The sequence below is a fragment of the Phoca vitulina genome, unplaced genomic scaffold (assembly GCF_004348235.1).
Source record: "Phoca vitulina isolate PV1807 unplaced genomic scaffold, GSC_HSeal_1.0 scaffold46, whole genome shotgun sequence".
Taxonomy (NCBI): domain Eukaryota; kingdom Metazoa; phylum Chordata; class Mammalia; order Carnivora; family Phocidae; genus Phoca; species Phoca vitulina.
The window spans coordinates 7,190,779-7,262,867 of NW_022589749.1; the positions used below are offsets into that span (position 1 = coordinate 7,190,779).

Genomic DNA, 72,089 nt, shown 5'->3' on the forward strand with positions numbered 1-72,089 from the left:
AAATGAAAAGGGAGCAGAAGTGAGAATAAGCATGATGGTTTGGCGAGACTGACTTGGCTGGAGAGAGTTCTCAAAACACTAGTTAGTAAGACAGTTTTAAGCCCAGGTAGGGGAAAGTCTTGAAAATCAAACTAAGAATTTTCTGTTTTGTCCTGTACTCAATAAGGAGCTATTAAGAGTTTTTAGAACCCTTTATAAGATGTTTAGACTTTTTAAATTATTCACTTCTGAGCATGTAAGTGCTTTGGGTACACCTAGTTAACATGATCAATCAGGAATGACTTTCTAGTCATAGTTTTGAAGTAGGTTTTGAAAAAAAGTGAAGGAAGAGGATTGGTGGGAGAGGGAAGGGAAATATCGGTACTTTTGCTATGAATTGCAACAATTCAATGCAGTACAATAATTGTCTCAGTGCTTCCTTTTAGTAGTGCCCTGGTCCCAGTCAATTGCTTTATAATATGATTAGATTCTTAGCTTCAGGACCCTGACAACAATCTACACAAATAAGCCAGGTATAATTCTCCATATTTAGGAAGTTATGCAATCCCATAGTTGACACTCATGTGGAAAATCAAAAAAGACTGGGAATTGTAGAGAGGTAGGAAGGAAGAGGCAGGGCATGTTAAGTTGATGCGAGATCGTTGAGCCTTATGGTCAATAAAGAATTGAGACATTTTATGGTGCAAAAAGGTGTTTTTATTATACTGCAGGGAAAGGACCTGTGAGCAGAAAGAGCTGCACTGGAGTTGTGAGGAGTGACTGATTATATACTTCCAAGTTGGGAGGGGTTAGGGATAGTGTAAGTCTCTAAGGAATTTGGAAGCAAGGTTCCAGGACCTTGAGGGGTCATTTATTACTGTCCAGTAAAACCTTAATCATAAGACCCTTCAGATGTATATCAGTGGGCCGTATGTTTGGAGGAGGATTGCTAACATATATCTTAGGGCGGTAGAGATAAAGGAAGTTTCCAAAGGGATTTTCATCTGTTAAAGTGGACTTACAGGATCCTGGAAGTTAGGATAATGTCAAGCTAAGGTTGCCTTTGGCCCCTAATAAAGCACTATCATTGAGGCAGTTGAGTTTCTGGAGGAGGGTCACCCTGCCAGTCCCAAGTACTTGTCAATGAGCTGAAAGTCATAAGGAAGTTTAATTGTTTCTGTATTTCTTTTGCCTTTGTTCTCCACATCAAAATGAGTGTGCACATGACCTAATGTAGGAGCTGGAGTGAGGAGGAAAAAAGTGGCATGGTTCTGCTAAAGCAACTAATAAATTTCAGTCTTTTTCTTCTAACATCATCAAGCCAGTGTGTCCGCAGTCTCGTTGACTTCTTTGCTATCCCTTGTGCATACAAGGCATGTTCTTGCCTCAGGGCCTTTGTACTGGCTTTCTCCCTCTAAAACTTTTCTTTAAGATATTCATATGGCTGGCTCCTTCACTACCCTTAAGTCTTTGCTCATATGTCAACTTCCTAAGATCTACCCTGACCATCCTTTGAAAAATTGCTCCTTCTGGTAGGGACTACTTTAGTTCCAGGCCTTGCATATTTGATTTTTACTTCTGCTCTGCTGGAGGGCTCTGCTACAGCCAAGTTAGGCCAGATGCTCAGTCCAAGAAGCATCCAAGCTTAATCCCCCTTTTCATATTTATTGGGGCAGCAGGTACTGGAACAGCGCTGTATGTCTTGCCCTTGGCATTGTGCAATCCAGATGTCAGTTGGGATAGGAAGAATAACCCAGAATCCTGGAACAGACTCGGTCCCAATGATCAATACAAGTTCTACTCAGTGAATGTAGATTACAGCAAACTGAAGAAAGAAGGTCTAGACTTCTAAATGAAATGTTTCACTAGGGGCACCTGGGTGGCTCAGTTGTTAAGCGTCTGCCTTCAGCTCAGGTCATGATCCGGGAGTCCTGGGATCAAGCCCCGCGTCAGACTCCTTGCTCAGCAGGGAGTCTGCTTCTCCCTCTCCCTCTGCCCCTCCTCCCTGCTCCTGCTGCATACACACACACTCTCTCTCTCTTTCTCTCTCTCTCAAACAAATCTAGAAAAAAGAATGCCTTCTACATTAAAAAAATTCTTTCAATGTTTCAATATTTAACAACTACATTTTTCAGGCACCCTGCACTCTTCTGAGGGTAAGGGTTACACTGGTGAACAAAATAGATGTGCTCCCTGCAGACCTAGTTGAGGAAACCAGCATTAAATTATCACACAAATAAATATATAATTACAAATTGTGATAATTTCTAGAAAGAAAAGTTGAAGACCTATGAAAAAATATGATGGAGGGATCAATTGGGATTGGAGTTCATGGGAAACTTCTACAAACAAGTATGTGTAAGCTGAGGTAAGACCTAAAGGATGGATAGGATTGAGCTCTCAAGGAACTTAGACTCGTGATGAGAAAGACATTAAATAATTATAAATAAATATGAAATTGCAGGTTGGTGTGTGTTAAGGAAACACTTTAGGAAAAGAAAAGAGCAAGTGCAAAGGTTCTAGGGTGAGAAAGAACTTGAAATATTTGAGACTGGAATTTATTCTTTAGTAGCAAGGTCATCAGCACTGAAGGAGGTTATAAGTGCAGAGATTAGGGATATTTATTGCAGCATTGTTTGCTGAAGAAAAAAAAAAAGAAAAAAGAAAAGGAAGAAAAACAAAACTGGAGGAGAACTCCCATGTCTCTGAGAGTAAGTGTTGGATAAATGATCTTTTTTTTTTTTTAAGTAGGCTCAACACCCAATGTGGAGCCTGAACTCAAGACGCCAAGACCAAGAGTTATATGCTCTACTGACTGAGCCAGCCAGGTGCCCCTAGAGAAATGATCTTATGTAGAATGTTATACAGCTATCAGAATGGGTTAGAGCTATTTCCGTGAAATACTAGATGAGAAAAGAAATGTGTACAGAAATATGTGATCCCATTTTTAAAACCCTACAACTATAACGTAACATAAACATAACAACCCCTATTACGTATGTATGCACTTGGGTATGGTTTTGTTTCTGTTGCACAAAGAACTTTATTTGCACCAAATAAGGAGATCATGGGAAATAGCTTCTAAAGCTGTGAATTCACTCCAAGAGAGGGCGAACGGGTGCTTTTTGTTTACAGATAGGATGAATAGTTAGTTAGTTTTTATTTACTTACTTATTTTTTAGTAATCTTTATAGCCAACACAGGGCTCAAACTCATGAGTTGTATGCTCTTCCGTGCTCTTCCGACTGAGCCAACCAGGCGCCCCAGGATGAATATTTAGATAGGGAAGCCTTGTCATTGTATGTAGAGGGGGGCATAAAATCCTGTGTGCATCTTAAGAAAACCTGCCTATACATACTTTGTATGTTATGTAAATGAGGTGGAGGCTCCTCCTTGGGCAGAGATTTTAGTATTATAATAAGGTAAAGGTAATTGCAGGTTATTCCAGGGGTCATTCCAAGGTCCTTCAGGGGTTTAGCTCAAATTATCTGGGTGGTCTGGGCTGGTGGGAAGTCTTGTCAGGGAAGTTGCTGTCACCTGAGGGGTGGTTTCAGTTTTCATTTGCCTGTTCTTTGGTGCATGCTTCCAGCGACCCAAAGAGCTGCTGTGTCCTTTGTCCCTATTTGGATATATTTTAACAAGCATAGAGAAAGATGTAGAGAAATACATTAGGCTTTTAGCATTGGTTACAGTCCAGAGGAATGGAGAGAAAGAAAATAAGACTAACAAAAGAGAATAAAATTATTATGGAATAATGTTGAGAAAAATGTAGAATATAAAATACTAGCCATAAAATTACTACAAACAGGTAGAAATTGGATATGTATGGGGACAAGGACTTAAAGTAACATCAATAAAAAGAATGTTCTGACTAGCTGATGAGATTGTAGGAAACTTTATTTTGGATTTCTGTTATTTTAATATCTTTTTTTCAATGAAGTAGCATTAAAAAAATCAGATTTTAACATCCATGGATCAAATCATTTCAACAGAGATGTTTTTCTTCTTTTTGTCCCACTTTTAATTCATGTTATTTTGTCTTATTTTAGTACTCTTATAAGCCACCTGAAATACTATCTAGGTCAAAGTGGGATATAAGTAAGTAAATAAAAGTAACTTAGCCCTTGCCAATCTCTTCCCCCTTTAATCTTTCCTGCACACTGCCAACGTGTTATTGCAATGTTATCATGTAAAATGGGGATAATAATAATACTTGTCTCATAGGATTGTGAGTGGATTAAATTAGTTAACACTAGTTATAAAGCATTTATAACAGTATCTGCCATATAGTACATATTCACTTAAAGACTAGCTATTATGGTTATTATGTCATACCATTTATTTTCTTGGAAATTTCCTTGATTATAGAAATTTATTGCATTTTTGCAGGATAAAATCCAAATGCAAGAGCCTCCAAAATCTAGTTATATCTAAATTATATCTAAATAAAAATGACATTTATAATATCACACGTAGCTACTGAGCTCTTGAAATGTGGCTACTCTGAATTGAGATGTTGTTATAAGAGTAAAATGCACACTGAATTTCAAAGTACAAAATTACAAATGTAAAATATATCAGTGATTTTTTTATATTGATTGCATGTTGAAAGGACAAAATTTGGATATTTAGGTTAAGTAAAATTTATTAAAATTTCATCTGTTTTTGCTTTTTTAATGTGGTCACTAGTAACATTTATTTGGTTTTTTTTAAAGATTTTATTTATTTGAGAGAAAAAGAGAGAGAGAGAGAGAGCATGGGCAGGGTGAAGGGCAGAGGGAGAAGCAGACTCCCCGCTGAGCAGGGAGCCCGATGTGGGACTCGATCCCAGGACTCCGGGATCATGACCTGAGCCCAAGGCAGACACTTAACTGACTGAGCCACACAGCCACCCCCACTGGAAGCTTTTTAATTTTAAATTACATCTATGACTTATATTTTTATTGGATAGCACTGCTCTAGATTTTTTTTAAAGATTTTATTTATTTGTTAGAGAGTGAGAGAGGGAGCACAAGCAGGGGAGTGGGAGAGGGAGAAGCAGGCTCCCCACCGAGCAGGGAGCCCCATGCAGGGCTGGATCCCAGGACACTGGGATCATGACCTGAGCCGAAGGCAGACGCTCAACGGACTGAGCCACCCAGGGGCCCCTGCTCTAGATTTCTAAAGTAAAATGTTGCTACTTTTTCATCCTAATCTTTGTCCAGTTGGTATTTTAGATGCAAGGACAGTATACTTATATTTACTTCTATTAACTTTTATCTTATTAAATAAAACTCATTATTCTAAAGTATTTAGGTCTTATTAGATCTTAAGTCTGTCATCTATTTGAGTACATTTATTCAGTAAATACTGAGTACCTATTCTAGGCACTGTTTTAGGTACTGAAGATATTGGGGTGAGTTAGACAGATAGGTTGCCTGTCCTCAAGGATGTTACAGTATACTAGGGGAAAGCAGACAGCACAAACAAACATGGTATTTTGGAATTTGATAAATGTTACATCTCTGAGGTAATGACGTTTAAGCTGATACTTGAAGGATGAGAAGGAGCCAGTCATACGATTATCTGATGGAAGAACATTCCAGAGAGAGGGAAGCTATTATAAATGATCTGAATTGGAAAAGTACTTGATACATTGGGTGAAAACACAGTGGCAGACCCTAAGATAGTCTCCAATAATCCCTGCCTTTTGGTATTTACCCTCTCATGTGATCCTTTCTCCTTGGCTATTGGCAAGATCTGTGGTCAATAGAATATAGGAGAGGTGATGAAATATCACTTCAGTGATTTTGTTACATAAGGTTCTGACTTCCATTTTGATAGGAAGACATCTTGCAGAAATCCATGTGGCAAAGGACTGAGTGAAGTGTTTGGCCAACAATTAGTTTGGAACTTAGGCCCTTAGATCAACAACCCTCAAAGAACTGAATTAGACCAACAACTTTGTGAACTTGAAAGCAGAACCCTTCCCCATTTGAGCCTTCAGATGAGACTCAGTCCTGGTTGATATCTTGATTATAGCCTTGTGAGAGGCCCTGAAGCAGAGGATCCAACTAAGCTAAGCTATTGTACTCGTGACCCACAGAAGCTGTGAGATGATAAATGTGTGTTTTAAGCCACTAAATTTGTGGAAAGTTGTTATGCAACAGTAATAGCACACACACACATTTGATAAATGTGCCCACTGTATTTTCTCTCAAGTAATGAAAGTGTTTTACAGAACTGTGCCAAGTCAGAATGCTGATTCACTCCACTAGAAGTCATTTCTAAGTTGATATTTATCAATTAGTTAGCACTCCCTTAGGCTTATTTGTGCAAGAAATGCCCTTAATTGTACTTCCCCTTGGTCTATAGTTCCTTTTTTTTTTTTTTAAGATTTTATTTATTTATTTGAGAGAGAGAGCACGAGTGGGGCAGAGGGAGGGGGAGAGGGAGAAGCAGACTTCCCGCTGAGCAGGAAGCCTAATGCGGGACTAGATCCCAGGACCCTAAGATCATGACCTGAGCTGAAGGCAGATGCTTAACCAGCTGAGCCACCCAGGCACCCCTCATTATTTTTTTTAAAGATTTTATTTATTTATTCGAGAGAGAGGGAGAGGGAGAGAGAGAATCCCAAGCAGACCTGCTGAACGTGGAGCCTGACGTGGGGCTTGATCTTATGAGCCTGAGATCACAACCTAAGCCGAAACCAAGAGTTGGACACTCACCCAGCTGAGCCACTCAGGTGTCTCTCCTTACTTTTATATCATGAAATTTCTCACCAAATGCTTTGTCAAAATACCATATATACTGGGTCTGGTAATTCTATCCAAAGAGAGAGTGGGGTAGTCTGACATGATTTTTTTATAAATCCATTTTTAGAGATTACTTTTTTTTTAATTGTTTAAAAGCACACCTTTTAGATAGTTCATTTTAGAATCTTATTTGGGATCAGTACTGAGATCTTTGACCTACGGTTTTCAGATTCCACCATCCTTTCTCCTTATAAAAATTAAAAATTTAGTTATCACCAATTTTCTATAATTTCTAGAAATTTCTACAATTTTCTACAATTCCTAACAATTTTCCCATTTTTACACAAACTCTCGGATTTCATTCAGTGGTTTATTGGGTTAACCTGCAAGTTTTATCAAAGTCCTAAAGTGTAATTTGTTCAGACCAGGAGTGGTGGATTCATTTAGAGCAGTCAGGTGCTCTCTTACAATCTTTATCTTCAGTTCCCTCTTACAATGTTTGTTTTACACTTTTTATTCTAAATATTATTCTTTTCAGTAGGAAAGACAGAAACATGTTATCCATTAATCATTACACCATGAATTTCAGCAAGGGACAATTACTGTATCCCTATAAAATTTTCCTATTTACAGTTTATCCTTTTAAAGTATACAATTCAGTGAGTTTTAGTATATTCATAAAGTGTGCAACCATCACCACTGCCTAATTTTAGAATATTTTTGTCACCCTAAAAAGAAATCTTGTGCCCATCAGTAGTCACTCCCCATTCTCTCCCAAATTAACCTTCCTAGTGCTAGGCAACTACTAATTTACTTTATGTGTCTATAAATTTGCTTGTTTTGGACATTTATACAAATGGAATCATACAATATGTGGTCTTTTGTGATTGGCTTCTTTCATTTAGCATAATGTTTTCAAGGTTCTTCATGTTGTAGAATGCATCAGTACTTCTTTGCTTTTAATTGTTGAATAATATTTCATTATGTGGGTATACTACGTTTTATTTATCCATTCACCAGTTGATGGACACTTGTGTTTCTACCTTTTGTCTTTTATGAATAACAACATTATAAACATTTGTGTTCAAGTTTTTGTGTGGACATATGTTTAATTTCTCATGGGTATATACCTAGAAGTAGAACTGAGTTTATACCTAGCAGCTGAGTCATATATGTTTAACCTTTTTAGGAACTGCCAAAGTGGTTGCAGCATTTTACATTCTCACCAGCAGTGTATAAGAGTTTCTATTCCTCCACATTTTCAGCAACACTTGCTATTATCTATCTTTTTTTTTAAAGATTTTATTTATTTATTTGACAGAGAGAGATAGCAAGAGCATATTATATATAATAAAATGAGATAGCTATAATAAAATGAGATATTATTATAAAGCTATAATAAAATGAGATAGCTATAATAAAATGAGAAATGTTATCTCATTGTGATTTTAATCTATTTCCCTGCTGGCTTATGATGTTAATCATCTTTTCCTATGGTGACTAGTCATTTGTTTATTTGGGGGGAGAAATTTCTATTTAAAACCTTTGCCCGTTTTTTTTTTTTTAAGATTTTATTTATTTATCTGACAGAGAGAGCTAGCAAGAGCAGGAACACAAGCAGGGGGAGTGGGAGAGGGAGAAGCAGGCTTCCTGCGGAGCAGGGAGCCTGATTCGGGGCTCGATCCCAGGACCCTGGGATCATGACCTGAGCTGAAGGCAGACACTTAACGACTGAGCCACCCAGGTGCCCTTTGCTCATTTTTAAATTGGGTTGTATTTTTATTATTGAATTGTAGGAGTTTTTTTTTTTAAAGATTTTATTTATTTATTTATTTACTTATTTATTTAGAGAGTGTGCACGTGAGTGGGGGGAGAGGGAGAGAGAATCTCAAGCAGACTCCCTGCTGAGCATGGAGCCTGTCGTGGGGTTTGATCCCATCATCTTGAGATCATGACCTGAGCCAAAATCAAGAGTCAGAGGCTTAACTGACTGACCCACCCAGGTGCCCCTGTAGGAGTTCTTTATATATTCTCTATATAAGTCCATTATTAGGTGTATGGTTTATAAATATTTTTTTCCATTCTGTGGCTTGTCTTCACTTTCTTGATGGTATCCTTTGAAGCAGAAAATTTTTTAAGTTTGAAGAAGACCAATTTATCTGTTTTTTCTTTTGTTGCTTATGCATTTGTTATATCTAAGAAGCAATTGCCTAGTAGAAGAGCTACCTTGATGTTACATTTGTTTTTTTTTTTTTTAAGATTTTATTTATCAATTTGAGAGAGCTAGAGAGAGCACGGGGTGGGGGTAGGGGCAGAAGGAGAGAGAAGCAGGCTCCCCACCGAGCAGGGAGCCCGACATGGGGCTGGATCCCAGGATCCTGAGATCATGACCTGAGCCGAAGGCAGATGCTCAACCCACTGAGCCACCCAGGCACCCCACATTACTTGTTTTTTTTTTAAGGCTTTATTTATTTATTCGTCAGAGAGCACAAGTAGCAGGCCGGGGGAGCTGCAGGCAGAGGGAGAAGCAAGCTCCCCACTGAGCAAGGAACCTGATGTGGGACTCCATCCCAGGACCCTAGGAGCATGACCTGATCTGAAGGCAGACGCTTAAATGACTGAGCTCCCTCGGCGTCCCAGATGTTACATTAATTTTTTAAAAAAGATTTTATTTATTTATTTGACAGAGAGAGAGAGAGCACAGATAGTCAGAGTGGCAGGCAGAGGGAGAAGCAGGCTCTCCACTGAGCAGGGAGCCCGATGTGGGGCTCAATCCCAGGGCTCTGGGATCATGACCTGAGCTGAAGGCAGATGCCCAACTGACTGAGCCACTCAGGCGCCCTGATGTTCCATTAATTTTTAACATTATCTTTCCCTGTGTTCCTATTAACTAGTTCTCCATTAGGATATTGTGTGTGTTAAGAGTGCAAACTATTGAAGTCAGAATGACTGGATTTGAATTGATTTGAGTACCACTTGGTAACTCTGTAACCACTAGAAGTGACTTCTTTAAGCCTCAGTTTCTTCGTCTGAAAAATGGGAACATTACTGGGGTGCCTGGTTAGCTCAGTTGGTAGAACATGGGACTCTTGACCTTAGGGTCGTGAGTTCAAGCCTCACATTGGGTGTAGAGTCTACTAAAATTTTTTTTAAAAAATGGGAATATTACTTCTTACCTCAAAGGTTGTGTTGACAATTAAAATGCTTAGCATAGAGCCTTACGCATAGATAGCACTTGATAATTGGTAGATGTTATTACTAGAAATCGTATTTAAGTTTTGCTTAAATAAAAAATATTTTACTAGGAAGGTGTCTTTCTTGACTTCTTGCTCATGGTAGAAGTTTAATGAATATCTGTTAATTTAATTGATACATGAAATGTAGTAACCCATTACATTAAGTGAGCTGTGATGTTTCTGAGCTTACTAAGGAGCTAAGTGAAAGAAGAGAAAACTAAAAATAAGTATCACTCACTTCATTTGGGCTTGGGTTAGCCCTTGCAGAAAAGGAAGATGGGAAGATTATGTTTCAAAAGATATTTCAAGGGGGAATGATGATAAATATACAAAAAATAGGGTACTAATCTAGAGAGAAAAATGGAAAGGTAAATCCCCACATGGGAATTTGGTCAGTGGCATAAGACATTTTAGAAGAGGTGGCAAGAGAGAAAAGTTCTTAATGTCAAGAGCAGCAGACTGATTTGGCATGGTTGTTCCTTGAACAATCTGAGATTGTTCTTGATTGAACAAGAGTCCTTTGTCCAAAAACATTCTCTTATCACTTGGTGAGACTGTCATTAGTCCTCTCACCCTTATTAGATAGATATATGATTAGAGGCCTCAGAACACTCCCTGAGACCTTATGGTAGGGATTTCTGAACCAGAAATCTACTTGTGTTTTTTGTTTATCTAATGATTTTTTAATAAAGATTTTATTTATTTATTTGACAGAGAGAGACACAGCAGGAGAGGGAACACAAGCAGGGGGAATGGGAGAGGGAGAAGCAGGCTTTCCCGCTGAGCTGGGAGCCCGATGTGGGGCTCGATCCCAGGACCCTGGGATCATGTCCTGAGCTGAAGGCAGATGCTTAACGACTGAGCCACTCAGGTGCCCCTGTTTATCTAATGATCTAAGCAAAGTGGTTAGAGCCTGCCTCCAATTTAAGAGTTTCCCACCAGAACCTACCTCTATTTAACGATGTCCCTTCTTCTACTCCACACTATGGTGAATAAATGAATCGTATATTAACCTCATATGAATAAATGAATCACATATTTAAATCACTAAATCACTGAACCTATGCAAATGATCCAATTTATGTTATCAATAAATATTTGTAGAGTGTATGAAAGTATAGTTAGATGAAAGATAAATGGTTATATAAATGAAATGTTCTTCCTTCTGCTTTCTCCTTACCATAGTCTTTGTCCAAATTTCACCAGTTCTTCCGAATATTGTTCAAATGATAGGCAGTGTGTATTTTTTTGTATGCAAATAATTTGAGATTCTGGTATTCAGGCCATTTTTCCTACTATGTTATAAGCTCCTGGAAGTCTGGGTCTGTCTCTTATTTGTATCTTCTGTGGCACAATGCTTTATACAGAGTGGTTATATAAACATAAGTATATTAAATGAATCGTGTAATTTAATATATTTCTGGTGGGAATTTTTGGTACAGAATATTTCACATGTTACTATTAAATATGAGATATTAACACCTTCTCTTCACAGCTTTTCTTGGTATTATTAAAAATTTATTGATTGCTTTAATATGCAGTCTCTCTTTTCCATCACAGGCTTTTGTCCCTAAATGGGGCAAGTTTTAAGCAGACCTCCTTTCTTACTTATTTTTCTCTCCCTTTTTTCTGTTCCACTTCTCTCTTGCAGCTCTATTTATCTTTTCACCATTCTCTCTATTTTTTATTATTCCTGTCTCTTCCTCTTCTTACAATTCTTAATGCTTTTCAGAACTTTGTTTCCTTGTCACCTGCTCTTTCTATTTTTGTTCTTTCTGCTTGGCTTTCTCCTCCACTTGTCCCCACCTTCTTTCCTTGTCCTCAAGATACAGGGCAGTATTGGTAGGGAGGGGCCCAGCTGGGCTAGGGGTGGAGCCACTTGTTCAGTGCTTCAAGATTCAGAACCTGAGAAGGATTGGGCTGTTTAAGCATAGCTGGGGCTGAAGACCCTATGGCCTTCCTGCTGGAGGCTAGCATTCTGGAGGACAATTGGGACTTGGTGAGATTATAAGTTGTCTCTTTCTTTTTGCTCCCCCTTTCTTCCTCCTTGTTCTGTATTTTTCACTCGCAGTATCTCTTTACTACTTCTTCCTGTTTCTTTATTGCTTACTATTCTATTTTTTCTCTAGCTCTCAGCCGACTATATTTACTATTTGTTTACCTTTCCTTTTATCCATTCTTTTCACACATCTGTCAGTTCTCTCTCAAAATTTAACTTTTCCTGCCTCATCTTAATTTTATTCTTTCCTTTTTAAATCTTTTCATCCAACTCTCTTTTCATTTAGTCATTTTCTGTCCACTTCTCTGTTCTTTTTATCTTACTGTTTCCAGAGATGGAGCAATAAGAGAGGACACAAGGAGCCACCTTGCCTTTCCAGAGGCCTTTCTGCTCCTTCTCAGACTTGTAGGGTATTTTGATTAGACACTGAAGACTTTGTGCTCTGCACAGTTAATAAACAGTGAAATTGGAGTAAGGTTGGATATTAAATTAAAAGTTTTAATTTTATTCTCTTGTTTTATTTAGGTTTTTTCTGCAATACAGTGGATACAATTTGTTATGGCTACTCTGAGGTAAATTTATTTAATCTCATGTACTATGACTGTTTAAAGTAGTAGAAGCAAAGCTGTAGAATTCTAGAGTTTTCTGCATTTTCCCCCTGGGTATTTGCTTTTACTCTTTAGGGAGAAATGCTTTTCTTTACCATGTTGATATTTTCTGATTAATAAAATGTAACATCAACAATAACAAAAAAACAGATTGAGGAATGACATCTGAAAATCAAAGGACTTGGTCAACAGGATTGATTTGCAAAACCAGTAGGAATGATACAGAGAAGATTAGCATGGCCCCTATGCAAGGATGACACACAAATTCATGAAGCATTCCATATTTTAGAAAAATGTGCAATTTATTTTACATCTATTATATATCAGTAAAGCTATAAAAAATCATTAGGAAAAATGAAGGAGCCCCAATAGTCCTCTTTTAATGATTATCTTTTATCTCTGTCAGTGTTATAGGCTCAAGTTCACTTATTGCCTATGCCGTATTCCAGAATATACAGAAGTCTCCAGAGGTGAGCAAACTCTTTTTGTGTTGGATTTGAACTTTTAGTGACTTAGCTTTTGAAATAAATAAGAGAAGTGTGACCATAAATAATGGAATAATTCTGTGAATTACTTGTAAATTTGTCATTATGATACACTGAGATATTTTAGACAAGTCAATAGGTTTCCCTTTTCTTCTAGGTAATTATTTTAACTATAACTTTGAATACTGAGAGATTGCCTACTAAAAAGTACACTTTTTTGCTATTCATTGATTATTAAAGTTAGGAAACAGAGTTGTTTGAAGCCTCTAGTCACTCTAAGCACAGTATGGTCCTGCCAAGAGGTGAGTTTTCTGATACTGATATCTTGGTAACATTGCTAGTGGGGCTAGGAAATAGCTCAGAGACTTTGTTTTTCAAAAAGTATTAGGTTTGTTGCTCAGGCCTTCTAGGTAATTACAATTTAATGGTGAAAACAGAGTAAAAATACATCCTATGTAAAATTATTCATACCAAAAAGATCAAGTAAAAAAACTTTCCTTTTATTGAGGTATAATTGACAAACAAAAATTATATATATTTAAGGTATAAACAAACAAAAAACCTTCCTGATTGAGAGAGGACTAGGAAGAGAGATGTATTTCCTAGCTATGAAAAGATTTTAAGAGAAATGTAACAACTACTTCTCTAACCAGGCCAAATGGCACAAAATTAGACAAAATATAGTTCAGGATGTAAATGGGAGAGCTTTTGTATGTGGAAAATGTGATTGGGTTTTATTGGGCCCACTTTAGTAATCAAAATAGTTCTGTATGTTGAACACTTTCTGAGTTCCAAGTATGCTAGGTGCTTTACAAACTTTATCTTATTGGCTCTCATCACTTTCCCATGAGAAGGATGATATTAGCTCCATTTCACAGATAAGGAAATTGAGGCTCAAAGTCATGAAATAACTTGTTCAAATTTTATAGTAAGTAGCAGAACAGATTTTCAAAAGTCCAACTCTTAACTACAGTCCCCCTTCAAATTAAACACAGTATTTAGTATTTATTATATTCTAGACAGATGTGCTCAGTGTTTTAAATACATTTTTCATTTAATCCTTAAAACAACTCTGTGAGGAGGATATTACTAATCTCATATTATAGTGAAGAAATGGAATCCTAGTAAGGTTGAGGGACATTCCTAAGGTCTTATTTATAGCCAGTAAGTTGTTAGAGCTAGAATTTGAGTATAGGATTGTCTTGTTCCAAAGCCTTTCTCCATATATGCTTTTTAAGCCACTGAAATATGATACCTAATGAAGATAGGATTTTGAATTTCAGACATAGACTGTGACTATGTAAGTAAAACTGGAGAGTAGAAGTCTTGGTACTGTATTGTCATTGCCTGCCAAAGTAATCTTGGGCCACATATCTTTCTGTGATTCAGATTTCCCTAATGTTTGTCTCCTTTGCTGAAATTTGAATTCATACATGATTAAGTTAATAAAGTATTAGTTATGTAGTAGAGAGAGCTAAGCAGAGATTCTCAGTCTCTGCATTATTTATCTGTTGGACTGGATGATTATTTGTTATAGGGGGCTGTCTGCACATTAGGATGTTTAACAGACTTTATCCACTAGATGCTAGAAGCAAACCACCTCCCCCTACCTTTGAGGTTGTAAAAACCAAAATATCTTCAAATATTGCCAGATGTCTCCTGGGGGAGGCAGAATTTCTCCTGGCTGAGAACCACTGCTCTAAGGTGACTTCTGGCGTGACAGTGGGTCAGAGCTTTATAAAGATGTGGGATCTAGTTTGGCCTAGGATGTGACCTTTAGTTTCTCTGGCTTCAGTTCTCATACCTTTCACATAACCAGAGCCTAAAGGACCTTAGCAACCACTAGTTCACTGGTTCCCACACATTCTGTTTTCTTGGTGTAGGAAAAATTCCAATTTTTCCAGGTTAAGAATGTCAACCATCCTCCAGTTTTCCTTTTTCCTCCATCAAAGAATATTTTTAACAGCAAAAAACACGTGGAAGTAATAATCTGAAAAAGACCAAAATAGTCTATTAAGTTAAAAATAAATATGGTAAATTGGAGAAATCCATAGGGAATCTTTGAGGGGACTAGCTGATGAAACAATGACTCAGAGAAGCAAACTGAAGAGAGAAGAAAGTGGCCAGACTAGCCATTGTTAAATAACACTCAAGGCAGATACTTTATTACACTTACGTGACTTAATTTGCCCAAGAAGATCACTTTTGATATTCTTTGTAACCTGATTTCATTTGAATAGAAATATTGGGAAGCAGGGTTTTAGAAGAGTATTCCTATGAACCTCACCAGCACAGACTTGGACCTGAACCTCCCCAGGGAAAGCCTTTCACACAATGCACGTCCTCCCTTCCCTACCCCTTATCCTGCTCTTGATTTAAATTAGGTACAAATTAGGCATTTTTAAAAAAAGATTTTATTTTTTTATTTGTCGGAGAGAGAGAGAGCACAAGCGGGGGGGGGGGCGGCAGGCAGAGGGAGAAGCAGGCTCCCTTCTGAACAAGGAGCCCGAAGCGGGACTCGAACCCAGGACCCTGGGATCATGACCTGAGCCGAAGGCAGACACTTAACCACTGAGCCACCCAGACATCCCTACGCATGTTTTTTAAAAAGAGTTTTTGCTTTCATATTTAGGACTACGTCTTAGGCTTTTATGTGTCTGCCTAAGTACCGCACACTGTGCTTGATTGCACTTCCCTTAAACCATGGGCTATACCGAACCTTTCTTTGTATTACATTCAACATAGTATCTTGTGAACATAGGCAGGGTGAAATTTTTCTTGATTTCAGTAGGTACTCGGTTAATTTTTGTTGTTTACTTGATTGACTTTATCTCCTGTTACTAGAACTCATTGTTTTCCAAGCATGGGTGAAGTTATATAAACCTCTTTTTATCCTCCATTTCCCTGCCAAAGACTTCAGGTATGTTTTAGTGGCAAACAGCTCTCTCTGTATAAGGCTATTTATTGAATCAATGACCATAAATAAAATTACATTCTTGCTCACAAAAGTCTCTTGGCTGCCTTTCTCCTCCGGAGTTTATTTTGTGTTCAGTTTTAATTTTTTACCCATTAACAGTTATAAACTTGTGGAAGGTCATGGGCCAGTAGAATCTGTGAATGTGCCATCTGGTTGGAATTTTAGTAGGCTTACCCAGAGCAAAGGCTATATATGGTAAAAATAATAATAATATCTGATATTTATTAAATGTAGTTTAAAATGTTATTTCACTTGTTTTTGTATCTGTTAGCCAAAGCAACTTGACCATTTACCCCTGTTTGCAAGGTATAGCATCTTAGCTTTCCTCTCATTTGGAAGAGGGGAATTAGAAAACTTCCCTTTTGTACAGGTGAGATTAGTTTTTATATTAGGTAGTATGTGATAATAACCTAAAAAAATTTTTAATTTACTTTTTTTGTGATATATATCAGATATGGATTAGAAAGCATAAAACTTGTATGTACTGCTTAAAGAATGATTATAACCACTATGGACAAGAAATAGAAATTGCCTGTACCAAAATGCTCCTTACTGGTCAACCTACTATGCTCCTTACTGGTCACAAATCTCATCCTCACTTCTAGAGATAACCACTATCCCGACTTCTGTGATCATAATTTCTTTGCTTTTATGTACAGTTTTGTCAATGTATGTATCTTTAAACAATTTAGTTCAGCTCATTTTTTAACTTTTTGTAAATGGACTAATATTGTATGTATTTTTTATATAGTTTTGTGATTTGCTGTTTTTTGTCAGTGTTATTTGTAAGATTTATTCATGTTGTGTAAAGCTCTGGTTCATTTCATTTTCACTGATGTTTAGCATTCTGTATTTTGAACATATCATAATTTATGTATCTATATTGCTATAAATAATCTTGTCCATGTCTTCTGGTGCACACATGCAAACATTTCTCTAGTGTATTTACCTAATGACGGAATTGCTGTAGGAGAGGCATATCTCCTAGATAATGCCAAACTTTTCCTAAATGGTTGTGCCAGAGGGTATGAAAGGTCTCATTGCTTCATGTTTCCATTAATCCTTGATATTGTCAGACTTTAAAAATTTTTACCATGAATGTAGAATTTTTTTTCTCATTGTGGATTTAATTTTTCGTTTCCTTGATTACTAATGATATTGGGCATATTTTCATATGTTTATGACCATTTGGATTTCTTCTTAAGTACCTGTTCACACCTTTTGCCTATTTTTTTCTACTGGGTTTTTTTTAATTGCTTTGTAAGAGTTTTTGTTTGTTTTTGTTTTTAATATTGTTTTGATACCGGTCCTTTGTCAGTTTTATGTGTTGCAAATAATCTTCTCCCATTTTGTGGCGTGTCTTTTTCTTTATGGTGTCTTTTCACACATTTTTCTTTTTCACTGGTTGAATTTTTCAATTACTTCCTTTTAGAGCCTTTTTGTTTTGTTTAGGAAAAATTTCCCTGGCCAGAAGTTGAAGACATTCTCCTCTATTATCTAAAAAAAATTTTTTATGGTTTTTGCCTTTCACATTTAGTTATTTAAACCAGTTGGAACTCATTTTTGAGTGTGTGAGATAGAAAGTAGGGGTCCACTTTTATTTTTATCCATATAGACCCCCAGTTATTGCAACATCATATTTTGAAAAGACTATCCTTTCTCTCTTGATCCAGAAAGCCGCCTTATGGGTTGTCTGGCTGGCTCAGTCAGCAGAGCCTGCAACTCTTGATCTCAGGGTTGTGAGTTTGAGTTCCACATTGGGTGTAGAGTTTACTATAATAATAATAACAATAATAATAAAAATGTTCAAAAAAAGCCATTTCTAGGGGCACCTGGGTGGCTCAGATGGCTTGGGTCATGATCTCAGGGTCCTAGGATCGAGCCTCGCGTCGGGCTCCCTGCTCAGCGGGGAGTCTGCTTCTCCTTCTCCCTCTGCTGCTCCCTCTGCTTGTGCTCTCTCTCGAGCTCTCTCTCTCTGTCAAATAAATAAAATCTTTTTTAAAAAGCCACTTCTATCATGTATAAAAAGTTTTTATTTATGCTTAGGTTTGTTTGAGCTCTGATTCTGTTTCATTTGTCTATTTGCTTATCCCTGTGCTAGTACCACAGTATCTGCACTCTAGCTTTATATTAAGTTTTGCTATGTGTAGGACAAGTCTTCTTTTTCCTTTTTCATTAAGAATGTCTTGGTTATCTTTATATTTTGTATTTCTATATCAGATGTAGAGCCAGCTTGTCAACTTCCACAAGAAAATATGTTGAGATACAGTTGATATTGCATTTAATCTATATATCAGTTTAGGGAGAACCAACATTTTTGTAATCTTAGGTCTTACAATCCATGAGCATAGTATATTTCTTCACTGTAGATCTCTTTTGGTGTCTCTCAATAAACATTTTATAATTTTCTCTGTAGGCTAACCAATACTATTTTTAGAAATGTGGGAGTAGGTAGGCCAAAAGGGGAAGAATACTAGAAAGTGATAAAGAAGGACAAACTTTACTGATGGGGTCAGAAATTGAAAAGCAGCTTATACAATTCATACTGATGTTTTTCCTACTCTGAGTTTTCATTGACAAAATTAAGATGAATAGGGTCTGAGAATCTAATGTATAATGTGGTGACTATAGTTGATAACATTGTGTTGTATAATTGAAATTTGCTAAGAGAGTAGAACTTAAATGTTCTCATCAAAAAAAAAAAAAAAGTAAATGTGTGTGGTGATGGAGGTGTTAACTTGGGGAAATCCTTTCACAATGTACATGTATATCAAATCATCCCATTGCACACTTTAAATATCTTACAATTTTTCAATAAAGAAAAGAAAAAGAAAAATGCAAGTTAAACTATATTAAGATTTAAAAAATCTGTTTTTTTTTCTTGAGTCCTTAACCATATCCCAAAACTCAGCTGATGATCTCATTTCCTATTGTTGGATGTTGGCTGTGCAACTAGAGCACTTTTAATTTTCTATTTGTGGTGTGTCTCCCATCACAAAATTTCTTATCTGCCCATTTTTTCCTTTGTCCCTGTATCTGAGGAAGGAATATGTTTATGAGGAAGAAGTTCCAATGCTAGTCTATCCATGAGTAGTCTGATTCCAGGACAATTGGGATAGTTGCAATTATATATTCCTTCCTACCTGGAGTATTCCTTTACATTCCCCACAGTCCACCAATGACAGAGACCCCAGAAAAATGGTGCCCAGGTTTCTACTAGAAAGGTACAACATAAAAATAATTGATTGTTACATTCTCCTAGCTACATCATTTATGAAATGAGGCTCTTGTTGCTTTGACAGATAAGGCCACTCTTTTATCTGAGCTTCTCTGACCTTCTCCTGGGGATATGCTGGCTCATTGAGGCACTTCTTTATGGAACTTCAGCAGCCAATAAGGACATTGTCTGCTATAACTTGCAAGCAGTTGGACAGGTGAGTGGTACTAGACTGTGACTGTATCTTGTAAGACAGGTATACTCAGACCTAAATAGAAAGCAAAGATAATCCATCTTGGTAAGTGGGGCCCTTTTGTTTGTTGTTACACTTTGAAACAATAGCTCTTAATGGTTTTCCATGTTAAAAAACACTACTTGTTTATTATAGAAAGGGTGGAAAATTCAGAGAAGCAAAAAGATAATTAAAATCACCCATAATCACCCACAATATTTTATATGTATTATATATCTTTCCAATCTTTTTCTCTGTAGGTATATGCATTTTAAAACAAGTAATTTTTTGTAAATGCTTTTTTTTTAACATAGCATGAGTGTATTTCCATGTAATGAAATTGTCTTTAACAACATCTTGCGATTAATGCATGGTTTTTATTAAAAGAATATAATAAGCAGTGGCTTAAATTGGGAAATACTGCGTATCATTATGTATGGATTATAGATCTTTCACAGATTTTATCAGTAGGTTAACCCACACAGTGCCATCTGTATATAATGTTTCTTATATTTCTCAGACTTGCTATGTGAAAAAGTAGAGGTTAAAATGCAATCTGTACTCACTGTTACGTGTTTCCTTTGAGATTTGTTACTAGAGGGAATATTTCTTTCAGTTTAGTAGGAAAATAATAACATGTAATTGGTGGTATGAAATCCATGTACTAATATAAGTTAACTATCTCATATGAATTTTAGTATCATAGAAACATACTTTATTCAATCCTCCTAATATCTCATAAATTGAGTAACACTGTATTATTTTCTCAGCTAAGGAAATAACATAGCTTTGGAAGTAAAAAAAATCTGCATAGAATTCTGAACCCAGTTAACTTTGTAACCTTAGGCAAATACTTAATTTCTGAACTTAAGTCTCCTAGTCTGTAAAATGGTCATTAATAATATTTACCTTGTGCTTGGCATAGGTATGATTGTTTCTTTTTTTTACAACTTTATTGAGCTATACATACAATAAACAACATATATTTATTTATTTAATTTTTAAAATATTTGAGAGAGGGAGAGAGCATGAATGGGGGGAGGGCAGAGGAAGAGGGAGAAGCAGAGCCTCCACTGAGCAGGGAGCCCGATGTGGGGCTCAATCACAGGACCCCAAGATCATGACCCAAGCCAAAGGCAGATGCTTAACTGACTGAGCCACCCAGGTGCCCCTACACCACACTATTTAAAGTGTACAATTTTATCTTTTTTAATATATGTATACCCCTATCAAATCATTACCACAATTAAGATAACAAACATTTCTATTTCCATCACCCCCCAAAATCATTTCAAGTTTATTTTCCTTTACCTCATGGAGCATATGAATGACAGTAGTTGCTTTTAAAAATTTTAGTTGGATATATCCAATATCTGGCTATTTCTAAGTTGGTGTTTGTTGATTGTCTTCTCCCACGATAATGGGTGACAAATTTCTGTTCTTTGTGTGTCAAGTAATTTAGGATCTCATCTTGGACATTGTGAATGCTACATAGCATAGACTCTGGGTTCTTTTGTAATTCTCTGGAGAATGCTAATGTTTTTGCTTAGCAGACAGTCAACCTGATTAGGTTTAGAATGTGAATTTCTTTTTTAAACAATTTTATTTATTTATTTGAGAGAGAGAGAGGGGGCAGGAGATGGGGGGGGATCAGAGGGAGAATCAGACTCCCTACTGAGCAGGGAGCCCAATGCGGGACTTGATCCTGGGACTCCAGGATCATGACCTGAGCCGAAGGCAGTCACTTAACCAACAGAGCCACCCAGGCACCCTAGAATGTGAATTTCACTTCATCATTTTTAGGTTCAAGTTCTCTAAGCCTAGTTCTCTAAGCCTTAGCTATGCTGGTTTTGGGCTGTCATGTGCATGTATAGTGTAGTGGTTAGGTTGAAACTTATATGGAATCATACATCTGCTTTTCTTGCTCTGTCACTTTTGGGATTCCACCCACACTTTCCTGCCTGAAGGGGGACATTCTCTGGTTTATGTGGCTTAGAACATAGGTTTCTGTTAGAGTTTTAGGTGCCTTCATTGAGAAGCATCATGATTGGGATGCACACTTGAGGAAAAGCTGTAAGAGAGCAAGAGAGAAAAGTTTGGGAAACTCACTTTTGTGCAGTTTGCTTCTCCATATTTGACTCCTTTGTTTGATTTTTACTTTTCAGTCTTCAAGTAGTTAATTTTTATATTTTTCCCAGAGTTTTTGTTTGTAATCAATGGGAGGGATGGGCTGAAGAGGGCTAAAAAGCACTAGCTTATTTAGTTATATTTATTTATTTATTATTCATTCATTTATTTATTGAGCGAGAAAGAGCATGTGGATGGAGAGGGGCAGAGGGAGAGAGAATTTTTTTTTTTTTAGAGATTTTATTTATTTGAGAGAGAGAGCACAAGCAGTGGGGGGAGGGCAGAGGGAGAGGGAGAAGCAGACTCTCTGCTGAGCAGGGAACTGGACATGGGGCTCGATCCCAGGTCCCTGAGATTATGACCTGAGCTGAAGGCAGATACTTAACCAACTGAACCTCCCAGGTTCCCTGGAGAGAGAATTTTAAGCAGGCTCCATGCTCAGCTTGGAGCCTGATGCAGGGCTCGATCTCATGACCCTGAGATCATGACATGAGCTGAAATCAAGAGTCCATGCTTAACCAACTGAGCCACCTAGACACCCTAGCTTTATTTTTTTAATTGTGGTAACGTGCATAACATAAAACCATTTTAATCATTAAATTTTTTTAAAATTGTGGTAAAAAACACATAACAAAATTTATCATCTTGACATTTTTAAATGTACAGTTCAGGGGCGCCTGGGTGGCTCAGTTTGTTAAGCATCTGCCTTCGGCTCAGGTCATGATCCCAGGGTCCTGGGATCGAGCCCCGTGTCGGGCTCTCTGCTCAGTGGGAGCCTGCTTCTCCCTCTCCCTACCTCTCTCCCTGCTTGTACTCTCTCTCTATGTCAAATAAATAAATAAAATCTTTTAAAAAAATCTTTAAATGCACAGTTCAGTGATATTAAGTACATTCATATTGTTGTGTAATTATCACCACCATCCATCTCCAGAAATTTTCATCATCCCAAACTGAAACTCTGTATCCAATGATTCCACTTCTCCCACCAAGCACTACCATTCTTTCTGTCTGTATGAATTTACCACTCTAGTTACCTCCTATCAGTGGAATCATACAATATTCATCCTTTTGTGTCTAACTTATTTAACTTAGCTTAATGTATTCAATGTCCATCCATGTTGTAGCATATGTCAGAATTCCATTCCTTTATAAGGCTGAATAATATTCCTTTGCATGATTATACCACATTTTATTTATTCATTCATCCATTGATGGACCCTTGAGTTACTTCCATCTTTTGGCTATTGTGTATAATGCTGCTTTGAACATGGGTGTACAAATACCTGTTTGAGCCCTTGCTCTTAATTCTTATGAGTATATATCTAAAAGTGGAATTGCTGGATCAAATGATAATTCTATGTTCAATTTTTTGAGGAACCACCATATTGTTTTCCATAACAGTGGCATCATTTTACAGTTCCACTGCATAAAGTTTCTAATTTCTCCATATCCACATTAACAGTTGTTTTCTGGTTGTGTGTGTGTGTGTTTTTTTTTAAATAGCTATCCTAATGGAAGTAAAGTGGTATAATGTGGTTTTTGAGTTGTATTTCTTTAAAGATTAGTGGTATTAGTGATGTTAAATATCTTGTTGTGTGCTTGTTGACCATTTGTATATCTTCCTTGAAGAAATGTTTATTCAAGTTCTTTGTCCATTTTTAAATTTGTTGTTGATTTATAGGGGTTCTTTATGTATTATGAATATTAATTTCTTATCAAATACATGATTTATAAATATTTTCTCCCATTCGTTCATAGGTTGCTTTTTCACTCTGTAGATTATGTCTTTTGATGCACAGAAATATTTAATTTTGATGTAGTCCAATATATTGTTTCTTTTGTTACCTGTGCTTTTGATGTTGTATTCAAGAAATCATTGCCAAGTCCAATGTTGTGAAGATTTTCCCCTATGTCTTCTGCTAGAAGTTTTATAGTTTTACTTCTTAGGTTTAAGTCTTTGATCTATTTTAAACTAATTTTTGTATATGGTATAAGGTAAGTGCCACCTTCATTCATGTGCATGTGGATATTCAGTTTTTAAAATAACATTTGCTAAAAAGACTGTCCTTTCCTCACTAAATGATCTTGCCACTCTTGTTTTAAATCATATGATTTATATGTGACATTTTATTCCAGGCTCTTTATTCTGATCCATTAATTCTATATGTCTGTCTTTAATTGTTTTTTTTTCTTTAATTGTTTTAATTACTGTTACTTTGTACTAAGTTTTGAAACTGGGAAGTGCAAGTCCTCCAACTTGGTTCTTCTTTTTAAAGATTGTTTTGGCAGCCATCAAAAAAAATGAAATCTTGCCATTTTGCAATGACGTGGATGTAACTAGAGGGTATTATGCTAAGCGAAATAAGTCAATCGGAGAAAAACAATTATCATATGATCTCACTGATACGTGGAATTTAAGAAACAAGGCAGAGGTTCATAGGGGAAGAGAGGAAAAAATGAAACAAGATGAAAACAGAGAGGGAGACATAAGAGACTTTTTTTTTTTTTTTAGATTTTTTTATTTATTCATTTGAGACACAGAGATACAGAGAGAGAGAGAGAGAGGGAGAGAGCATGAGCAGGGAGAGAGGCAGAGGGAGAGGGAGAAGCAGGCTCCCCGCTGAGCAGGAAGCCCAATGCGGGGCTCGATCCCAGGACGCTGGGATCATGACCTGAGCTGAAAGCAGACGCTTAACCATCTGAGCCACCCAGGCGCCCCAGACAAACCATAAGAGACTCTTAATCTTAGGAAACAGAGGGTTGCTGGAGGGGAGTGGGGTGGGGGAATGGGGTAACTGGGTGATGGACATTGGGGAGGGTATGCATTGTAAGGAGCACTGGGTATTATATAAGACTGATGAATCACAGACCTGTACCCCTGAAACAAATAATACATTATATGTTAATTAATTGAATTTAAATTTTTAAAAAAGATTGTTTTAGCCAAAACAATCTCAGGGTCCCTTGAGGTTAGGTATGGATTTTAGGAGGTATTCTGCTGTCATTGGATGGAATGTTCTATACACGTTGTTATGTCAGGTTGATTGATAGTGACCTTCAAGTCCATTAAATTCTTGCTGATTTTCTGTCTACTTATTGTATTCATTGGTGAGAAATAGTGATTTTCCTGATAATAATTGTGGGTTTATCTATTTCTCATTTTAGTTCTATTAGTTTTTGCTTCATGTATTCTGAAGTTCTCTTCTAAGGAGTATACAAATTTAAGATTTTTATATTCTCTTGATTAGATGAACTAGTTGCCATGATGAAATGACCTTTATCCTTGGTAATATTCTTTGCTCTGTAATTTCCTTTTTTTCCTGATATTTATATAGCCATTTCACCTTTTGTTACTGTTTTGTTGTTTCACTTTCAGTTATCATTAGCATGGTATATCTTCTTACCTCCTTGTAAATTTAAATTATTTGTATATTTTTATTTAAAATGCACTTCTTGTAGGCAGCATATATTTAGGTCTTAGTATTTTATCCAGTCCAACAATCTCTGCCTTTTATTTGTGGTTTTTAGGCCACTTACACTTAATTTGTACTATTTTATTTGAATCTATCATTTTACTCTTTGTTTTCTGTTCTGTTACTTGTTCCCTTTTCTTCCTTTTTCTGCCTTCTTTGGCTTAATATACTATTTTTATTATTACCTTTTATCTCCTTTGTTGGCTTATTAGCTAAAACCCTTTGTTGTGTTACTTTAGTGGTTGTGTTACAGGATTCATAGTATACATTTTAACTTATCATAGTTGAAGTGATATCATATCTCTTCACATATAGGGTGAGAATCTTACAATGTAATACTTTCATTTCTCCTCTCCTGGCCTTTATGCTATTGTCATGTATTTCTTATATGTATACTGTAAAGCTCACAATATATTTTTATATTTGCTCAAACAGTTAATTATCATTACAGAGATTTAAATAATAAGAAAAAAATCTTTTATACTTACTATTTCCAGTGTTCTTCATTCTTTTGTGTAGATTCAGATTTTTGTGTGATACCATTTTTCTTCTGCCTGAAGCATACTCTTTAACACATCTTATGTTGTGGGTCTGCTTTTCTGTGTTTGAAAATGTCTATTTTGCCTTTGTTTTTGAGAGTATATTTGCTGGGTATAGACTTTCTAGAAAATTTTAGTACTTTAACATATTGCTTCACTGTGTTTTTGCTTGAACTGTTTTCCTTTAAGAAATCTGATACTATATCTTTGTTCCTCTCTGCATCTTTTTTCCTCTGGTTGCTTTTAAGATTTTTCTTTTAAAAATGAATAATTTCGAATGCTTGGATGGCTCAGCTGGTTAAGCATCTGCCTTCAGCTCAGGTCATGACCCCAGAGTCCTGGAATCCAGTCCCACATCAGGCTCTTTGCTCAGCGAGGAGTCTGCTTCTCCCTCTGCCTGCCATTCCCCACTGCTTGTGTGTGTGTGCACTCTCTCGCTCTCTCTCTCTGACAAATAAATAAATAAAATCTTTAAAAAATGAATAATTTGATTATGATGGGCCTTGGTGTCATTTTATTCATATTTCTTTTCCTTGGGATTAATTGAGCTTTGTATCTATGAGTTTATAGTCTTCATCAAATTTGGAAAGCTTTTGTCCATTATTTCTTCAAATATGTTTTCTGTTTCCCTTTCCCCCACCACTTGTACTCCTTTCAGGCATCCTATTACCTATATATAATGCTGCTTGAAGCTTTCCCACTGTTCATTGATGCTTTTTCAGTTTTTGGATTCTTTTTTTTTGCTTTGTTTTTCATTTTGAATATTTTCTATTATGCTTTCAGATTCATTAGTCATTTCTTCTGCAGTGTCTAATCTGTATATTTACTCTGATCCATTGTAGTTTTCATGTTTAGCAGCTCAAATAAGGTCTTTAAAAATATCTTCCATGTTTCTACTTATTAAAAATATGGGATAGAATATTATAACTATTTTATTGTCTTTTACTGCTAATTCTAATATCTGTTTCAGTTTGGGGTAGGTTTCAATTGATTGATTATTCTCCTCTGTATAGGTCATGTTTTACTCCCTCTTTGCATCTAATCTTTTATTGGATGTCAGACACTGTGAATTTTATTTTTGGGGTGTACTAGATATTTCTGTGTACCTATAACCATTATTGAATTTTGTCCTTGGATTTAGATAAATTACTTAAAATAGCTTGAATCTCTCAGATCCTGCTTTTATGATTTTTTAGTTAGTTCTGGAGTGATGCTTAGTCTCAGGCTAATTATTTCTCACAACTGAGCCACGGTCTTCCTGAGTACTCTACCTTATGTCCTTTTGAATTACCAGTTTTTTGAATCTTGGTGGTAGGAACTATTTTTGGCCCTATGTGAACTCTAGATACTGTTCTGTAATACTTTTAGATAGTTCTTTTGGCTTTGGATATTTCCCTTATATACATGCATCAATCAGTACTTGGCTGAATACTCTAGGAAGAGCCTCTGCAAATATCCGGGTTGCTCTGAGCAGCTCTTTCCTCCCCAGCACTCTGTTCTATGAACTCTAGCAGCCTTTGTCTTCCTGGATTCTCACCTCTATCTCCTCAACTCAGAGTTAGCCAAGCTCTGCCTCAATTTTTTCTTCCTGTACAGTAGCATGGGAACTCTCTTTAGAGAGTAAGCTGAAGTCGGAGTGCCTGGGTGGCTCTGTTGGTTAAGTGGCTAACTCTTGATTTTGGCTCAGTTCATGATCTCAGGGTTGTGAGATCAAGCCCCCCATCTGGCTCTATGCTCAGCATGGAGCCTGCTTGAGATTTTCTTCCTCTCCCTCTTCTTCTCCCTCTGCCCTGCCCACCCCCTCCACGGGCATGTACTCTCTCTCTCTCTCAAATAAATAAATAAATCTTAAAAAAAAAAAAAGTAAGCTGAGGTAGTTCTATGGTTCATCTCATGTTTCCCATGTTTCAGAGATCACTGACTTTGTTATCTGATGTCTAATGTCTTAAAACTGTTGTTTGAAATATTTTGTCTGTCTTTTTTGTTTGTTTGCCAGGAAGGTAAATTGAGTTCTTGTTATTCCATCTTGGCCAGAAATAGAAATTCATAAGTAAAGCTTGGGACTGAGAATGTGCTCAAAAAACTTCAGCATTTGGATATTCAGGATTAACTTGGAGGTTTTCGGGGAATATATTATTTATTTATTTATTTTTTTTTTTTTTTAAAGATTTTATTTATTTATTTGAGACAGAGAGAATGAGAGAGAGAGAGCACATGAGGGGGGGAGGGTCAGAGGGAGAAGCAGGCTCCCTGCCGAGCAGGGAGCCCGATGCGGGACTCGATCCAGGGACTCCAGGATCATGACCTGAGCCGAAGGCAGTCGCTTAACCAACTGAGCCACCCAGGCGCCCTCGGGGAATATATTATTTAAATAATTCTCAATATCTAAGTTATTCTTTAGAATACAAAAATCTATAGACTGTATCAGATTAATGTTTCAGTATTCCCTGTTGTCTTCCCTCCTGATAAACTCTATCAGCTTGGAGGAAAAAAATACTATTTAACTTGGGTCTTTTCTTTATACTGAGACACACAATTCATTTAATAGTCAATTGGTCCATTTATTCAGCTTTAGGAGAGAATGAGATATAGGTATCCCCGACATTTCAAAAGTTTGTGTTGTACCTCTTTGCTTTTATGAAAGACCTACATGAGTACCTGTTCTTGCTAACCAAAAGAAATCCAAAGAGGATTTTGGCCTTTGTGGAAAAAGGCAAAAAGCAAAAATAGCATTCAGTGTTTGTTTTGCAACAAGCCATTATAGAGGCAGTGTGTTCCCCAACCAGCAAGTGGCACCACCAAGCTCTTTCCCCAGGAATACACTCAACATCAAGCTGCCATAACTTTGAACTGTGTATGTGAGCATCTGTGCTTTATCTCTATTTATTTTGTACATCCATTAGAAGATATTTCCATTAGCAAGGGTATCAGAAATGACAATCATTACTGCATTGTTTTGCTGTTGAGAATCTGTATGATTTTGAGGAAGTCATTTGATTTTTATGACAATCATTATTGCTAGTTGAATATAATTAAGGATACAGATGAATAGCCAGATAAAGAGATACATAAATCCAAAAGGGTCCTGAATGCAGGAGCTTCTGTCCCTGTGGAGCTGGATGTGTTTACCAGCCCAGAAGCTTTCTGAATCCTGTAGTTTAGAGTTTTTTATGGAGGCTTCATTTTGTAGGCATGGTCAATTATTAATTCAATCTCTAGCCTCTCTCCTCACCCTGGGGGATGGGATGTAGGGCTGAAAGTTCTAAGTCTCAAGTCATGGTTTGATCTTTCTGGTAACCAGCCTCTATCCTAAAACTTTCCAGGAGCCCACCAAGTATCATCTCATTAGAACAAAAGGTGCTCCTATCACCCAGGAAATTTCAAGGGATTTAGGAGCTTTGTGTAAGATGCTCCTATCATTCTCATCACTCAGGAAATTCCAGGGGTTTTAGGAGCGCTGTGTCAGGAATTGGGGGGTAGATACCAAACATATATTTATTATGTCACAAGAGCAAACCCAAACTTGGCTCTTTTATCTCTCTCTCTCCATGTTACTGGAGAATCCTGGTACCTAGTTTAATACTCTTTAGAGACCTGGAGACTAAAAAATACATTCTTTTGTTAAAAATGGAACATTTTCATTTTTTAGCTTTTCTACATTAAGATTTTTTATAATTTATAAAATTAATACATGTTCTCGACAAAATTAAAACATGTTTTTGCATACCTGGGGTTTACAAATGAAAAGTAAAAGTTCACCTCCCTTTTCTAACCCTGACTTTCACAGTTCAACCAGTTGAGATTAAATGTCTCTGGTTTTCAAAATTCCCATGTAACTGGTTCTTGAGAAAAAAATTAGGAGTGAGTGGAGGCGGGGCACTCCTTACTTGCACAAGCAGATGAGAGGTCCTAGATTTTCCAAGAGTCATAGTAAGGAAAGGACTAGTCACCTGATCTAAACAAACAAGATATCCAAGTTCCTTAATTTAGATTTCCAGTTTCATTCTTTGAACAGGGAGACTCTTTTAGAAAAAAATTTTTTGAAAACAAGTGCCAAGATTTTTAGAACATAGTTAGTAGTTATTAATTATTTCCACTGAAGCAGAATGAAAGAAAATGGGCTTAAGCAGTAGTAGGAAAATATTTAGTTTGGGTAGAAACCTTGAGGATTATTATGCAGGAATAAATCATTAGGGTCAGTTTGGTGTTTCCCTGTCAAATGTGTGTGTAATTTTCATGTGAAATGGATTTGCCAGGTGGTACACCAGATAAATGGTTCACTGGTTCTTAGACTTCAGGGTTTTATAAATGAGTAAAACTAAAGAGAAAAATGTGAGTTGTCATACTGTTGCTATTTTGTTAAATTAAGAATACTTTTAAACAACTAGTACTTAATTTCATAAAAGGAATAACAATTCATACTAAAAAACCAGGCAAAATAAAATCTCAGACTATAACATGGACTCTTTAAATTAGTAGATTTAGCTATATGAAAAATTTAATTACATCACCTATGTTTTTCTCAATATTTCTTAGACCAATGCCTATTTTGTCAGGGATCACCACTAATTTTTGAACTAGCATTTGGAAATTATTGCACTATATAGGCTTTCACAGCTCTTTCCAGGTTTCAGATGTTAAAGCTTCAGGACATGTGGATTTTTTGTTTTGTTTTGAGCTTTTCCTCCTCTACTGGGGTGGGTGTGGGATGCAAATTAGAATCAGGCTTATTCATCTCTTATGTTATTACTTTATTATGTGCCTGGAGTTACTGAGTTCTTGCCTGATTTAGATAATGAAAAGAGTTTTGTAGGAGACCCAGAGCTGGTCAGGGGTGAACACTGGCTCACTACAGCTCTGGTGCTTTTATGTGTCTTCAGTGAACTGGAACAGAAGAAATCAATCATTTACCAAGAGCTAGTCATTTGTTCTGGAACTTACCTGAGAAGCAAAGTGAGTTTGAAAACTAGGCTATCAGAAATAATTTCATTTTTTGATTAATAAATTGAGATGTGGGATTTTCCAATTGCTATTTTTTTTTTTGGAAACTCAGCCAACCAGTAAATAGATGTTACTGTGCCACCATAACATTGGAATCAGAAGGCTTTGTCTGGTCTATAGCATTTGACTCTGAAAGATGGAATCTGATCCATAGTCTAAGATGCTGAGAATTTTTAATTCTGTTAGATGACTAGATCTACACCAAGAAGATTAATTTGATTGTATATGATTGTCCCCCAGATCAGTCTTGGGATCAGGAACAAATTCCATGCTTTTTCCAAAAGGGTCTAGGAGTACTGCTGTGCTGATATTTCTGTTTATCAGAGTTAACTGCTATGGAGAAATAAGATAAGGGAAAATGACAGTGCCAGACACTATCCCAGTCTGCTTCCCTATTTACTTTTGGCTGTTCTAGTGTTTATTTTGACATAGGTTGAAGTGTCAGCAGTCACCTTTTCTTAGTGAATGAACCAGGTTTCATTTCCTAGAAGAATATGCTAGGCATATACTTTAGAGACACCAGTTTGGATTGCAGATGACATGAAATTTGTGGCTTGGAGTTAAAGCATAGAGTTTGGAGTCAAACAGTTCTGGGTTTAAATCTCCCAGCTCTGGTACCTATTAGCTGTATGATTTTTAAGCAAGTTAATTTTTCTAAGTCTTAGTTTCTATATGTAAGATACAAATAATGATAGGATTCGTAGGGTTGTCATGAAGATTAAATTCGGTAAAAATGCAAAGTGCTTGCCCTTAGTGTAAACTGTTGTTGTTCTTGTTATTTTTGAAGGTAAAATAGGATATCTGCTGATCTTCGTAGGACTAGAATTCACCTGCAGGCCTTTTGTTTCCTCCCCATATTTATTGATCTATTACTTTCTGAATCTGTCTGGTAGAAAGCAGTCTATTAAAAATATTCTCTTATCTAGGATTTGACTTCATGATATTTGCTTGTTAATATATTCTCACTGCCTCTCTGACCTTTTGGACTTAGCCTGCCTAACACGAAGGCCTAAATTTTACAGTGGCTAGGGGTTTGTATGACATTATTATTGTGATTTTTAGGGTCTTTCATTGGCTTAAATATAATAGGAGCGCAAATAAACCTTTGCTGATTGATAGCTGACCTCTCTGGATTTAATTTCATGCTTAAAGGCCCTATACCCTTCTCTATGGGTAAATTTCTGATGCTAGCCCACTTCAGCTAGCTTTTATCTCTTTTAGCCATTGTGTACTAACCGACATCTGATTAATGCCATGGCACGATGTCTGATCTGTGACAGAACAGATTTGTGTCATGATCAATCCCCTTTGTGAAGGGTAAGTACTCTTAACAACAACAGCAAAAAATCCCTTGTACCCTAGGTCCATGTAACAGAAGTAGCTGTACCTGAACTGTTAAATGTTTTGGGACATCTAGAGTCTACTTTAGAGTGGAATTCTCTCCCCTTATTTTCTGTTGTTCAGAAAATGGGTTCTTGTCTACATAGAGACAAGAATGAATTTGTTTAAAAATGTCATCTGAGAGGGGCGCCTGGGTGGCTCCCGTCGTTAAGTGTCTGCCTTCGGCTCAGGTCATGATCCCAGTGTCCTGGGATTGAGCCCCGCATCGGGCTCCCTGCTCAGCAAGAAGCCTGCTTCTCCCTCTCCCACTCTCCCTGCTTGTGTTCCCTCTCTTGCTGTGTCTCTGTCAAATAAATAAATAAAATCTTTAAAAAAAAAGTCATCTGAGAGTATTTTTATACTAGATTGTACTCTATTTCTATTTTCTATGATGAGCTTGAGCTGCCATCTTTTCAAGACAATTTTACAAAAAAGTAGAAAACCACATTTGAAATTTAGGTATCTTCATTTTGTAAAAGAGTGAACTAAATAAGCTATTGAGATCTTGTTTAGTTTCAGGATTCAATAAAAAAAAAAAACAAAAAAAGCCTGGTTGAAAACTGAGACTCTGGAATTATATTTTGGTGTATGGGTTATTTGGGACAAATAAATTCTTACATTAATTTTTTACTAATTTCATAATAGAAGTAAACTTGTTTCAGGGCACCTGGGTGGCTCAGTCGTTAAGCGTCTTCCTTCAGCTCAGGTCACGATCCCAGGGTCCTGGGATCGAGCCCCGCATCGGGCTCCCTGCTCAGCGGGAAGCCTGCTTCTCCCTCTCCCACTCCCCCTGCTTGTGTTCCCTCTCTCGCTGTGTCTCTATCAAATAAATAAATAAAATCTTAAAAAAAAAAAAAAAAGTAGTAAACTTGTTTCTGCCACTTAACAGACCTTAAATAAATCACGTTAAAATACTAGTTTTGTATTTTTCATCACAAAAATAGAATGAAATGTCAGTATATATGTACAAGTACTTTTAAATTCTAAAGCATTATACCAATATAAGGTTGAATAGAAGATTCTTATTCATCTTCCCTATTATAAATTCTTCTTTATACATGCTAGTGATTCAGTAACTGTTTGCCTCAGTGGGGTTTTAGGAGAATAAAGATGATGGATTTGATGAGTTGTGAGTGTCTCAAAAGAATACAAAGTAGTTAGGATGATAAATTTATTTTATTTTTTCATTTCATCAAAAAGATTTTATTTATTCATTTGAGAGAGGGAGCACAAGCAGGGGGAGAGGCAGAAGGAGAGGGAGAAGCAGACTCCCCGCCAAGCTGGGAGCCTGACATGGGGCTTGATCCCAGGACCTGGAGATCATGACCTGAGCCGAAGGCAGATGCTTAACCATCTCAGCCGCCCAGGTGCCCCAAAGGATGATAAATTTATAATTAGTCACCTCTGTTTGATACTGAAGAATGTTAACATTTGTCATAATCATCAAGGTTATTAACAACAGTACTCTCAGGCTTTAACAAATTTTTAAATCTGAAAGCCGCAAGAAATGTCAAATTTAGAATATTTACATATCTAGTGGGAGGGTGGAGGAATCCGTCAGATATAATGACATCCTGGTTCCCTCTACTGGGCTTAAATGAAATTAACCTTTTTTTTTTTTTTTAAGTTTTAATTTTAATTCCAGTTAGTTAACATACAGTGTTATATTAGTTTCAGGCATACAATATAGTGATTCAACACGTCCATACATCACCTGGTGCTCATCATGACAGGTGTACTCCTTAATTCCCATCACTTATTTTACCCAAGCCCCCAACTCTGCTTCTCTAATTAAAAGTCTGTTTCTTGGTGTCTTTCTCTCTTTCCCTTTGCTCTTTTGTTTTGTTTCTTAAATTCCACATATGAGTGAAATCATATGGTATTTGTCTTTCTCTGACTATTTCACTTAGCATAATATTCTCTAGATCCATCCATGTTGTTGCAAATGGAAGATTTCATTCTTTTTTATGGGTGAATCATATTCCATTGTATATAATGGATACCTATTGTTTCTTAAAACTTGTTTCCTTGGCATAGAATGGTCAGTGTCTTTAAGTGTCAACAAGAGGAGAAAGGAAGACAGGGGAATCAGATCACGTTTCAAATTTTACTGCCAATGTTGAAGAGCCATGTAATTTAGAGGACACTGCTCCCTACTATAGATCATCACTTCTCTCACATGTTTGCCTTAGTAATGGTGGGGAAGTTTTAGGGATCTTTCTTTACAGATTTTTTCTAAAAACTAAACTTGCATCTGCCTATGGCCTTGGATAAAGAAACTCAGAGTTATTAGATGAAAATGTATTGTTTACAGTTTGTCAGTCATTATACTATAGGTTGGAGCACACATCCTTTAAAGTTTGTTCATGAGATTGCAAAAAGTCAGTCATCTTCAGGCTCCACTTCTCTCACAATTTCCACCACATCTGAAGTGCTTCCTCCACTGAAGTCTTAAACACCTCAAATTCATGCATGAGGGTTGGAAACAGCTTCTTCCAAACTCCTGTTAATGTTGATATTTTGACCTCTTCCAAAGAATCACAAATGTTCTTAATGTTACCTAGAATGATGAATCTTTTCCAGAGGTTTTCAATTTACTTTACCCAGATCCATCAGAGAAATCACTGTCTGTGACAGTTATAGTCTTACAAAATGTATTTATTAAATAATAAAACTTGAAAGTCTAAATTACTCCTTGATCCATGGGCTGCAGAATGGATATTGTGTTAGCAGGCAGGAAAACAATATTAATCTCATCATATATTTCTTTATTTTTTTCTTTCTTTTTATTTATTTGACAGAGAGAGACACAGCGAGAGAGGGAACACAAGCAGGGGGAGTGGGAGAGGGAGAAGCAGGCTTCCCGCGGAGCAGGGAGCCCGATGCGGGGCTCAATCCCAAGACCCTGGGCTCATGACCTGAGCCGAAGGTGGACGCCTAAAGACTGAGCCACCCAGGAGCCCCTCATTGTATATTTCTCTCAGAGCTCTTGTGTGACTAAGTACATTGTCAATGAGCAGTAATATTTTGAAAATAATCTTTTTTTTTTTGAGCGGCAGGTCTCAACAGTGGGCTTAAAATATTCAGTAAACCATGTTGTAAACAGATGTGCTGTCATTCAGGCTTTTTTTTTTTTTTTTTTTTTTTCTAGAGCACAGGCAGAGTAGATTTAGCATGATCCCGGGGTGCCTGGGTGCCTCAGGTCATGATCCCAGGGTCCTGGGATCGAGCCCCATGTTGGGCTCCCTGCTCAGCGGGAGCCTGCTTCTCCCTCTCCTCCCTGCTTGTGCTCTCTTGCTATCTGTTTCTCTCTCCCAAATAAATAAATAAATAAATAATAAAATCTTTTCAAAAATAAATAAAAGTAATGATCCCTAAGTGAACTAATAGATATAAGTATTGCACACTGACAGCTGCTTATATTATAAAAAGAGAGGCTATTTGGTGTTATGTGTTCCTTGAAGGAAGAACACGCCACAACCTATGAAGTATTACTGGTCATTGACTCCAAAACCCCTGAATTTGACCTTTTAGGGTGGCAGTATATATCTAACCATCAATAAACAGAAAATACCGAGACAAAAAATATGATAAACTATACCATAGAGGTGCGATCAGAAAAATACAGAAAAATCTGTGGAAAATTAAAGGGTAAAAAACTGATTTGGGGACACCTAGGTGGTGCAGTTGGTTAAGTGTCCGACTCTTGGTTTTGGCTCAGGTCGTGATCTGAGGCTGTGGGATTGAGCCCTGTATCAGGCTTCATGCTCTGTGTGGAGTCTGCTTGAGGCTCTCTCTCCCTCTGCCCACCTCAAAAATAAATAAGTAAATCTTTAAAAAATTTTTGATTTCTTCAACAAATCAATGAATAATAAGGGAAAAAACCCAAAAGATGGAAGGGGAAACTGGCGTTTAGAAGGGATTTAAAAATAGATATATATATTGCAGAGGCAGGACTTCTGGAAAGGTGGTGTGAAGCGCTTGGAAGACCTACTGCCCAGTGAAACAGCTATTTAACTGTGAAAATTATAAGAAAACAACCATGTAAAGTCACTGGAAATTGTCCTATGGGTATAAAACAAATAGACAAATATTTATTCAAGAAACTTTATTAAATCTTAATGGAGCAGTGAGAATCTATGGCATTTGAGACATGACTTGTTTGCATCCTCTTCCTGTCAGACGTGTGTGATGAAAGCTCTACTCCAGGTGCTTTACTGTGAGTGGGTGTGGCCAAGAGATGGAAACTCCCTCCCCACCCAGCTCCTGCTCTAGGGCTACAGTTTCACTCCAGGAGGGGCAGTGGAAGACTGCCAACATCATTCATCCTTCCCAGCCCTATGCTCTGTTTCAGACAGGTGCAGCTAAGGGAACAAAGACTTCTTTCTCCTACTCACCCACTATTCATAGAGCAAGGGCTCTGCCTCATATGCAACAGGCAGAGAATACTGGGGCCTGATGACACTTGTGCCAACTTGCTTATATATTGGAGGCTGGTAGAGATAAGTCAGAAGAACCAGGGTCTGCCATTCCCCTCTCCCTGTGCTTCTGGTGTCATATCCAAAAAATCATTGCCAAGACTAATTAGACATTTTCCTCTATGTTTTCTTCTGGAAGCTTATAATTTCAGGTCATATATTTAAGTCTTTAATCCATTTTGAGTTGACTTTTCTGTATAGTATAAGGATCCAATTCCTTTTTTTTTTGAATGTGAATATCCAGTTTTGCCATCACCCTATATTGAAGAGATTATTCTTTCCCCATTGTTTATTCTTGGTTCCTTTGTCAAAGATTAGTTATATGGTTGTTTATTTTTGGGTTCTTGATTCTGGGTTTTTTTTTTTTTTTTTTTTTTTAAGATTTTATTTATTTATTCATGAGAGACAGAGAGAGAGAGAGGCAGAGGGAGAAGCAGGCTCCCAAGGAGCAGAGAGCCCGATGTGGGACTCGATCCCAGGACCCTGGGATCATGACCTGAGCCGAAGGCAGACGCTTAACCATCTGAGCCACCCAGGTGCCCTCTGGGTTTTTTTCTTATATGTCTGTTTTTATTCTATATTATTTTGCTTACTCTACCATATTATACCAATGCCATAAGCATTATTTTGCTTACCATACCATATTATTTTGCTTCCTGTAGCTTTGTAATATAATAGGAAATCAGGAAGTATGATGCATTCATTTTTGTTGTTCTTGTTCAAGATTGCTTTAGCTATTCAGGGTCTTTTGTGTTTACATTTTTCTCCAAAAAATGTCATTGGAATTTTGTAGGGATTGAACCTGTAGATTATTTTGGCTAGTATGGACATTTTAATAATCCTAATTCTTCCAGTCCAGGGACACAGGATATCTTTCCATTTATGTATGTCTTCAGTTTCTTTCATCAGTGTTTTAGAGTTTTGAGTGTACAGATTTTTCATCTCCTTGGCTAAATTTTTTCTTACGTATTTTATTATTTTTGATGATATTGTAAGTTAGATTGTTTTCTTAATTTCTTTTTCATATAGTTTGTTGTTAGTGTTCAGAAACACAGATGATTTTTGTAGATTGGTTTTGTATTCTGCAGCTTTACTGAATTTACTTCTAAAAGTTTTTTTTTATGGAGTCCTTAGGTTTTTTGTGGAGTCCTTAGGATTTTCTGTGTATAAGATCTTGTCATCTGCAAATAGAGACAATTTTACTTCTTCCTTTACAATTTGGATACCTTTTATTTCTTTTTCTTGCCTAACTGCTCTGGCTAGCACTCCCATAGAAGTGACAAGAGTGAGCATCCTGTCTTGTTGCTGATTTTAGGGGAAAAGCTTTCAGATTTCACCACTGAGTATGATGTTAGCTTGTCATGTATGGCCTTTATTGTGTTGAGGTACATTTCTTTTATATCTAGTATGTTGAGAAGTTTTTATTATGATAGGATGTTGAATTTTCTTAAATGCTTTTAATGCTCCAGTTCAGATGATCATGTGATTTTTAGACTTCATTCTGTTTATGTGCTTGTTATGACTTTGTTAAATTAAATTTGTTAAGAGGAGCACAGGGCAGGTCCTAGAGGAAGTATACAGCACTCTTCAAGGGGCCACGTGGGGAGGTCAAGGGCAGAATGCAGACAGAGAGGCAGAATTTGGGGCACACTGTGTTGTTACAGACTGTGGGTGGAATGCGTTGGGGTTCCCAGGGTAGGGCCAGATCAGCCAATTCAACCAAAGAAGCAGCATTTTCATAAGCCCATGGGGGTTTTTATCCAAGAGGCACATAAAGCATACTGGTCCTGGGAGCCGAGGGGTACTGTTGATCACAAGGGCTGTTGGGGAAGTCATATCAGGAACTTATATTTATTGTGACTCTGGACTGCTATCAAGGGCATGCACTTGCCTGAGGGGGCTGGTGTCTAAGGATCCTGCAAGCTCTGGGCTTAACAAAATGGATCTCAAGGTAGCAGTGCCATGGAGTAACTCTCAACAGTGGTGTATCACATTTATTGTTTTGCATATGTTGAATCAGCCTTGCCTTCAAGGGATAAATCCCATTGGGTAATGGTATATGATCCTTTTAATGTTCTGTTGAATTTTGTTTGCTAGCATTTTGTTGATTTTTGCACCTCTGTTCTTCAGGGATATTGGCCTGTAATTTTCTTTTCTTTTTTTTTTTATTTTATTTTATTTTTATTTTTTTATTGTTATGTTAATCCCCATACATTATATCATTAGTTTTAGATATAGTGTTCCATGATTCATTGTTTGTGCATAACACCCAGTGCTCCATGCAGAATGTGCCCTCCTCAATACCCATCACCAGGCTAACCCATCCTCCCACCCCCCTCCCCTCTAGAACCCTCAGTTTGTTTTTCAGAGTCCATGGTCTCTCATGGTTCTTCTCCCCCTCCGATTTCCCCCCTTCGTTCTTCCCCTCCTGCTACATTCTTCTTCTTTTTTTCTTTCTTAACATATATTGCATTATTTGTTTCAGAGGTACAGATCTGAGATTCAACAGTCTTGCACAATTCACAGCGCTTACCAGAGCACATACCCTCCCCAGTGTCCATCACCCAGTCACCCCATCCCTCCCACCCCACCCCCCACTCCAACAACCCTCAGTTTGTTTCCTGAGATTAAGAATTCCTCATATCAGTGAGGTCATATGATACATGTCTTTCTCTGTTTGACTTATTTCGCTCAGCATAATACCCTCCAGTTCCATCCACGTCGTTGCAAATGGCAAGATCTCATTCCTTTTGATGGCTGCATAATATTCCATTGTATATATATACCACATCTTCTTTATCCATTCATCTGTGGATGGACATCTTGGCTCTTTCCACAGTTTGGCTATTGTGGACATTGCTGCTATAAACATCGGGGTGCATGTAGCCTTTCGGGTCCCTACTTTTGTATCTTTGGGGTAAATACCCAGTAGTGCAATTGCTGGATCATATGGTAGCTCTATTTTCAACTTTTTGAGGAACCTCCGTACTGTTTTCCAGAGTTGGCCTGTAATTTTCTTTTCTTGTAACGTTTTTGTCTAGCTTTGAACAGGATAGTACAGGCCTCATTAAATGAGCTTGGAAGTATTCCATCTTCTGTAATTTTTTTGGAAGAATTTGAGAAGGTCGGGCATTAATTTCTCTCTTAGGGGAGAACACAGGAAGTAACCTCTTCGACATCGGCCACAGCAACTTCTTGCAAGACATGTCTCTAAAGACAAGGGAAGCAAAAGCAAAAATGAACTGTTGGGACTTCATTAAGATAAAAAGCTTCTGCACAGCAAAGGAAACAGTCAGCAAAGCTAAAAGGCAACCCATGGAATGGGAGAAGATATTTGCAAATGACATATCAGATAGAGGGCTGGTATCTAAGATCTATAAAGAACTTACAAACTCAACACCCAGAAAACAAATAATCTAGTCCAGAAATGGTTAGAAGACATGAACAGACCCTTCTCCAAAGAAGACATATGAATGGCTAACAAACACATGAAAAAATGCTCCACATCACTAGCCATCAGGGAAATACAAATCAAAACCACAGTGAGATACCACCTTACAGCAGTTAGAATGGCTAAAATTAACAAGACAGGGAACAACAAATGTTGGCGAGGATGTGGAGAAGGGGGAACCCTCTAACACTGTTGGTAGGAATGCAAGCTGGTACAGCCACTCTGGAAAACAGTGTGGAGGTTCCTCAAAAAGTTAAAAATAGAGCTACGCTACAACCCAGCAATTGCACTACTAGGTATTTACCCCAAAAATACAGATGTAGTGAAAAGAAGGGGCACATGCACCCCGATGTTCATAGCAGCAATGTCCACAGTAGCCAAACTGTGGAAGGAGCCAAGATGTCCTTCAACAGATGAATGGATAAAGAAGGTGTGGTTCATATATACAATGGAATATACTCAGCCATCAGAAAGGATGAATACCTATCATTTGCATCGACATGGATGGAACTGGAGGGGATCATGCTAAGTGAAATAAGTCAAGCAGACAAAGACAATTACCATATGGTTTCACTCATATGTGGAATATAAGGAATAGCGCAGAGGATCATAGGGGAAGGGAGGGAAAACTGAATAGGAAGAAATCAGAGAGGGAGACAAACCATGAGAGACTCTGGACTCCGGGAAACAAACTGAGGGTTACAGAAGGGAGGGGGGTGGGAGGATGGGGTAACTGGGTGATGGGTATTAAGGGGGGCATGTGATGTGATAAGCACTGGGTGTTATATGCAACTAATGAATCACTGAACACTACATCAGAAACTAATGATATACTATATGTTGGCTAATTGAACATAATAAAAAATAAAATAAAATCAATTTATAAATTTAAAAAAAATGTTTAGTAGAGTTCACCGGTGAAACCAAATGGTCCTAAAATTTTCTTTGTTGGGAGGTTGCAATTACTGATTCTGTCTTCTTACTCATTATTTGTTCAGAGTTCCTGTTTCATGATTCAGTCATGATAATTTGTATGTTTCTAGGAATTTATCCATTTCTTCTATGTTATTCAATTTGTAAGTGTATAATTGTTCATAATAGTCTCAGGATCTTTTGTATTTCTGTGGTATTGGTTGTAATGTCTTTCCTTTTTCTTTTTTGACAATAAAAATGGTAATTAAATTTTATTGGATCAATGATCCTTTTGTTCTAGTACCCAGTTCATTATCTGTTAACACATTTTTATCAAATAATATAGTTACTAAAACTTCCATATTATTTTCCAATAAAGCAGATAAAACTCATTGAAAAAATTTTTTTATTTTACTATAGTTGATACACAATGTTATATTGGTTTCAGGTGTACATCATAGTGACTCAACATCTCTATTCATTATCTGAGCTCACCACAAGTATAGCTATCATCTGTCACCATACAATGCTGTTACGGTATTACTGACTATATTTCCTATGCTGTGCTTGTGTAATGTCTGTAATGTATGCGGTGCCTGTGTAATGTCTCCCCTTTCATTTCATTTATTTGAATCTTTTCTCCTTTTTCTTAGTCAGTCTAGCCAAAAGTTAGTCAGTTTTGTTTATACTTAGGAAAAACTCGGTTTTGTTGATCTTTCTATTGTTTCTCATCCTCTATTTCATCTATTTCTGCTCTGATCTTGTTTCCTTCCTTCTATTACTATTGGGCTTACTTTGTTCTTTTTCTAGTTCCTAGAGGTGTAAACTTAGGTTGTTTATTTGAGATCTTTCTTTTTCTTTATGTAAGCATTTATTGTTCTAAATTTCCCTCTTAGAACTATTTTTGCTGCATCCCCTAAGTTTTGATATGTTGTGTTCCTTTTTTGCAGTTGTCTTGAGATATTTTTAAATTTTTCTTGGGGTGCTTGGGTGGCACAGTCAGTTAAGTGTCTGCCTTTGGCTCAGGTCATGATCCCTGGGTCCTGGGATCGAGTCTCACATCGGGCTCCTTGCTCAGTAGGGAGTCTGCTTGTCCCTCTGCCTGCCTCTCTCTCTCTCTGACAAATAAATAAAATCTTTAAAAATTTTTTCCTTTTAATTTCTTCTTTGATGCATTGGTTGTTCAGGAGTGTGTTGTTTAGTTTCCATGTATTTGGGAATTTTACAGTTTCCCTCTTGTTATTGATTTCTAGTTTCATATCATTATGATTGGAAAAGATGCTTGATATGATTTCAGTCTTCTTAAATTTGTTAAGACTTGTTTTGCAACCTAATATATTATCATTCTGGAGAATATTCCAAGTGCACTTGAAAAGAGAAAGGTACAGGGATACATTTGAATTGAACTCAGAATTTTTCAAAATAAGCCCTAATTAATAAAACTATTTTATATTCAAACTAGAACAATTTTAATAAAACTTTCCTTTCCAGAAACAATAATAAAGGAAACAAGGCATTTTGTAAAATGTGGTTCTAAACAAGTAACAGTAAAAAATGTATACTTCCACCTCCTCAAAACAGAGGCTACTTTCTGTTCCTCAGCCTTGGAAACAAGGTGATGAACAGTCTGTAAGTTTTGGCAGGGGGTTGCAATAACAAAGCTCAAGCAGTTCTTAAAAAGAATTTGGGGGAACTTGACCAAAGGATCCAAATTCAGTTTTTAATAACAGATATAGGGGTGAAATGGCTCCTTCCAAGTAGCAGTGCCACTGCCCCATGCTCACCTGTGTTGTGTTCCTGCTCTGAGGGAAACTTCTTCTTTTTAGAGGTTCACTGTCCAGGGAGCTCTCTGTGTGAATGAGGTGAGCGCAGACTCCACATGGCTATTTTAAGGCTTGGAGTCAAAAGTATTTTTCAACATGGCTGGGCAGAGTCCATGTGTTAAACAACCCATCTCCAGTTTGTCCTAATTCCTCATCAAGCATTTGTAGACCTAGGACAACAGTTTTTATGTCACCATAATCACATCTATGTCATTCTAACTTATGATTCATACTTTGTGCCTTGAAATAGTCCATGTATTTAACAATAATACCTATACATAAAACAATCCACCGTTATAACTTATACGGTCACAAAACATTAATGATCTTCTGTAGACCAAGCAAATGTTTTTAACCATAATTGTGGCACATCAAATTCACAGCCAAAATCCCCAAGATCAAACAAATTTGCACAATGCAAATAATATTTTAAAATACACACACACATACATTCATACACACACTTCTTACAGAATTGTGCTTGGGAAAACTCCCATTTGTTGAGTGGCACTGAGGACACCTTTTGCTAAACTGCTGCTCCAGGTATTTTTGTTTGGAAAACCTATCACAATAGGTCACAGCTGTTTACTGATAAGCAGAAAAGAAAGATATGCTTGTGGCAAGCAGAAAGTTTTAAGGTCTTTCAAGTTGTATTTTAAAAAGGACCTACAGAAATGTTTAAATGTTCTCAGGATGCAAAGTTGGAGCTGAAATGTGATTATCAAACCAGCTACAAAGAGTGTATGGCAGCCATCTCTTCAGGTAAAACCTGGTACCCAGATATGCAAGAAAGCTTCAGGACAGGCTTCAGGAAAGCTTCAGGCTTGTTGATCTTGTCCCATATTCTCGCATAATCTGATCATGTGTGGAGCTGGACAGGGGGGCAGGTGCTGCCATTTTGGGGAACCAGGGCTCAGCAGCACCACCGCAAACTCCATGGGCCACTTCAGCATCACCTGCATGTCAAGCCACTGAGGGGCCAGGGATCAGGAGCGACTGGGGAGCTGCTGGAGCAGCTGCCCAACCTCTGGCTCCTCAGCGGAGCTCACAGCCAACCAAGATTTATAAGATTTTATTAGATGCCAGACATTGCAGAGTTTACATTATTGGTTATTAGATTTATATATACATATATATATATATATATTCCTTTAAATTTGATTTTGTCTTGGATGTCACTAACTCTGAATCTATCTGATCCTTTCAAGGCTTGCTTATTTTTCTAAGTCTTGCTTTTAAACTTTCATTTGGGCAGTCTTTCATGTAGAGCTAATTTCGTCCCATTAGTGAGGCAATACTCTTCTTATGATTCTACCTTATTATTCTGTAGGACCCTCATTTCCTGCCTATATGTTAGGAAGTCTTTCCACTCTGGCTGATGGAAACACAAACTATTGCTTTGGAGATTGTTTTACCTATTCCTCTCTGGTTGTTCTGTTCCCAGTCTTCATGGTTTTCTGTCTCACATGCATAGATCAATACTTAATCAAGGACTCGAGGGTACCCCTGCAAATCTCCAGAGCACTATATCTGTGTGGCTACCTCTTCTCAGATAATCTGCTTCATGTATTGTAGCTCTTTGGCCTCTCCAAACTCTGAACTCTGTCTCCTCATTCACCAAGACAGCCCATCTGTTTGGATTCCCCCTCACTGCACTCACTTTTTCCTGCCAGTGAGATGGGACATTTGCTTGTTTTTCTTCTTTCAGGGATTACTGTTCTGCACTGATTGTTACCTAATATTTGAAAACCAGTTGTTTCATATTTTCCCAATTTTTCGTTTTTAAGGCTAAAGGGCAAATTCTCTTTCTATTATTTTATCAAAGATGGAAGCAGAAATTTTTTTCTCTGGGATTTTGTCCTGCTGATTCCTTGCTATCTTGTCAGTTCTTTGATGCTTTTAAGGATTTAAAAAATATTTCATCCAACATGTTTAATTTTTTTAAATGGGAAATTTGGTTCAAATAGCCTAAGCTATCATTATTACAAATGGAAATCCTTATGTTCTTTCCAATTAAAAAATAAAATAGAAAAATACTTTAGGATATCTTCATAATAGTAGAATAGTTGGGTGAGAGGAGGTGGCTAATGCTGTGGTTCCTCTAAATAGTCAAAAGGATAAAATAAGGAATCCAAGACATATAATAGGTAGGGCTAGGTAGAATTCCCGGACATGGCCCAGTTTTGCATGTTATGGATATTAGACGGTAAGTTACTAATAGACCATTAGGTAGGATTCTTATAGCAGAAAATAATGTAATAAATTGAAAGGAGTCAGAGTGGGACAGTTACGAGTTTTTTTGATTCTCACCTAGATATTCTACATTTCCTCATTCCTTTACACCGTCAATTACATCTGGTATCTGTACAAAGAGCTGAGGATGAGACACAACCAGAGTGGACAGAGCACATTTCCACTGGTAAGTTTTATTCAGAGCTAATAGTTAAGAACAGTATGCTAAACAAATCTATATGTCCTTGATAAACAGTGTAAGCACTCAGCACTGGGTAGGTGAATTCATGGAGGTTAATAAAAGAACAATCATGTTCTCACAGTTTCCATTCTGTTGAAAAGATTTCCTCTTCTCTCTTGCCATCAAAAAAATAAAAAGGTTTTGATTATAGGAAACGTTATTTACATACAGTACTATCCTTACTGCCTGGTTCTATCCTTCTTAGCTCCATGCCAATCCATCATTGCCGCTAGAGTAAAGAATAAGATCTTGGGTAGAGTCAGGGATGGTGCTCAGTTTGCTCACATGGAATTTGGGCTACAGGTATTGGAAAGGGAGAATGTCTGTTTTGCTCCGCTGTATTTATTCAGTATGTGCGGATAACAGATACTGGTTTTCTGAAGGGCAGAGGGGTTCATGTGTTGTAATCAGAAAACAAGATGGATCCAGGGAGTAGTTGTTTTCCCTTCTTTGGTTCAAAGAGAGTTTGGGGCACTGTCTAGTATTACATTTATAAAAGAGAGGAGAACACTAAGTACATCTGGATTTTTTGTGTGTGTATGCGTATTTTACATATCACATAATTTGTTTATTTTAAGTTACAATTCAGTGGTTTTTAAAGGAGACTTACTAGCTTGTAAAATACCATAAATCCGTTCTAGAATATTTTCTTCGCCCTAGTCAAGTTCTTCATGCCCATTTATTAATTTTTTTTTTTCAAAGATTTTATTTATTTGACAGAGATAGAGAGAGGGAGAGCACAAGCAGGTGGAGTGGCAGGCAGAGGGAGAGGGAGAAGCAGGCTCCCCGCTGAGGAAGGAGCCCGATGTGGGACTCGATCCCAGGACCCTGGGATCATGACCTGAGCCGAAGGCAGCCGCCCAACTGACTGAGCCACCCAGGCGCCCCATCATGCCCATTTATTGTTAATTTCCTTCCCACCCCCTGCACTAGGCAACTGCTAATCTAATTTCTGACTCTAGAGATTTTCCTTTTCTGGACATTTCATATAGATGGAATCATCCAATATATAGTCTGTTATGTCTGATTGATTTCATTTAGCATAATGCTTTTGAAGTTTATCCATTATAGCATGTATAATCATTCCTTTTTAGTGCTGAATAGTATTCCATTGTCTAGTACACTCAGTTTCTTATTCCTTTTTTTTTTTTAATTTTATTATGTTATGTTAGTCGCCATACAATACATCATTGGTTTTTGATGTGATCCACGATCCATTGTTTTCGTATCAGTTTCTTATTCCTGATTCTTTCAGTGTATCACTAAGTGATCTTGGTAGAAAACATTTTTAGGGGCACCTGGGTGGCTCAGTCAGTTAAGTGTCTGCCTTCGGCTCAGGTCATGATCCCAGGGTCCTGGGATCAAGTCCTGCATCAGGCTCCCTGCTCAGCAAGGAGTCTGCTTCTCCCTCTGCCCCTTTCCCCTGCTTGTGCTCTATCTCCCTCTCTCTCAAATAAATAAAATCATTTAAAAAAAAACATTTTTACGATGTTAGCAATTTTCATTTCTTTGGCTGTCATTATATATTTTAATCTTATTATGTAAATCTTACTAAATATTCCAGTTTTCTTATTTCTACAGTATCCATTCTGTTATATATATATATTTTTAAGATTTTATCTTTAAGTAATCTGTGTACCCAACATGGGGCTTGAACCTACAACCCCGAGGTCAAGAGTTGCATGCTCCACTGACTGAGCCAACCCCGTTGTGTTTTTTTTGTTTTTGTTTTGTTTTGTTTTTAAAGATTTTTTTATTTATTCATTTGACAGAGAGAGACACAGCAAGAGAGGGAACACAAGCAGGGGGAGTGGGAGAGGGAGAAGCAGGCTTCCCGCCGAGCAGGAAGCCTGATGCGGGGCTCCATCCCAGGACCCTGGGATCATGACCTGAGCTGAAGGCAGATGCCTAACAACTGAGCCACCCAGGCGCCCCTTGTTGTGTTTTTTTTGAAGGGGATTTTTTGTTTAAGAGCATGAATGAATGAATGAATGAATTTCCAGAAATGAATCTGGAAAACTTCCCCACATACCTTTCTCTAGAGCCTACAGATCAGTTCTAGACCAAATGAAAGTGGTATATTATCATACACATGATGAAACTCAATAAAAATTTGTTGAATGAATAAATGGTACTATTATCAGTAAGTTTTTTTTAAATCAGAGATTCATTGACAGGAAGGTAAGTACAAGAATTAAACACAAGTTAGCCTGATGGATAGAGGATAGAATGAAAAGAAGGGACACAGGTGGGAGAGGTCACCAAAGACTGATTTTGCTTATTTCCCATTTTGCTTAAAGTCAACAATGGCTGACTTACTTGAAATCATTTACTATTCCTGATCCATAGTTTTTAGGGTAAATCAGTTACCCATCTCTGATCATTGATTAACTGCTCACTTAATGCTTATTGATTTTTAACAATGCCATTCTAGAATATAATATGATTTCTTACCTCAGAACAGAAAAAAGCTGTTTTCTATTCTATTTTCACTTTAAGGTGTTCTATTCAAAGTCTTTTACCATAAACTTCCAGTGGGTAGATAACATTCTTCTGTAAATTATTTTTCAGTGTCTAACACAACTAGGGGTTTTTGGAATGTTCTTTCTTCTAGAGTCTAATAGATGTTATATCCAAAGGGCTTATTTGACCCTCCTCCCTTATGCTAATCCTGGCCTATTAAGCTTTCTGCTGGTCATCTTATACATAGACTTCTGCTCCACCCATAAGATCTGAAAAGTCCATACCTTCCTGGATCTAAAAGAGAATAGAATTGAACTATTATTAGAAGATTGAGGAGTACTGTATGATTTCGTATTTACCTTTCTTCTTAAGAGAATTTGTTGTGGTATCCAAGTCTTATATTAAGCTACTTCCCGCAGGCTCTCCTTGTGGCTGTTGTTGTTGTACTTTTTAGAATATAGTAATACAGATAAAATTCCCTTGCCTCCAATGCTGAGGAACTATCTATTTGATTGAATTTTGGAGCAAATATTGCTTGACAGAAGCAAGGTGGCTCTTGGGAATTTTTGTTCGTTCAAGTGCTAAGTGATGACCTGATATTTATTATATTATGACTGGCAATATTCTAAGACTTTACTCATATTTATTCTTTTCACAGGTTATAGATTATACTTGTCACGTTGGTCAAATAGCCATCATTTTGTCAAGGTGAGGTTTTTGCTTTCCTTTCTAGCAAGGCGTAAACTCTCATTATTCTGTGGTCTAGGTGAGAACAAATACAAGGACAGTGCCCTTCATTTCCATTGAGTCTATCACTCCTAGGTCCTCACAGAGCCTTACTGAGTTGGAAGCAACAAACATATGATCATTGGAACCATATTCCCAGATAGAATAGGCAAGCAGTTACAGATTTGGATTTTTAACCTTAATTCTGCCATTAACTCTATGTGACCTTCAACAAATATTTCTCTTTAAGTCTTTGGACTTCTAATTCCTTTTTATATCATAAAGAGTTATAACAGATGGCATTCAAGATCTCATCAATGGGTGAGAGTCTTACAACTGTTTACCCCCAGAAGGATCTAGATCTCACCTAATGTAGTGGTCATATCAGAGTTTGTAACTTTTACTTCTGGATCTTTTCCTCTTACAGGGAGCTGGCTATATTTAGCTGGATAAATAATTGGTTATTTAAACGTATGCTTTGAAAAAGCTCCCAGGAAGGGGCTAATGAAAATGAAGTTATTCCTGGTGGTCATAGAAAGTTAGCACAGAACTCCTTGTTAGATTTTTTCCTTTAACTTTGACCCACACCCAAAGACTCTCTGACATTCTTTTAGGGTTCATTAATTTAGGTTTGAAATGCATTCTCCACTCCACTTACCCAACAATTGGACAAGAAGTATATGTAAGGGTTTTGAACCATTTTTCTTGAAGAAATTATATATTTGTGGAGAGTGGGGGGTGATGGAATTGGGAGAAGAACAGAGTATTTTGTGAAGGGGAAAGACATAAAAATGTCTGAATATTAGGGTGATAAGTTTTTTTCCCCCTCCCAGCCTGATACCTCTGCTGTTGATGATACCTGTATTCTGTCTGGGCAATGTTAGTGAATGTTTCCACAACTTCAGCCAGAGCCACAGGTAAGCAAGGACCAAGTCTATTATTTCCATTTTCTTTTCTATATAAAGATATGGAAAAGACTTTCTACATACATTCTGGATAAGTTGCTTGTATTTGGAACAAGGTTCTGTGGAACCTTGGTAGCGTTTATAGAACAAGGTATAGTCAAGGCAAAAAATACTTAAGTAGAAATATAATGCGAAGTGATTGGAAGATAATGTATCTATGAGAAGGAATAAGGTGTTATGGGCAAGGGTTAGCAAAATGGTAAGAAAAATTGCATATTTAATAGATTTTGTTGTGCCAAATGGGTATCTCTCTAGTCTTGTGTCTGTAGTAGTGGTCCTGTCCATTGATTCTCTTCCTAGGTGTATTCTGATGTACTCACCACCATCAGCTGTGGCTGAACTGCCTTCTGCCAACACATCAGTCTGTAGCACACTTTATTTTTATGGGATCACCATTTTCCTGACCACCTTTCTCCTCAGCCTCCTCACCATTGTGGTATGGTGCCACCTGCTTTTATGGAAAGAGAGGGGATTGGGAGGGATGGGGCATTATTCCCAGGGACTGGGAAGATGGGATGGAGAGGTATTTCCTAAAGTCCTAGAACTAAGAAAGTAGCCAAGAGATATTGACAGTTTAATTACTACCTCAGTATTTGGACTTCCCAAGATTAAATGATTGGTGGGGAAAGAGTCTATAGTCATTATGTGAGAATTATGCTCACTCTAGGGCTAATTAATATATGTTCCTGTGGATCCTCATGGAAGACCAGACCAGAAAACTAGTATATGTCAAGTATGTCCTTTATACAGGATAACACTCCAGAACATAGGAAATGTGCTTTGATTTAATTTGATAATTTTCCAAATAATGAAGGAATTTTCTTTTCTCAATCCTTTACTAGCTATAAATGTATTTATGCTATGTCTACCTGGGGTTAAAATGCTAAGGGGCTTAGGCATTTACTAAATACTCATTTGACATCGTCAGAATGATGTACAGTTAAAATAATTAGCCATGGAATAATATTTTATTTACACATAACTGCCTAGTACAAAATCAGCACACAAGTAAATATGCCTTTTTATCTGCCATGTCTACTTTTCAGTGTCATTTTCTCCTCTCTCTATATGCTGGTTCAAGGATTACAAACTGCCTGCAGAGCAAATTGATCCCACGGATATGTTTTGTTTTGCTAGCGCAGCTGGCACATGTAAACCAAATAAAATTATGGAGAATTTCTTTTAACAATTTAAAAATAAGTTATAGAGGGGCGCCTGGGTGGCTCAGTCGTTAAGCGTCTGCCTTCAGCTCAGGTCATGATCCCAGGGTCCTGGGATCGAGCCCCGCATCAGGCTCCCTGCTCAGCAGGAAGCCTGCTTCTCCCTCTCCCACTCCCCCTGCTTGTGTTCCCTCTCTTGCTGTCTCTCTCTGTCAAATAAATAAAAATTTAAAAAAAAATCTTTAAAAAAACAAAAATAAGTTATAGAGATAGCTTAGCTCAAATCAGCAACTTTGTAAAGAGGGTGAAATGAATAGTTTATATTAAGATGATTTTGATGATCTACATTTAGAACTGATTGACAAGAGAGGCAGGTATCCCAGAGCCTGGCACCCCGGGGATACTTGATTGCTTCTTTATTTTTTTGTTTTGTTTTGTTTTATTTTATTATGTTATGTTAATCACCATACATTACATCATTAGTTTTTGATGTAGTGTTCCATGATTCATTGTTTGCATATAACACCCAGTGCTCCATTCAGTACGTGCCCTCTTAATACCCATCAGCAGGTTAACCCATCCTCCCACCCCCCTCCCCTCTAGAACCCTGTTTGTTTCTCAGAGTCCATAGTCTCTCATGGTTCGTCTCTCCCTCCGATTTCCCTCCCTTCATTTTTCCCTTCCTGCTATCTTCTTCTTTTTTTTTTTTTTAACATATAATGTATTATTTGTTTCAGAGGTACAGGTCTGTGATTCAACAGTCTTAAACAATTCACAGCGCTCACCATAGCACATACCCTCCCCAATGTCTATCACCCAGCCACCCCATCCCTCCCACCCCCCACCACTCCAGCAACCCTCAGTTTGTTTCCTGAGATTAAGAATTCCTCATATCAGTGAGATTGTATGATTGCTTCTTTAAATAACACAAGCTTCAGTGGGTATTCAGAATCAGAACTGATTCTACTAGACATAAATATTCCCAAATAAGTAAAAGCTTCCTTTTGATTCCTATGTCTGTGGGGAAAGGAAACTACATGGCTAAACTTAATAAAATAATTGGCTTATTAACTTAGAGAGTGGGTCTGGATTATTAGGGAAAATTTTAGATTTGTCAGATTTGTTACCAAGATTATTACCTAATTTACTTCCCACAGAAAGCACGTTGGACTTCTGAACTGCTTTATATTTGTTTCATTAGCTTAACCTTATATGGATAGCCCCCAGATGGAAGGGGAAAACAGTCTATTTTCCATCTAAGGGCAAGAAGAGACTTCCTAAACCTTTTTTTTTTGCTTAGAGTTGAGAATTTAAGCTCAGCCAGGGTGCTGATGTGTTTATTCTAAGGGTATTAAGCACAGACTTCCTTCTTTTTTTGTTTTTTTTTAAAGATTTTATTTATTTATTTGACAGAGAGAGATACAGCAAGAGAGGGAACACAAGGGGGGGAGTGGGAGAGGGAGAAGCAGGCTTCCCACCGAGCAGGGAGCCCAATGCAGGGCTCGATCCCAGGACCCTGGAATCACGACCTGAGCCGAAGGCAGACGCTTAACGACTGAGCCACCCAGGCGCCCCATGCACAGACTTCTTTCTAACACAATCTCTAGTAAAGTGCTTTAAAAGAGGGTCTGGTTAGATCTTAGCTTTAACTTCCCATACATACTGTGATTAGCCTCAGTTAGGGGGAAAAAAAAAAAAGCCTGAGAGTTGATGTCAAGTTTATGTATTGAACGTGGTAACCACAGGTTTGTCTAATATCTGTCCATTTCCCTTGGCTAAGCAAAAGTTCACTCTGAAGATGATTTTCTTTCAGAAAAAGCCAGTCTTAAATGGTAAAGACAGAATGAGTTTTCCTGCTGTCAGATCCTGAGAGAAGTGATTCCTCTACAACAAGAGGAAGCTAGAGCTGGGAAGTTTTACCAAGCCTCAGGCAAACTACTCACTTATGTACCCATGTTTAGGTCTTACTCATCCAAGCGCAGACTCTGTATAAGAAGTTTGTGAAATCAACTGGCTTCCTGGGGAGTGAACAGTGGGCAGTGATTCACATTGTGGAGCAGCGAGTACGCTTCTACCCAGTGGCCTTCTCTTGCTGCTGGGGCCCAGGTGGGTTTCTTAATGGGAAGAGCTGGGCAATGACGAGGACACCTATTGGGGTCTGATCAAGCAAAGTGGGCTCACCAAGAAGGATGACTGAAACTTGTAAAATTCCTGTCCAACCGTAAAATCTATGTTGGTCCCACTTTCTTCTTTTTATTCCTATGTTTTAGAAATTAAGGTAATTAGACATGAGATGCAGCCTAAGAGAGGAAACATCCTGATAGAGCTCAGAGATATTAACACCTGCCCTTTCTACTACAGAAAGTATAGTGAGGATCAGATTGGATAATGCTTATGAAAGAGCTTGGTAAATTCTGAAACACTAAGAAGTGTAATTTATCTCCCATAGTGTGTCTTACCATCATTGCTATACTAATAACCTGCAAAGTTTAGTCAGTGAGGAATAGAAGTTGGAGACTGGAGGCCCAGTGGTTTATGTAACTGGTTAATCTCACTCCTAGTCTTCATTGTGCTTATACCTTTATCTCTCATGGTGTGTAGGCATGTATACTGGGGAATTTTTTTTTAGGATTTTATTTATTTATCAGAGAGAGCAGGAGCAGGGGAGCAGCAGGCAGAGGGAGAAGCAGGCTCCCCGCTGAGCAGGGAGCCCGATGCGGGACTCGATCCCCGGACGCTGGGATCATGATCTGAGCTGAAGGCAGACACTTAACCAACTGAGCCACCCAGGCGTCCCTATATTGGGGAATTTTATGCTCAGACAGGTAGGGCTGGCAAGAAGATTTATACTTTGTGTTTTCACAGCTGTCATTCTGATGATCATGAAGTTGACTAAGCCACAGGACATGAAACTTCACATGGCCCTCTGTGTTCTCCAGGTAACACCTTCAGCATCTGTTTTTATACCCTCTTATCCTGTTCTCTTACACTGACATTACTCAGTAAGCACAGTTTTTTCCCTTAGCGTATTTATTTCTATGTTGCAAAGAGAAAATGTATTATTTATATTCAGTTATGAAGAATGTGAAGTTTTCCTCACAGATGAGGTAGACACTTTTGTGAAAGTCCTGCCATGCATTCCAGAGCATATGTATCTCTAGTTAACTTCATTTTATTGGTGTGTTTTTAAGGGATGGGTAGCAAAAAAACAAGATCGACCAGATAATGTTTTTATGAAACACTGATAGTGACATAATTCTTCCCCACCCAGAGTGAATTGAATGGGATAAATTAGCTATTCTAGGTAAATGGGGAGAGAGGAATACAGAAATAGAACAATTCTCTTTTTTCCTCTTTAATCAGACTTATGAAGCCTTTTTTGAGTTATCTGACTATACTGATAAGGCACTTTTCTCAAGCCTGACCTGGGAAATGGAAGTAATAAGGAAGGGCATTGAAATGAGTTCATTTTCCTTATGTATATGCCAAGAAGTATGACCAACTTTCAGTCATCCATAACAAGGTACAGTGTAAAGAGTGAGTTCAGAAAGAGCTAGAAAGGGAAGAAATCAGAGAGGGAGACAAACCATGAGAGACTAAGGACTCCAGTAAACAAACTGAGGGTTACAGAAGGTAGGGGGTGGGGGGATGGAGTAACCGGGTGATAGGTATTTTAAGGGCACGTGTTGTGATGAGAACTGGGTGTTATATGCAACTAATGAATCGTTGAACACTATATCAAAAACTAATGATGTACTATATGTTGGCTAATTGAACATAATAAAAAAAAAAAGGGCTAGAAAAATATAAAAAACTGACACCAGATCTTGCTGTTTGAGATAAAACAAATATAACAATGAGTATAAATAAGGGGAATGGGGACGATTCCCTGGATCTCTGAAAACCTGAAGGATGGGTTCCATCACTTCATCTCCAGGCTCTAACAGCATCATCCCAGGGTCTGCTCAACTGTGGAGTATATAGCTGGACACAATACAAGTTCTACCAACTAAAGCAACAGGCTCGGCGTGATGCAGACACCCAAACACCATTATTATGTTCACAGAAGAGATTCTATAGCAGGGGCCTAGATACAGTGGAGTCTACCCTTGATTTTGCTACCAGCCCTCCACCATTCTTTGAAACTGTAATACTGGAACATCCAGGAACCAGAATTATTCCACACTAATGGATTGAGAAGAGTGTTGGGAAACATCTCAAGTCTTTTCCAACCATGCCTTAAACTATGGAAGTGAAAGAGGATGTAGTGCTGTGGTTAGTAGGTTTTCTTGTTGAATTGGGCAGGATCTCTGTTATTCTCAGATTCACTAGTAATTCTTCAAGTCTTTGTTCAAAGAGGTGAAGCCACTTTCCTTCTAAGAGATAGACTCCTATCACCTCAGTGAATACTAGATTTGTTTAAATCTCTTCTAGATAAGTTCCAGGTTATTATTTATATGTGCCATTTCCAGGCTCTCTACTCCATGGTCGTGGGGGAAGTAGGGTGGCATGCAGCAGCTTGCTCAGATTTTGCTAGTATTGTTATTCTCTCTGAGGTTGGACAAAGAAAGTCCTGGGTTTCTGTTCTTTGAAGAGTTTTTGAAACTCAGAAGAAGCAAGGACAGTAACTGTCAAAAAACTGACGGTGGGATCCTCAGGCACATCCTACTTTCTTATTTGTTCAGTGCTGTTCTAAGTCTTTTTTTTTTTTTTTTTAAATATTTTTATTTATTTATTTGACAGAGAGAGACATAGCAAGAGAGGGAACACAAGCAGGGGAAGTGGGAGAGGGAGAAGCAGGCTTCCCGCTGAGCAGGGAGCCCGATGCAGGGCTCGATCCCAGGACCCTGGGATCATGACCCGAGCCGAAGGCAGACGCTTAACAACTGAGCCACCCAGGCGCCCCAGAGCTGTTCTAAGTCTTAACAGTAGGAACCATCTGCTCTAGGAAATTAAGGCCAATCTTATGGAGTTAGAGGGGATAATAAGATTTAAGAGAAATCAGGATTAAAAGAAATTTTAGGTGGGGCGCCTGGGTGGCTCAGTCGTTAAGCGTCTGCCTTCGGCTCAGGTCATGATCCCAGGGTCCTGGGATCAAGCCCCGCATCGGGCTCCCTGCTCGGCGGGAAGCCTGCTTCTCCCTCTCCCACTGCCCCTGCTTGTGTTCCCTCTCTCGCTGTGTCTCTGTCAAAGAAATAAATAAATCTTTAAAAAAAAAAAAAAAAAGAAATTTTAGGTATCAAAAACTCTCAACTCCTATTTATAAGCGAAAGTCCAAAAGTAGGTTTCATAGTGCCTGGACATAGAATTAGGTTGAACCATATGAACTTACCATTTTTGTAGGTGAAAATGGCGTAATATTGGGCGCCTGGGTGGCTCAGTTGGTTAAGCGACTGCCTTCGGCTCAGGTCATGATCCTGGAGTCCTAGGATCGAGTCCCGCATCGGGCTCCCTGCTCAGCGGGGAGTCTGCTTCTCCCTCTGGCCCTCCCCCTCTCATGTGCTCTCTCTCTCTCTCTCAAATAAATAAATAAAATCTTTAAAAAAAAAAAAAGAAAAAGAAAATGGCGTAATATCATCAATTTTACATGGTTTAACCTAATGGTAAGTGTTTAATGTATGTTTATAGAATAAATGAATGAATAAGTGAATGAATGGCTAGAAAGAACCTTTTGGTAAAGAAAAGATTCCCAGACTGCAGAGCCTCATTCACTAGTAGGAATGTCTAATCCGTTTCTTCTTCCCCCTCCCCTTTCCCTCCTCCTCCTCCTCTTCTTCTTCTAAAAGATTTAATTTATTTATTTGAGAGAGAGTGCAAGCAGGGGGTGGAGCAGAGGGAGAGGGACAAGCAGACTCTATGCTGAGCATAGAGCCCGACACAGGGCTCAATCCCAGGACCCTGATGATACCATGACCTGAGCTGAAACCAAGAGTCGGACACTTAACTGACTGAGCCACCCAGGCACCTCTTCTTTAATCACACGACAAGTGATGTTTGATCTCTTCAGTTAAGTTATGAACAAAGTCAGTCTGAGGCCAGGGCATTAGATACTATGATGCCAAAACAAAAAGGAAAAGCCAAATGGACAAAGTGGCTGGAATGACAATCAACTAAAACACCTGGAACTAGTAATGAGATGCTTCTCACCTGATATACTCCCTCGGTCTGTCCAAGGAAAAATCCTTAAGATTAGAGAAAATTGACAGAGTAAATTACAATGGTGAATTAGATAGGATACTCTGAAACATAAGTTTCCAGAGATCATTCCGAAGGAACTCTCTGTAGAAATGTTAGGGAGCTCGGTTAACAGCTCTTTAGGTTTGAGGCCATGAGCTTCACCTTACTGTGGAGGGTGACCTGGCCTTGTTATGTCAAAAACACATCTTGAGGCCTGTCATTGCCCTATAGCTCTGAAACCTGATCTGGATAGCATAGACAAGAAAGATTGCTTCACATAGGGAGCTGCTTTAAGTTCTTTTAATTTAAAAATGATTAAGTAGTCAACATTTGGAGAGACAGATGAAAAAAAAAGAATTCCTATTTCTGTAGACCTTGAGGGACACCAGAACTACAGAGTCCAATTCTTAAAAAAGTTTTTTTAGTGGGGCGCCTGGGTGGCTCAGTCATTAAACGTCCACCTTCGGCTCAGATCATGAGCTCAGGGTCCCGGGATCGAGTCCTGCATCGGGCTCCCTGCTCAGCAGGGAGCCTGCTTCTCCCTCTCCCACTCCCCCTGCTTGTGTTCCCTCTCTCGCTGTCTCTCTCTCTGTCAAATAAATAAATAAAATCTTAAAAAAAAAAAAAAGTCCTTTTTGTATCACTTCATATTTGGCTTTATTACCAGAAAGAAGGTAATTATCAAATGTTTGTCAGGTTTGTTCATCTTGCTTCTCTGATTAATTTTTTGCATTGACACTGGTCTTAAATCTTCTATGGATGTAAGTAAACAAAAAGGTAGTAGGAATGAGAAACAGTAAAGGCTAGGCAAGATCCAGATTAGGATTATAAGCTTTTTGTCATACTGAGAGTCAGAGGGGACACATGGAGCTGGGCCACTATTCAAACTGTCCCCATAACCCTTAGATTCACATGTAGGAGGGGTATAGATATAGACACAGTGACATTCATAAAATTGTTGCAATGACACTTGTCCAGGTTGTAGTCATAGTGGAATATAGTGGTATCTATATTCCACTTAGTGGTATATAAGCAGGTTTGATTAATACAGATCTGTGAACCACGTTGGGTACCATCCCTCTCATCAGCTCTGTCTGTGGCTTCAAAAAACTCTGCACCCCAATACCACATGTCCTACATGGGGAAGTGGGGAAGTGTTTGATGTTTCTTAATTCAGTCAACAGCCTTTCACATTGTGCATCTTTGGCCTTGCGCTTACTGAAGACCTTAATCATCCCCTTAGATTCACTGCCATGGTTTCCAAACCTGTCCCCTTTGTATTCATGTAATGATATCAACTTTCCAGGCAACCTTTGTGCCCTTTCCAAAGATTTTAACACAATGATTCTCCATGCTTCAGCACCAGCCCTGGTAACAGTAACCTTGTTCTTTGTAAGGAATGCCATCTTGCTTGTAGGTATCTGTCTGGCACCACCTGGAAATACCATTACAGTGTTCTGGGAGGTCACACTCATCTACTCTGAGGCAGCAGGGTGTAGAAATTTGCTGGTTTTGTAGAAGGATCCCAAATGTGCAGTCTGAACCTTTCTTCAGCTGGCATGAGGGCAGACAGTAGTGATCATTTTAATAATTAAGGATACTGCCACAATCACATTCTTTTCCTTTATCTACTTTCTTTCTTTTTTTTTTTTTTCCAATATGGCTTTCCAAAGGAGCTTTGGAGCTCAGGTTTTTTTGAACAGGCAGTACCCTCTAGGCTTATGCAGCAGCCGGTGGAAGTAGTCAAAGCTGTAGTTGCTGAAGCCCATATCTATAATAAGAAATTCATGCATAGGACAGAGGTTCTGGCCATGACACTTGCAGGTCACATGGTCATGCTTCATTCCCAAGTTTTGGCCAAGCTTGTGAGCCATAAGAGCTGTGAAATGTGGTATATTTTTTTTTTAAAGATTTTATTTATTTATTTGAGAGAGAGGAATGAGAGAGAGCGAGTACATGAGAGAGGGGAGGGTCAGAGGGAGAAGCAGACTCCCTGCTGAGCAGGGAGCCTGATGCGGGACTCGATCCCGGGACTCCAGGATCATGACCTAAGCCGAAGGCAGTCGCTTAACCAACTGAGCCACCCAGGCGCCTGAAATGTGGTATATTTTCATGACAGAAAGATTCAACACTGGTTGAATTCTTAGCAGTGCAGATACCACTAAGAAATGCATGGCTCTGGTACTTCCCAAGACCTTGGCTAATGACCATATGAGCAACATTATGCTTCACTCTTCTCAAAAGATGCCAGTCTCTCTAGCAGTTAAAATTTTGTAGTGTTTCTTGCAAATTCAGGGAGATTTTCACTAGGTTTCTCTCTGTCCATATCTTTAACCCAGTAAGTAATACTGTCACATTTAATTTCTTCTTGTACCTGTTAACCTGAACATCCATTACCATCTGTATTGTCTTGGTAGCATTATTATTCCACATTTGGAACTGCATATTGTCAACCACAGTAAATGTTTCAGCATGCTTGGAAAGTGACCACATATAGGACATTGAAAAGGAAGAGGGTTCTATTTTGCTCTGAAATTATGAAGTGGTTAAGAGCTTCTCCTGTTTATCTCCACTCACTGTACAAGACTAACCTGATTTTAAAGATATGCTGAAAACCATATGCCCAAAATTCTTTGAAGTATATATAGGCTTGATGCCAAAGACAGTGTCATGTAAAGTCAGGACTCCCTTTATAGCCCTGAGCAAGTGCTAATAGTCACAAGAGAATGCAGGTCACCCTCTAAACATCCAGTCATCCTGAATAAAAGGCATGTCAAGCCTAGTATCCCATTTTGATGTGTATAAACAGGGAAGTTCTTGATAAATAATCCTTTCTTTTGCTTCAAATTAATAATAGGCCATTTTTCTTGTATGAGCAGAATATAGGACACTTTTTCTGCTTTTTCTTCCCATCCTTTGAATATCATCAAGTTGCTAGGGATGACTATTTTATAATAAAGAGATTTCCATTTACAATGCATCCCTTGAAGAATATTCACTATCAGCAATAAGATGACATGCAGCTTAATATAGGAAGGGCTCATTCTCAAGTGCCCCATTCAGGAACTCCGGGAAGAAAAATCACTCTAAACCTTACCCATGACCACTTGATTTCATAGAAGGAAGTGCATAAGGGAGGCAAAGTAACTGGGGTTGTCATTGTCATGGCCCAGTTGAAACAACTAATGGTCCTACACCTCTGTCTCAGTTGCCTTGCCTGAGATCCGAATCTTTGTCAGTAACACAGTTTGACTAAAGCTCAAGGCTTTGCTGCCTGTTGCAAGGATAGCTGCTCCCACCCTGGGAGTTACAAGATGACATCTGTTGTTTGTGCCTCTTCCTACTCCTGTTGTGGTCTCTCTTCACAGGAGTGCTCTTACTTTGCAACCTTCATGAAAGCACAAAATTTTAGTGCTGCTTAGCTGAGCTCCTGCTATCTTCATAGAGGAGTATACCAAGGAGAGGAAGCTTTCAGAGGTCCTGTCAGTATTATGACTCACGATCAGGCCCCAAGAAAAGAAAAAGCTATAACCTTCTTCCTTTATTCCCAGTCCCCATGGAAGTCTTCACCTCCTGTCATTCATTGTTCTTTTGAGTCATTGAAACCAAAGGTTTCCAGGGGCGCTGGCGTGGCTCAGTCGTTAAGCGTCTGTCTTCGGCTCAGGTCATGATCCCAGGGTCCTGGGATCGAGCTCCGCATCGAGCTCTGCATCAGGCTCCCTGCTCCACGGGAAGCCTGCTTCTCCCTCTCCCACTCCCCCTGCTTGTGTTCCCTCTCTCACTGTGTGTCTCTCTCTGTCAAATAAATAGAGAAAATTAAAAAAAAAAAAAAAAAAAGGAAGAAAAGAAACCAAAGGTTTCCAGAGCAGGGGTTTGTAGATCTCTGGGTAGGTCACATTTTGCACCATCCCTACTCTGAACCATTCAGCCCTTTGCAAACCTCCAGTTCCTTTTTCTTTCTTTGTTATTCACAATATGTTTATTGGCTTATTCCTAGAATACATGTAAAGTATTAGAATAACCCATGCCTCTGTGAAAAGCAAATATATGAACTGGAGAACAGTATTTGTGTTCAGTTCTTTTTTCTCTTTAGCCTTATGGTATGAGGTCAAAATAATGTTTTCTAAAATTATCTAGGTTATAATTTTTTATCTAGACCTATTCTAGATATTATGGTGGTATTATTCATTTTGAATACAGCTAAGTTCATATGTTACTGTTTGTATTTCATTTTGGGTTTTCCCCCACCTTTTGGATGATGATGATTTTGGGAAAATGTGAAATATTACCATGATTCTAAAACTCAGTAGTATACCGGGGCGCCTGGGTGGCTCAGTCGTTGAGTGTCTGCCTTCGGCTCAGGTCGTGGTCCCAGGGGCTTGGGATTGAGCCCCGCACAGGCTTCCCGCTCCTCAGGAAGCCTGCTTCTCCCTTTCCCACTCCCCCTGCTTGTGTTCTCTCTCTCACTGTGTCTCTGTCAAATAAATAAATAGAATCTTTAAAAAAATAAATAAAATAAAAAATAAAACTCAGTAGTATACCAAAGAAAAGTATGCAGAGTACACCTCCTTGAGCCTTTAATCTGTTCCATGTCCTACTTCTTTCTACCCAGTTCCCAACCACCAATCTTAATAGTACTTAGTTTATTTTTCCTGTATTTTTTCTGCACAAATTAGTAGATGCATGTGTATTTTCTTGTATCCTCCTCTCTCTCTCTCTTTTTTTAAAGATTTTATTTATTTATTTGAGAGAGAGAACGTGCACAAGAGAGTGAGCCCGAGTGGTGGGGAAGGGCAGAGGGAGAGGGAAAAGCAGAGGGGAGAAGCTCAGCAGGGAGCCTGATGTGGGGCTCGGTCCCAGGACCCTGGGATCATGATCTAACCTGAAGGCAGATGCTTAACCAACTGAGCCATCCAGGTGCCTCTATCCTCTTCTTTCTTATATAAATGTAGTGTAACATTTTGTATTTTCCTCTTTAAACTTAAAGATACATCCTGTAAATCATTCCATAGCAGTTCAGTGAGATATTCCTCATTCTCTCTCTCTCCCTCTCTCCCTCTCTCTCTCTCTCTCTCTCTGTCTTTTTTTACAGCTGCATAGTACTCCATTTTGTGGATATTTATTCAGTCACTCTTCTGTGTATGGGCTTTTCAATTGTTTATATTGTTTTGAAATTACACACAATACATCAACAAATAATCTTGTACATATGTATTTTTGTGGAGGCAAGTTCCTCCACAAAATGGGGAAGCAGTGCCTCTGTAACTAACTGTAAATGTAGCTTTGTTTGATATTTTCAAATTCCCCTTCAAAAGGGTTTTGCCAGTTGCATTTCCACCAGCAATGTATTAGAGTGTATTAGAGTGCCTATTTTCCCACATTGTAAGCAACAGGGTATGTTACCATAAATTTTAATTTTCACCAAACTAATAGGTGAGAAGTGGCATCTCAGTGTGGTTTAACTTGTATTTTTCTAATTTGAATGAATTTGAACATGTTTAAATATGTTTAAGGTCATTTTTGTATCTTTTAATATTATCTGTTCATTTCTTTCCCCCCTTTTCTATCAAGTTTTTCGTCTATTTTCTCTTTAACTACCTCCCAGCTTTATTGAAGTATATAATTCATGAATAAAATGGCATTTATATGAAAGCATACAACATGCTGACTTGATATATGTATGTACTGTGAAGTATTTATTTACATATAAAATATATATTAATGTAAATATAAATTTTTTAAAAGGCAAAGGAACTAGGACAGTTAAAAGAATTTTGGAGAAGAATAACATATAGGAGGAACCTGTCTTTTCAATTTGAAGACTGTGTGGTATTGGTGATGGGATAGATACATAGATCAAGCAAACAGAAAAGAGAACCCACACATGTATGGCCAACTAGTTTTTGACAGAGGAGCAATAACAACTGCATGGAGGAAGGACCGTCTTTTCAACAAATGGTACTGGAAAACTGGATACATATAGACCAAAAAAAAATGACCTCAACCTAAACCTCACAAAAGTCACCTCAAAATGGGTCATAGATTTAAATGTAAAATGTAAAACTATAAAACTTTTTAGAAGAAAATATAGAACATCTTTAGGACCTAGGGCTTGGTGAGGAATTCTTTTTTTTTTTTCCCAAAGATTTTATTTATTTGACAGAGAGACACAGCGAGAGAGGGAACACAAGCAAGGGGAGTGGGAGAGGGAGAAGCAGGCTTCCCATGAGCAGGGAGCCCCATGCGGCACTCGATCCCAGGACCCCTTGATCATGACCTGAGCCGAAGGCAGACACTTAACGACTGAGCCACCCAGGTGCCCCAAAACTCTTAACTTATAAAAGACCCTGTTAAGGTATGAAAAGACAAGCTAAAAACTGGGAGAAAATATTTGCAAACCACATATCTGATAAAGGACTCATCTAGAATATATAAAGAACTCTCATTACTCAGCAATCCAATTAGAGAATAGGCAAAAGACGAAGAGACATTTCACTGAACAGGACATATGGATGGCAAATAAGCACATGAAAAGATGTTTAACATTAGTAGGCATTAGAGAGATGCAACTTAAGACCCCATGAGAGATCACTACAGACCTATTAGAACAGCTAAAATTTGAAAAATAGACAATGTCAAATGTTGGTGAGGACGCAGAGAAACTAGATCTTTCATATATTGCTAATAGGAATATAAAATTGTATAACAGCTCTGGAAAACAGGCAGTTTCTTTAAAAAACTAAGCAAATGGTGTGACTTAGCAATTATGGTTCTAGATACTTATCCCAGAGAAATGAAAATGTATCTTCATAAAAACTGTACACAGATGATCACAGCAGCTTTATTTGTAATAGCCCAAAACTGGAAACAACCAAAGTGTTGCTCAATAGGTGAAAGGTTAAACTGTGGTAAGTCCATATCATGTATTAGCAGCAAAAACGAATGAACCATTGATCCACAAAATTTAGCTGGATCTCAAGGGCATTATAGTAAGCAAAAAAAGCAATCTCAAAAGGTTACATACTGTACGATACCATTTTTATAACATTTTTGAAATGACAAAATTATAAAGGTGGAAAACAAATCAGTGTTTGCCAGGGGTTAGGGATAGTGGTGTGGGCTAGGAGTGGTGGTATGACTATATAAAGGGGTAGCATGAGTGAGAACTTTGTGATGACAGAATAGTCCTCTATCTTGATTATGGTGGTGGTTACAGAAATCTACACCTATTACAAAATGGCATAGAACTATTCACATTTTATCAATGTCAGTGTCCTGGTTGTGATATTCTTCTGTATCGAAGGGGAAAAGCTCAGTGAAAGGTATATATGACCTTTCTATGTTATCTTTGTGATTTCCTATGAATTATTTCAAAATAAGTTTAAAAAAAAAAACACAAGTGCCAAAGACATTTAAAAATCTATTAGAAGTATAAGGAACAGGGGCACCTGGGTGGCTCAGTCAGTTAAGCGTCTGCCTTCGGCTCAGGTCATGATCCCAGCGTCCTGGGATCAAGCCCCACGTCAGGCTCCCTGCTCTCTGCCTGCTGCTCCCCCTGTTTGTGCTCTCTCTCTGTCATATTCATATAAATGAATAAAATCTTTAAAAAAAAAGAAATATAAGGAACAGCTGATAAAAACATAATCTAAGAGGAAGTTTTAAATACAGTATATATCTTTCAGAATTTGCCAGTACAGTAAATAATAAAGAATGGTATATACACAAAATATAATAGAAACAACAAGCTTGATATTTTATGTACACATATATGATATTTGCTTCCTATAGAAAGTGCATATTCTTCTCTTATGCCCATTGAACAACTGTAAAAATCAGTGATGAAAAAAATCATGAATTTTGTAATAAACAATTGGTTAAGAGGACATTAGCAAGATGGCAGAATAGTAAGTCCTGGACCCTCATTCCCCTCAGAAACAAACATATACAGCAACATTTCATAGATTCCCTTTTTGAGAAATTCAGATACTAATTGAAAGTCTCCTGCACCCCAAGTGAACATGCATCCAGACTCTGATTGCTGATAGATCTTGCCAGGATCCCTACCCTTGTAATAGTGCTATATGATCAGAAAGAGACCTCTGCCCCCCAGCTCCCAGCTTCTTCCATGGGAGAGAAGGGGGGGTTGGTTTGCATTTCCAGCACCCAGATTTTCTGAGGGGGCTCTCCAGAGGACTAGGTTTTGTCATGACAGTATTGGAGCTCTGATGGGACTTGCACAGTCTAGCTTCCCTGGGGGAGAACAGAGATGGCAGTTTGGACTGGTAGACATCATAGTATCTTCCCCCTGCTCAGCACAGAGTGAGAAGATGAAAAATCCCAGCTTAGCTTCTCCTTGAGGAGGGAAAGAGTTAATCTGTATATCATATGCCCCAACTTTTCTAGGATTGCCCCAAAACTGGCATCAGTCTTGCTGGACTTAGAACCTTGATGATCTGATGCAGTATATCCACCTGTTGGAGAACAGAGATGGTGGTTTGGACTGTTGGATGCCATACCTCCTCCCTCTGGCTTAGCACAGAGTAAGGAGACAAAAACATAGCTTCCTGCTGCTCCCTGAAGGAGGTAAAGAGTTGGTAGAGATGCCGAGAATCTCTGGCTAGACTGATCAGTGGAGGTTTTCTCTATGAGGCCAGCCCATGATGACTGAGGTGCCCGCTTTGTTTAATACACAGACAACAACAAAAAGAGTCAAGGAGATGAAGAATCAGGCAGATAAGTTTCAAATAAATCTCCAGAAACAAACCCTAATGAAATGGAGGTATATATGATTCACCTAATAGAGAATTCAAAATAACCATCATAAAGATGCTCACTGGGGTCAAAAGAATAACGCACGAACAAAGTGAGACTTTCAACACAGCAGTAAAAACAGGTGATGGATCCCTGGGTGGCTCAGTTGTTAAGCGTCTGCCTTCGGCTCAGGTCATGGTCCCAGGGTCCTGGGATTGAGTCCCACATTGGGCTCCCTGCTCTGCGAGGAGCCCGCTTCTCCCTCTCCCACTCCCCCTGCTTGTGTTTCCTCTCTCGCTGTGTCTCTCTCTGTCAAATTAAAAACAACAACAACAACAACAAAACAACATGTGAAAAAATGCTCAACATCACTCAGCATCAGGGAAATACGAATCAAAACCACAATGAGATACCACCTCACATCAGTCAGAATGGCTAAAATTAACAACTCAGGAAACAACAGATGTTGGCGAGGATGTGGAGAAAGGGGAACCCTCTAACACTGTTGGCGGGAATGCAAACTGGTACAGGCACTCTTGGAGCTTCCTCAAAAAGTTAAACATAGAGCTACCCTATGACCCAGCAATTGCACTATTACGTATTTATCCAAAGGATACAAACATAGTGATCTCAAGGGACACATGCACCCCAATGTTTATAAGCAGCGCTATCCACAATAGCCAAAATATGGAAGGAGCCCAGATGTCCATCAACTGATGAGTGAATAAAGAAGATGTGGTGTATATATATATATATACAATGGAATATTACTCAGCCACCAAAAAGAATGAAATCTTGCCATTTGCAACAACATGGATGGAACTAGAGGGTATTATGCTAAGCAAAATAAGTCAGAGAAAGACAAATATCATATGATCTCACTCATGTGGAATTTAAGAAACAAAACTGAAAGGGGCGCCTGGGTGGCTCAGTCGTTAAGCGTCTGCCTTCGGCTCAGGTCATGATCCCAGCGTCCTGGGATCGAGCCCCGCATCGGGCTCCCTGCTCAGCGGGAAGCCTGCTTCTCCCTCTCCCACTCCCCCTGTTTGTGTTCCCTCTCTCGCTGTGTCTCTCTCTGTCAAATAAATAAAATCTTAAAAAAAAAAAAAAGAAAACTGATGAACATAGGGGAAGGGAAGGAAAAATAAGGTAAGATTAAAAACGGAGTAAAAGCATAAGAAACTCTTAACAATAGGGAACAAACTGGATACCTGGGTGGCTCAGTTGATTAAGTGTCTGCCTTCAGCTCAGGTCATGATCTCAGGGTCCGGGATGGAGCCCTGCATTGGGCTTCCTGCTCTGTAGGGAGTTTACTTCTCCCTCTCCCTCTGACCCTCCCAACCCCCGCTCGGCTCGTGCTCTCTCGATCTCTCTCTCTCTCAAATAAATAAAATCTTTTTAAACAAAACAATAGGGAACAAACTGAGTTGTTGGAGGGGAGGTGGGTGGGGGCACTGAGTAAAATGGGTGATGGGCATTAAGGAGGGCGCTTGATGGAATGAGCACTGGATGTTATATGCAAGTGATGAATCACTAAATTCTACCCCTGAAATTAATATTACACTATATGTTAACTAATTTGAATTTAAATAAAATCTAAAATAAAAATAAAAGCTTCCACAGCAAAGGAAGCCATCAACAAAATGAAAAGGCAACTACTGAATGGAAGAAAATATTTGCAAATCGTGTATTTAATAAGGGGTTAATATCCAAAATATATAAAGAACTCCTACAACTAAATAGCAATAAAACAAACCAATTAAAAAATGGGCAGAGCATCTGAATAGACATTTTTGCAAAGAAGACATACCAGATGGTGAACAGGTCTTTGAAAAGGAACTCAGTATCACTAATCATCAGGGAAATGCAAATCAAACCTACAATGAGCTATCACCCTACACCTGTTAGAATGGTTATTATCAAAAACACACGAAATAACACGTGTTGGCTAGGATGTGGACAAAAGGGAACCCTTGTGCACTGTTGGTGGAAATGTAAATTGATGCAGCCATTATGAAAAAACACTATGGAGGTTCCTCAAAAAATTAAAAATAGAACTATGATATGATTTAGTAATTCCACTACTGGCTCTCCAAAGGAAACAAAAACACGAAATTGAAAAGATATCTGCACCTCCATATTCATGCAGCATTATTTACAATAGCCAAGACATGGAAGCAACCTAGGTGTTTATCATTGGATGAATGGATAAAGAAAAAAATATATATATTATACATAATATATATATACACTATTATTAAGCAATAAAAAAGAAGGAAATCTTGCCATTTATAACAACATGAATGGACCTTGAGAGAATTCTGATAAGTAAAATAAGTCACTAGAGAAAGACCAATACCATATGATCTCAATTGTATGTGGAATTTAAAATAAGCAAAATATAGACACAGAGAACAAATAAGTTGCCAGAGGCAGGGGATGAGAGGGTTGGTGAAATGGGTGTAGGTGGCCAAGAAGTACAGACTTTCAGTTAGAATAAATAAGTCCTGGGGATATAATATACAGCATGATGACTAATTAATACTGTACTATGTATTTGAAAATTGCTAAGATGGTTTAAAAGTTCTCATCGTAAGAAAAAAAAATTATAACTGTGGTGATGGATGTTAACTAGACTTACTGTGGTAACCATTTCACAATATTTGCAAATACGAATCATTATGTTGTGCACCTGAAACTAACGTAATGTTATATATTAATTATATTTCAATAAAAATAAGCTTAAAAATGAAGTTTGAGGGGCTGCTGGGTGGCTCAGTCATTAAGCGTCTGCGTTCGGCTCAGTTCATGGTCCCAGGGTCCTGGGATCGAGCTCCACATCGGGCTCCCTGCTCGGTGGGAATCCTGCTTCTCCCTCTCCCACTCCCCCTGCTTGTGTTCCCTCTCTCGCTGTGTCTCTCTCTGTCAAATAAATAAATAAAATCTTTTAAAAAAATGAAGTTTGAGCATACAAAAAGCTAAATTTTTATCAAACTAATTTCATACTTTGTCTTTATTGTGGGCATAATTACATTCACGTGAGGTTATTATGACGTGATCTGGGTTTTCTGTAAATTATTTTTAAAATAATTTCTTTCCCTTCTCACTGGGCCCCAGAGAATGTGGTGGAGTCTGACTCCAGGCAACAAGGATATTCTTACAAGCAGTCCTATAGGAACAAGAGAGGATGTTGGGTAAGGTCTGAGGAGAAAAATGGCCTATCTAACTCTACCAACAGGGCAAAACCCCTGGACTCCAGGAGCATTAATACATATCTGCAGCAATCCAAATTTTTCTTTTTCCACATTGTAATTTCCCTTTGCTCCAAAATATGGATAAAAATGTAGAGCCTGGACGTGGCTGTGCTTTGAGGAATTAAGGGAAGGGCCTGGGTCTCTGCTGGCCTGAGGCAGCACAGAGAGGACAATAGCTGCGCAGGAAAGACAGGTAAAAGCAGTAAGTCACCATCAGAGGTTTTAGGGGAGCAGGTGGCTGGTGACTGCTGACACAAATGATTGGAACAGGCAAACATTCATCAGAATCCCCCAAATGTAATGGGGAGAGGAATCAGATGAAACGGTATACTTCCTAGAGGCAGTCACACACAATGCAGAACTGTTGTCACCCAAACTTCACAAGAAACTGACCTTTCAACGGGGAGATTTCACAACCCAAGTTACATCTAACTGCTTTCTCCTGCCCACATTAAAACTGGCCTCCTCCCCTACCATAGTCTACCCTAATGTGGTTCAGTCTTCATTTCCTGGAATTCAAGATTTTATAAACGTTTTATTATTTACTTGACGATTTATAAATATTTAGCAATCAGGGCCCCTGGATGGCAGAGTTGGCTAAGCATCTGACTCTTGGTTTCAGCTTAGGTCGTGATCTCAGGGTCCTGAGATAGAGCCCCCTGTCGGGCTCCAAGTTCAGCAGAGTCTGCTTAGGATTCTCTCTCCCTCCCTCTCTTCTCCCCCAAAATGAATAAATTTTAAAAATGTTTAATATTAATACTGCATCTGAGTAAGATTTTGGTTGTGTTAAGGAGTAGCAAGAGGCATTCTGCCAAGGGAATGAATCTGGACCTGTATTTTAAGGTTAGCTCCAGTTAATTACATGATAGACATTTGTTAATCATTTACAATATGCTGACTCCAAGTACTGAATAGGATGACAACCTGCTATTCCATGATGTCAAGATGTAATAGGAGAAAAGACATTTTTGGGGCACCTGGGTGGCTCAGTCGTTAAGCATCTGCCTTCGGCTCAGGTCATGATCCCAGGGTCCTGGGATCAAGTCCCACATCGGGCTCCCTGCGCGGTGGGAAGCCTGCTTCTCCCTCTCCCACTCCCTCTGCTTGTGTTCCCTCTCTCGCTCTCTCTCTCTGTGTCAAATAAATAAATAAATAAAAATCTTAAAAAAAAAAAAAAGACATTTTTGTCGATAATAATTACATGATTTGAGAACTCAGAATAGAGGTCAACTAGGGACGTATTGAGTGCCTTCCCCATCACTTTTTACCACAGGAAGAGGCCCATGAGGGAGTGGAGAATGGAGATTGAGTCATACCTGAGGAGTGATGCAGGTTCCACCACTGACCAGTTCTGGAGCAAATTTTCTTTGCTTCCTCATGAACAAGATGGAGGTTTCATGGGGAAGTTGGGAGGATTAAGATGAGAAAATGAATGCAAAGTATTTTACACAGTTCCTACCACAGAATGAATAACATTAATATTATACTTGCTTTGTGCTTCTTCACAGAGAAGTATCTATCACCTCTAAGCTCCGTTACCTGTAATTGGAGAGATTCCTTTTGATGTCAGTCAACAAGTTATTAATTTCAATAAATTAAAAAAATAGAAAAACTGTGGTAGGTTGGGATCTGTATACTGTTATAAAATAAGCACAAATACAGTTTTCTGAGTCTAGGTGATGTTCATCAGACATGAGACATTTGGAGGTCTGAAATTCATCCCGTGAAGATTAGTGAAGAGTAAAGGCTATGAAATCTGCTCTAGAAGAAAAAGAAACCTTTTGGGTGAAAGGGAGAATGGCTCTACGAAGTTCTTGGAAATACTGGGAAGTAATAAATTGGATATACATACATCATGTTAAACATCTGCCAGGTTTGAAAAGGTACATGAATTTAACACTTGTCCCTTGACCTTGGGACAATCAGGGTCTTCTGGCTTCCCAGGTATAGTACATCCCACAGAGTCCCAGAACAAAATGGACTCTATAACTATGCCAAGTGCAATCTGAAGAGCTATATAATCTGAATAGGGTTTTATTTATTTTTGTATTTAAACACTCATTTCATGAATGTACATTTATAAGGCAAATTAAAATGATCACATAAACAACTGTCCTCATAATAGGTAGTGGTTACTTGCAAAGTGAAAGTAATAAATGCAAGTAAATGTGATAGCATATGTCAAACAACTTAGATGAAAGATAGCATGTACTAAAGAAGTTACTGGTGAATGGAAAAATCGGCCCAAGACAAAGACACTGGTGTCTACAGATGCATGTGAAGAGTTCAAATGAAATGTGGAAAAGAAAAAGTAAAATATTTAATATATTAAATAAATAAAACCTTAATTACTAAAATGAATAATAAAAATAGATGAATCCCTCCTCCTACATTAGTATATTTTCATAGACTGCATGTTTCTATTCAGAGCCTGTGGAGCCATCAATTCCCGCTTCACCCTTACTTCCCTGAACCTCTCATTCCCACTCAGTGCTTGAGATGTTTGATATATTTAGCTTCTTCCTGCTACCACTTCTCTTACGGCTCTGATTCTTCCTCTTCTTCCTCTTCTTCCTCTTCTTCCTCCTCTTCCTCTTCTTCCTCTTCCTCTTCTTCTGGCGGAGCCTCTTCCGCTGCCTCTTTTGGGGGCTTTACTGCAGCCTCTTCTGGACCCTTTTCTGTGGGCTCTGGAGAAGCTTCTATTGAACGTTTACATATGATGATGACACAAACAATTATGATTATTAATATTAGGGAAAAAAGTATTAAAAATAATATGATCATATAGTCTAAATAACCATCTTCATGTTTGGCAACATTGGTAGTGTTTTCAGTCTCCCGTTGTACAACAGGAGAGCCACTGTCCACGCTACCCCCAGTTCCTACAGTTTTGCAGTCAGGTGGGGCATAGCCAGCCTCACAATGGCAGTGCTTTAAATTGTTGCAAACTCCTCTCCCATTACACATCCCTTCTGTATCACAATCATAGTTGAGCACATAATGATTGATGCAGGAGTTATTCATACAGATTTTTTCTGGGGCACAAAGTGTGCCAATTTGCACATAACCATCATCAGGGATATCAGTATCATTATAGGCATCCATGCTCCAGCACCAGTCATCCTTATGAGGGACCTGGATCATTGTTTCCATGGGTTTGATCGATGGTACATTTTTAACATTTGTACATATAATTTTCCCACAATATATATTTTCACCTGTACACTTAACATATTCCTGGTTACCTGAAGTGGGAAGGCCACAGTTTCCAAACCGATCCCCTTTAGTGTTCATGTGAATGTAACAGTCGTCTGGGGCAGACCTTGCAGGGTATCCAAAAACACTTACACATTGAAAATCAGGGGTCTTGCACACACCCTGAAGGCAATAGTGAACTCTTTGACAAGATGTACCATCTTGCTTGTATGTGTTGGTGGGGCATCTGTCAGAGGTACCATCACAATATTCT

At 38.2% G+C, this 72,089-nt stretch overlaps 1 protein-coding gene and 1 non-coding gene across 2 annotated transcripts; both read left to right on the top strand.

Moving 5' to 3' along the window:
* The first annotated feature begins 11,875 nt into the window (after positions 1-11,875).
* Positions 11,876-54,877, top strand: TMEM116 (transmembrane protein 116). The gene is made up of 11 exons (XM_032431488.1): positions 11,876-11,948; positions 12,474-12,520; positions 12,963-13,026; positions 19,321-19,452; positions 44,966-45,070; positions 48,246-48,295; positions 49,147-49,230; positions 49,579-49,714; positions 52,400-52,544; positions 53,304-53,377; positions 54,376-54,877. The coding sequence occupies exons 1-11, from the start codon at positions 11,901-11,903 to the stop codon at positions 54,625-54,627; spliced, it is 1,137 nt and encodes a 378-aa protein (XP_032287379.1). The 5' UTR covers positions 11,876-11,900; the 3' UTR covers positions 54,628-54,877.
* Positions 12,741-12,844, top strand: LOC116649103. The gene has a single exon (XR_004302624.1). It is a non-coding gene; the product is annotated as a U6 spliceosomal RNA (small nuclear RNA).
* Positions 54,878-72,089: the final 17,212 nt, after the last annotated feature.

Excerpts from the sequence above, each read along its gene's own strand:
- TMEM116 (XM_032431488.1), top strand. The coding sequence starts at position 11,901 with ATGGCCTTCCTGCTGGAGGCTAGCATTCTGGAGGACAATTGGGACTTG. Across the intron at positions 12,521-12,962 it reads TTTGTTATGGCTACTCTGAG|TGTTATAGGCTCAAGTTCAC; the intron begins GTAAATTTATTT and ends TATCTCTGTCAG. Across the intron at positions 19,453-44,965 it reads ACTTGCAAGCAGTTGGACAG|ATATTCTACATTTCCTCATT; the intron begins GTGAGTGGTACT and ends ATTCTCACCTAG.